Source organism: Leucoraja erinacea, unplaced genomic scaffold (assembly GCF_028641065.1).
Source record: "Leucoraja erinacea ecotype New England unplaced genomic scaffold, Leri_hhj_1 Leri_457S, whole genome shotgun sequence".
In the NCBI taxonomy this organism is placed as follows: domain Eukaryota; kingdom Metazoa; phylum Chordata; class Chondrichthyes; order Rajiformes; family Rajidae; genus Leucoraja; species Leucoraja erinaceus.
This window is the reverse complement of record NW_026576358.1, coordinates 4,564-76,652: the sequence shown is the minus strand read 5'-3', so window position 1 is coordinate 76,652 and position 72,089 is coordinate 4,564. Positions and strand designations below refer to the sequence as shown.

The window sequence follows — 72,089 nt, the reverse complement described above, 5'->3', positions numbered from 1 at the left end:
CTCTAAAATTACTCCATCAGTCAACATCCGCATGTCGCTGGTGTAAAGCCATCTGAATTAGCCCTTCTCCAATGTTCGTCTTTAACGTGGATGAGTTCATCTTTCATTACTATGTTAAAAATAATATAATCGTGGTAAATGCAGTAGGCCCCCCGTCCACGATGTCCTTGCCGAACACAATGCCGTTAAATAAACCTCTTCAGCCTTCACGTGTCCCACACGCCTCCATTCCTCCTTATCGCGATGTATATTTAAGAACAACTTAAATGCCAGCATCGTATCTTTTCTGCCCCCACCCTAGGCAGCTCGTTTCAGTCTTCATAGAACTGAGAGCGGGAACGGGCTCTGGGACGTATAATGATTGTGCCGGACATGATATCCCGCTGTAACTTCTGACAGCCTTGCCTGCTGTCCGAAACTCCTCCAACGATGGTGTTGGCAGCAAACTGACTCTTCAACCCATCTACATTTATATATGTTCTACATTTTCTGGATCAGCACGAGGGCTTTATCAAAAGTCTTACTAAAATTCATGTTTGCAAAATTCACCGCCGGACCTTCATCAATCTCTTTTGTCACCTCCTCAAAAAAACAACCTATTAATGAATGAAAAACATTGGCGACTCTCCAGTCCTCCGGGGCATCGCCTGCTGCTAAAGAATAAACACACATCCTCACCAGGGCTCCGCAATGTCCTCTCTTGCCTTACTCAATAACCAGGGAATGATCCGGTCAGGCCTGGGACGATATTCACCATAAAGTTCTTCAAGAGCCTCAGCACCACCTCCATCTCAATCTCAAACTGCCTCAGCATATTTGTTGCTCTATACTGATATCACTTTCCTTCAAGTCCTCGGCGAATACAGATGCAAGGTATTCATTAAGAACTTCACCTACACGCACAGATTCCCCTACACACATAGATTCCCTCCCTTGTTTTGTTGTATCCCACCATTTTCATTGTCACCCTCTTATTTTTAACGTACGTATAGATGCTTTGGGATGTTATTCAATACGCCTAAGTGTACATGACGTTTCGTGGACCCTTCTGGCCCTTCTAATTGCCGGCTTGATCTCAAACCTACTCGCTTTATATTCCTGGTAAGTCCCGTCTGATGCCACCGTCTAAAACTGGACATAAGCTTTCTTCTCTTCTAACCGTAGTGAACGACCTCCTTGGTCAACCACGATTCCGTTAGATTGCCATCCCGATCCCTGTTCCTTACCGGAACATGCCGTCCCTGCACTTTGATCAGATGACGTTTCATATTCTATCACGTGACATATTTGCCTTTACCCAATAACAACGGGTCAAAATCTACCCTCCCTGACTCCTGCCGAATGATTTCGTCTAACAACCCCGACAGTCTTTGCAGATGAGGCAGAGGTTCTCTTGCAACCCCTCCAATCGTAAGACATTCACCATTGTATGCAGAGAAGTGTGTTCTGCTCTGGCTCAACAACTTCTATTCTTGTGTGTGGACTCGATAAGAAGAAGGTCATACGCTGAAAAATTGTTAGGTATGATGTGAATCGAAAAGAACTGGGGTAGGTATTCAGATTCAATCATTTCATTCTAATGTCTTTTCTCTCTCAATATATCGATGTCAATATCGAATTTAATTATTGTTAATAGTTTTATTTCAGCGTACATTCAGAACTAAGAAATATGACTTAAAGGCTTGTGGCTAGAGGACTGCAGGCACTCGAGTAGAACCATTACGATCCCGGGAAACACTGTGACATGAAGGACATGATGACCCATGGGTATCTGGACTACACTTCTTCCCACCCTGCGTCCTGTAAGGACTCCATCCCCTACTCCGAATTCCGCCGCCTACGCCGCATCTGCTCCCAGGATGAGGTGTTCCACACCAGGGCATCGGACATGTCCTCATTCTTCAGGGAACGGGGTTCACCACCGCTACCATAAATGGGGCTCGCACCAGGGTCTCTTCCATACCCCGTAACACTGCTCTCTCTCCCCATCCCCCCCACTCGTAACAAGCGCAGAGTCCCTCTAGTCCTCACCTTCCACCGTCACATGCAGCAAATAATCCTCCGTCAGTTTCGCCACCTCCAACATGACCCCACCACTCGCCACATCTTCCCATCTCCCCCCTGTCTGCCTTCCGCAAAGACCGCTCCCTCCGTAACTCCCTGGTCAAATCGTGCATTCCCTCCTGCACCATCCCCTCCCCGGGCACTTTCCCTTGCAACCGCAAGAAATGCTACACTTGTCGCTTTACCCCCCCCCCCCCCCCCCCCCCCCCCCCCCCCCCCCCCCCCCACCTCCCCCCTCGACTCCAGTTCTTTTCGACCCACGCAGTCGTTCCAGGTGCGACAGAGGTTCATCTGCATCTCCTCCAACCTCATCTATTGCATCCGCTGCTCTAGATGTCAGCTGATCTACATCGGTGAGACCAAGCGTAGGCTTGGCGATCGTTTCACCCAACACCTCCGCTTGGTTCGCAAAAACCAACCTGATCTCCCGGTGACTCAGCACTTCAACTCCCCCTCCCATTCCGAATCCGATCTATCTGTCCTGGGCCTCCTCCATGGCCAGAGTGAGGCCCACCGGAAATTGGAGGAGCAGCACCTCATATTTCACTTGGGCGGTTTGTACCTCAGCGATATGAACATTGACTTCTCTAATTTCAGGTAATTCTTACTGTCTCCTCCACTTCTCAGCCCTTTGGCTCATCCTCTTCATTACTTCTCTCCCCCCCACCACCTCACACAAGTCTGAAGAAGGGTTTCGGCCCGAAACGTTGCCTATTTCCTTCGCTCCATAGATGCATGCCTCAGCATTTTGTCTCCCGACATGAAGGAAGTGTAGCGTTGTCCGCGTGAACACGAGAAATCGCGGGAAACAAGGACGTTCAGATGCTAGTTTACAAAATAAAGGACGCATCGAGCTGGAGGAAATTAGTGGGGCAGACAGCAACTGAAGAAAATGTATAGACGACGGGTGGAGATCACTCTTCACGCTGCCTATAGTGGGCGCGGATGAAGAGAAATCTGAAAGAGAGGTGGAGTCTGCAAAAAGTCTAGCAAGCGATAGATGAATACATGCTAAGGTGGTGATTGATTAGCAACAGGGTGTGTGCTCCCACCACCACCCTGGCAGCGTGTTCAAGGTACCCAGCACTCTCTGTTTGGAAAATTTGCCCATCTCATCTCCTATGAACTTTGCCAAGAACACAACGCCTTTACTCAGTCATCATAAACGCTGCGTAGATTACATCTCATGTGATTCCAAAAGACCTGGGCTGGGATTTCAGGTGATTTTAATACATATTTTTTCTCTCAGGTGAGACGTTTGTGTAACGATTACTCCGTGTCAACGGATTTATTTTACTGCAGCGTACAATCGGGCTCTCGGGCCGGCACAACGGGCAGCGGTAAAATTGCTGCCTAGAAGAAGCAACAGACCCGGATTCAATACTGACTGCGGCTGCTGTATTACGAAGTCAGTCTTCCCTGTGACCGTGTGATCGAATGTTCAGATTCCCCTCACACTCGAAGCACACACAGGTTTTTCGGTTAATTGACTTCGATGACATTGTAAATTGTCCCCAGTCAGTAGGTTAGTGCTACTATTCGGAGTGATCATTGGTCGGCGCGGATTCGTTGGGCGGTAGAGCCAGTTTCCGTGTTTTATCTCGAAACGCTAAAAACTCAAGAAATATAACGTAAAACAGAAGCAGGTAAATTGTGTAGTCACGGGGAGAGACGAATAGAAACATAGAAACATAGAAAATAGGTGCACGAGTAGGCCATTCGGCCCTTCGAGCCTGCGCCGTCATTCAATATGATCATGGCTGACCATCCAACTCAGTATCCTGTACCTGCCTTCTCTCCATACCCCCCGATTCCCTTTAGCCACAAGGGCCACATCTAACTTCCTCTTTAATATAGCCAATGAACTGGCCTCAACTAACTTCGGATATCGGATTAAAAGACAAACAAAGTACTGGAATACGTCAGCAGGTCAGGCTGGACCTCTGGCGAACATGGATAGGCGACGTTTCTAGTTGGGATCCTTCCTCAGTCTAATTGAACGAGGTCGAGAAGGCAGGATGAGAGATGTGGTGAGAAATGTCTGGTATGTGATCGGTGAATGGAGGTAGTGGGTGTTTTGGAAATGGGTGGACAAAGGCCAGAGATGAAAGGGCAATAGGACATGTGACACAAAGAGATATTAATGGTAGAATTGTGAAAAAGCAAGTGGGGGAATTTAGGTGAAAGGGGACTGGGGATGGGGTGGGATGGGGAAAAGGAGATATGTGTGCGCATTAAAGGTGGAGTGCAGGTAAGAGACCCGAAAGCATGTTGATTGAGTGGGAAGTTATAGAGCATGTGGTTTCTGGTAGATAAGATGTAGGCGGTATACAAGTGTCATTGTTAATAACGTGTAAGAACCAGAAGATTACTTTAAACAGGTGATAGGCGCGTTGCTTGGGAAAAATATACGGGCCAGCATATAAGAATACATTGGACAATGGGTAAAATGTACTAACGTGGAGATTCCCATTACACACCTATACTCTGGGTGGAATCGACAGCACAGAATAGCACGATCTTGTGAACGGTGGTGTCACATCCAAATCTGGTTCCAGGTCATTGTCTAGAAGTCAGAGTTTAGTTCAAAAGTCAATGAACTAAAACTACGTTTGTTGGAGGTTTGAAATAAAAGCAGAGAATGACAAAAATATTTCGATGATCGGGCACAGTCGACAAAGTGAGATGAGATTTCAAGTTGAAAACTTTCCAAGCTGTAGAACGATCCTGTACTTTCTACATGTTGGGGTGGAGGGGGGCGCTCTGTCCCCGTGCTATCTCTCCAAACCAACAAATAACAATGCTGGTGATTCTGAACAATACTGAACAATACTGGAAACGGCTTAGATGTACAGATGTTCAGTTCAGTTCAGTTCACCTCAGTTTAGTTCATTGTCACGTGTACTGAGTGCAGTGAAAAGCTTGTTGTTGCGTTTTTACCAGGCAGCAGAAAGATAGAACGTGATGACAATCGAAGCATTTACAGTGGGAGACTTCAAGTGTTTGAGAGCAGGATTCTAAGGGGAGAAAGCAAGACGTCTGTGACCGATCCCGACGCCAAAGGGAGTTTAGCGCGTACAATTGGATATTTTCTACCCTGAATGTCCTTCTCGAGGTTAAGCGACACCAGCGTACGAACTTTCTGAAACGTGTTTGTGAAATATTTCTTCAGAAGCGTGTTTCTAGTCAACGAGGTGTAGTTTCTGTGATAAGTGCTCCTGCATATTTCCAAATCCTCTGTGGCTTAATTACATTGTTCATTTATTATGGTTAGATCTACACTTTGGAGCTTGGGAAGGGTAAGTAACGAAAGTGTTGGTGGCCAAACCTTTTAGCGATCGCTGTGCTATTGGCTTCCGGCTAGTTTTTGATCGAGGCAGGTTGAACTGACCATTTAAAATTGGGAACAGGGACAAGGCTAACTTTGATGGTATTAGACAATAACATGTAAAGTTGATTGGACCAGGTGATTTCCCGGCAAAGGAACATTGGGGTAAGTGGAGTGTTGTTAGAAGTGTGGTGACTAGAGTTGATGACGTGCATGTTCCTGTTAGAATGAGATGCAAAGCAGGTGGGAATAACGGAGCTTGGACGCCGAACGTAATTGAGGCTCGGGTGAGGCAAACGAAGGAGGGAAGGGACAGGTATAGGAAACCGGGATCAACTCTATCACTGAACGAGTTTCGGGAACTGCTGGGCCTATTTAAGAGGGCCATGCTGACTTTAACCGATCAGCACTTGTGTTTTCCCAATTGTTTTGGACATTTGCCATCTCCCGCGGTTGTATACACAGATCACCACACTTTTAGCTCGTACGTTGGAACCCTTTGTTCGTAAATTGTTCACAGAATCCTTTGGGACTTCGCTTTACCATATCTGCCTGGAATATCTCATGTTTCCCCTTTTGCTCCCCGTATTTGCATCACAGATGCACCAATCCTGGCCTGTTCCGTAACTCTCAAGGCATTCAATTGATACCAGCTGCCGATACCTGACACGTATCCTCTTCTTCTCCTGACCAGAGCTTCAATGTCCCTCGTCAACCAGAGTTCTCTCGGACTGCCGACCTCAGGTGAACTGGAGGACATTAACAGCAATTTGCTCAATCTGAACTCTCCCTTTCTCACTTTTAAATGCCCCCTCCCATTCAACATTTGGAAGTCACAAGTTGCATCAGAATCAGTCTATCCCCAATTTTCGTGTTAGTGACTGTGTGTGTATGTATGTGCGTGTTCCTCTGGCACTGGGCAGTGGAAGGCACACAGCGCAATGGGATGAATTGATGTCACACAGACGCATTGAGAGTAGAAATGGTAATCAAGATCCCAAATGCGCAAAAATCGGCATTACTGCACCGAGTACTGGGTACCAACCACCGTAGCCCTATGTTTCCTCTGAATAAGACAGTTCCCAATCCGTAAGATCATGTCATCTAGAATCCCGTACACCTTAACCTGCTAGACCAGACTTACATGGGGGTCTTAATAAAAGCCTGACGAAAGTCCATCTATACAACATCCGCCTACCTATCGTCAAAAATCTCCTTTGTCATCGCCTCGAAAAACACAACCAATAAGAGACGTCCTGCCACGCACAAAGTCGTGCTGACTAACCTTAATTAGCCTATTCTCTTTCAAATAAGAGTAATTCCTATCTCGAAGAATTCCCTCCAATAATTTCCCCACCATTTACGTGAAGCTCAACGGTCGGGAAAACCGAGTTCCCTGGGGTTTCACTACATAGTTTCTAAACAAAGCAACAACAGTGACCACCGCTCCTCCGGGATCTGACCGGGCTAGAGAATAAACATAGATCGCAGTCTCCTCTCCTATCTCTCTCAATAATCAGGATAGATCCCGTCAAACCTTTGGTGCCTTAACCTCCTTAATGTTCTTCAGGATCTTCCGTACCAACGCCTTCTCGATCATAAACTGCATTCGTATATGTGTATTCTCTACACTGATATTGCTCCTCCAAGCCCTTCTCCGGTGTGAATACAGATCCAACGTAGTTACTCCTTTAGTTACTCACCTACATTATCCAACCCGACACATAAATCCCTCCTTGATCTTTGAATGTTCCTATCTTTACTCCTGCCATTCTCTTAGTTCTAACGGACCTATAAGAACTCACGGGACGTTCCTTAATTTGCCTCACCGGACATTTCATGCCCCTCTGGCCCCTATAATTGTCCGCTTGAGTTTCCGACTCGCTTGATATTCCTCCAAAGCCGCGTCCGATGCCTCCTTCTTAAACCTGACATCCTTCCCCTTCGTGAGCTTTTACAGCACCATCCGACATCCACTGACCTTGTAGATTGCCATCCTTATCTATCCTCTTCACTGGTAATTGCTGATCCTGCACTTTGATCAGAAGGCGTTTTGATTTCGACACGTCATCTATGGGCCTGTGCCTCAATTACGTACATTACGCCAACATCCGGACCTATCCTTATTCAAACTACACTTCCGCACTTGCCCGCACATCTACTGTAAACTTTAAACTTAGTCATTACTCACCCATTACTCACCAGTAATATGATTCGGGAATAAATATGGCAGGTTTACAGATACAGTGATTTTAATACAATGCAAATTTTCTCTCAAAATATCGATGTCAATGCAAAGATTAATCAATGTTAATCGTTCTATTTCACTACAGCGTACATTTAAACCGAGAAGTGTAACAAAAAGGAATGAGGGTAAATGATACATGCACCTGTTGCCCAGAACCGTTAGTGACCCCGAGCAATGCGTAGCAGGACGCAACGGCAGTGTTGTCCGTCCAGCCACGGGAAATGCAGGAACAAGGAATGTCGGATGGGTACAAATGCCAGAGATTAAAAGGGAAAATGTGTGTGAGAGAGAGAGAGAGAGGGAGAGAGAGCGAAGGATACAGGAGGCATAAACATATGAAGCCAGAGGAAATGTATAGGAAGGAACTGCAGATGCTGGTTTACACCGAGATAGACACAAAATGGTGTGGTAACTCAGCGGGAGAGGCAGAATCTCGGCATAGAAGGGATGGGTGAGGTTTCGGGTCGAGACCCTTCTTAAGGTCATGGGAGATGGAGACACAGAGATAAGGACGTGTAAGGTGTGAGGACGGGACATCAAAGGGAATGCATCATTGTTCGCTAGGAGAAGCAAAAAGAGATGATGTAATCGGGGACAGTCAGCCTGATCGGAAAAACGGGAAGAGGGAGGGATGGAGAGGGCACGGGTTTGAAGGGGAGGAGGAAATGAATGCGCGTTCACGTAGTGTACAACAAAGAGAGGGGGCAGCATGTAGATTGATCCTAAAGTTGCAGATCATATGGATTTGGGGCAAAAGGGATGTTGTGGATATTGATGCTAGAAGAACAACGAGGTCACGTATCAACTCGGCCCGAGTAGGGTTTACGAGCGCGCTACATGGGAAATATGCAGAGGTTAGCAAGTTACAATACACTGAACATTAGTATAAAATGTAATTCCACGAAGAGCCCTTCCTAGCATGCCCGCTCTGGGTGGAACCAAATTCACGGAATAGCGTGATCATATGAAATAATAGATTGAAGGGCGGCGTCATTCACCAACTCAAGTTCCAGGCAACTGCCGCGCCGGTGTCATGGGTTGAACAATACTAGTTAAATGTGTAAACGCGTTCTTCACCTCCTGCCTAAACTTCCTCTGTGTCATCCCGTAGATACACGTGTTGGCGCAGGAGCTGACGTGCATGAGCAAGACCCCAACGTCATTGGCGATGTAAGATGGGCTTGTGTGATCCCCGCCCAAGAAATTCACAGCGACACGAGTGCAGATGAAGTTGACAGCCACCGTTGTCCAAAGCAGGATGAAGGCGCCGGACACTGTGAACAGTAAAACGATGGACTTCCGCCGATTCTCCGCCTCAGTGTCCTTGCCATTCAGTGCCTTCAGGCGACGACGGACTTTGTTGGCCGCTATGATGTTCTTGACCGTCAGTCCGTTGAACAATAGAATTATTAGGAAGGGTAGGAAGGGGAGAGAGATTGAACACATCCACGAAAACACCAACCACCACCCGGAAATGAAGTAGGCTCGTTTGGGTCGGCACCCCCATTTCACATTGTCCACGGTGAGGCGTGGCACGTACATGACGTTAAAGGGGATGTACTTTAAGCAACTGAGCGCCCATAATGACACAATGACCGTGACGGCCGTCCTATCCGTGCAATAGGCGAGTCTCAGCTTCGGGCAGCAAATGCTGACAAAACGGTCAAAGGTGAACGACATGGTTAACCATACTGAAAAATCCAGAGTAACGACCCGTAGGTATATGTTGGATGGACAAATTGCGCTGAGGGAGAGGAAGGAGTTAGGGGTGTAGTACATGTAGATTTTCCGAATTAATACGTGAACGATGAGAACGAGCAGGTTGGAGATTGCCATCGCCACCATGTACCGGGTGATTCCTTTAGAGAGCCCGCACTTTCCCCGGTACAGGATCGCAGCCGTCAGCACGTTCGCTGGGGAATAGCAAAATACAGTGAAATTAATATTTAAATGGAACCACCGATGCAATGGAGTTTCATTTTTTTACGATTGAATGTTGCGTAGCGCGCCAGCCCTTAAGGATGCGAGGCTCATTTTAGAGCAATTATCGCGTGGCGTTCAATAGCACTTTACCCAGGTGACGGGTTGCATTATAACTATTAAAAATAACTTTTGCCATTCGTAAATCCCAAAATACTCGTTGACCTGACCCTTAACCCTGTTACTTTACCCGACATCAATAACATAAAAACAACATTGAGGAAAAACGCCGAAAGTCAGGTGGTACTTGACAAAAGTTCGGTTTTAATGCTAGAGCACTTGCAGCTCCGACTCCATTTCTTGCACCGCGCGCGATTCCTCTTTTTGGATTGGCAAATAATCAAAAAGTACAGAAAAGAGAAAACTTTGGGATCTGAAATTGAATCAATTAGTGCCGAGAATACGCGGCCATTCGGGCTGCATCTACGCAGGGAAAGCAGATTTACCACTTCACTGTTTTATGATGCAGCGAAAGGGGATGACCTGCGAGAGAAGGTCAGTCTGAAGAAGGGTTTCGGCCCGAAACTTTGCCTATTTCCTTCGCTCCACAGATGCTGCTGCACCCGCTGATTTCCTCCAGCTTTTTTGTGTACCTGCGAGAGAACAAAGTCGTGTCTGCTGGGACAAACAACAGGGGAGGTCGAATATACCGAGGGTTCATATGTTGGGTAGTTGAGGGTGAACGTTTATTATTGGCGGATGCACAGACTGGGAGAAAAGCACATAGAATGGGGAGGTGATGAAGATCATAATTCACCTCGTTTTATTTGCACGTTTAGGCCGATTAAGGTCCGTTCAGCCTCAGTCAGCCCCCACCCCCATCCCTTGCGAACAAGTTAAACTCGAAACAATGTCATGTTGGAGACAAAGAGAACTGTAGGTTCTGAAATTACGCGGAGGACACAAGATGCTCTTGTAAGTCAACGGGTCAAGAAGCCTCTTGTAAGTCAACGGGTCAAGAAGCCTCTTGTAAGTCAACGGGTCAAGAAGCCTCTTGTAAGTCAACGGGTCAAGAAGCCTCGTCAACGGGTCGGGTCAAGCAGCTTCCACGGAAGACGTGGAAATGTTAAGTTTCGAGTTTGTCGAACACAAAGTGCTGGAATAACACAGTGCGCCGACGGAAGTGTGGAATTGTACCGCTCGAGGTGACGCTTATCCGTGTCCTCCAGAGATGCTGCGTGACCCCTTTGCATTCCATATTTTGTTTCCCAATGTAAAGTCCTACCTCTTATTCCAAGCCCGTCTTTAAGTTTGCCTCATGAAATCTCTATCTCAGCATCCAGCCCACAGACCCGAGATCCCAATTCTTCTTCAATTCTGCATTCTTCAGAAACTCATCAAATTAAATATTACAAAATAATGAGCTCTTGAAACTCGAGTTCGCGTTTTCATTCCTCCTTTAGAAACGCTGCATTAAATCCACGTGTTGTCCAAGCTTTGGACATCTGTCCACATATCTCCTATATTCCCCGTCTATCCGTTTATGCACGGTGACGCGGATGCAATGCGTATGAAGGTGCATTTTATGCGTTGATCGCACATCGGATTACTGTAAAGTGCAGGAGATGATGGAACAGGCTGTCAGAATGCTCACGGTCTGTCAGCAGGAAACAAAGCAACAACGCATTAAACAATTTAGTCTGAAGAAGGGTTTCGGCCCGAAACATTGCCTATTTCCTTCGTTTCTCCAGCATTTTTGTGTACCTTCGATTTTCCAGCATCTTCTTAAACACAACACATTAAACAATCTCATCAAAGCTTACCAGGGATACCAAACACAGCCAGGATCGGATAGGCAATTTCATTGACGTACAGAATTGGTGCCCGTTCCATCCGATAGTCCCAGTTAAGGTCGGGAACACAATGGAACGATAGCACAGTTCGGATGTTCATTAATACTCGCACCAACTCCCCAGTGGGGACCGCAGAATGACGGAACCCTAATATTTGTCACACTCTCTTGAACAAACTCGTTACTTTCCGCACAGTGAAGTAATTTCACTTATCCCCTGGTGGGGGATGTTTGACGTAAAAAGTGAAAGAGGCTGCGGGCTCATCTCTCTCTCTCTCTCTCTCTCTCTCTCTCTCTCTCTCTCTCTCTCTCTCTCTCTCTCACTCTCTCTCGCTACTGGTGACGATGTGAAGGCCTTTGGTTAGGTCAGGATTCGTTGTGTTCATCGGCGAACGGCAGGGCTGATGTTGGAGGATGATAACACAATCAAATGCCAAATATATTCCGCCATTTATTGCATTTATATCGACAGAAAAGGGAATTTGGCAATAATAAAATGGTTTGCTTAACGTGCATTTCCAATTCAAAGGTGAATCATCAGTATTGGAATTCAGGGAATCAGTGGATGAAACACACAGGGTGGGTGTAATGTAAATATAATCGCAAATGTATTCCTCTAGACAGTGTAGCGTATTCAAGAGAGAGTTAGAGAGAACGCATAGGACTAACATATGTAGGATGTGGGGAGAAAACAAGAATAATGTACTGATTGTGGATGATCAGCCGTGATCATATTGAATGGCGGTGCTGGCTCGAAGGGCCGAATGGCCTACTCCTGCACCTATTTTCCATGTTTCTATGTAGCCTCCCGTTAAAAGCAGCTTTGTATCTGTAAACTATGTACAGATGATCCATTTTATCCAGCAGTTTGATTTTTGCTCGAGGCCACAGCATCGTCTTAAAAGTTTCACGTTAACGACTTTACAACAGAATACCCAACTAGGATACAACAGGAATTGAAAGAAGCAAATATCATCAAATACCACCCGCGCACCGCGCCGACACTGTCACTTTAGCCACCCACACCTTTCCCCCCCCCTCCCACACACACACACACACACACCGCGCCGACACTGACACTTTAGCCACTTACCCCCCCCCCCCCCACACACACACACACACGCGCCGACACTGACACTTTAGCCACTTACCACCCCCCCCCCCCCCCCCCACACACACACACACACACACACCGACACTGACACTTTAGCCACATTGGCACCCCCCCCACTTACACACACCCCCCCCCCACACACCCCGACATAGCCACTTTACCACTTACCCCCCCCCCCCCCACACACACACTGACACACCACTTTACCCCCCCCCCCCACACACACACACACACCGCGCCGACATTGGCACTTTAGCCACCTATCCCCCACCCCCGCCACACCGCGTATGTGTGTGTGCGCGCGCGCGTGTGTATGTTTATGTGTGTGTGTGTGGGAGGTAGAGAGTGTGTGTAAATTCGTGTATATGTATGGTTATGCGGTGTAGTATGCGCGCGTGTGTGAGTAAATGTGTGAGTGTGTGTGCGTGTGTGTAGATTCGTGTGAGTATATGGTTGTGCGTTCATCGATTCATACATTACTAATTAATGAAAGTAGAATTAGGCAATTTAGCACTACGAGTGTACTAGAATTAGGCAATTTAGCACTACGAGGGGACTATGGATCAGCGTTCTCGTCGCGCCCCCGTCAGTACCCAGGCTCGCCTGGGGAAGCCAATGATCCTTCCAGCAGACTAAATTCTACAAGACGACGCCCGAGAGCCAAGTCAAATAATCCTAGTCATTATCCCAAAGCCGAAAGCAGCAACAACGACCAGCCTCAAGAGCACCTAGCAGTTGGACCTGCTCTCCGAATACTACAACTGAATGTTGAAGGCCTCTCTGCAGCTGGGTCCGCAACCCACGCTGGGCCCACACCACTCCCGGTGGGCCCAAGCCACCCCCCGCTGGGCCCACGCCACCCCCGCTGGGCCCGCCACCCCCGCTGGGCCCATGCCACCCACGCCACCCCCGCTGGGCCCACGCCATCCCCACTGGGTCCGCAACCCACGCTGGGCCCACGCCATCCCCACTGGGTCCGCAACCCACGCTGGGCCCACACCACTCCCGGTGGGCCCACGCCACCCCCGCTGGACCCACGCCACCTCCGCTGGGCCCAGGCTACCCCCGCTGGGCCCAAGCCACCCCCGCTGGGCCCACGCCACCCCCGCTGGGCCCACGCCACCCCCGCTGGGCCCACGCCACCTTCATCTTCGTCCTGACAGACAGGAAGCAGCATGTGAGATGGGAAAGCATATCTCGGACCCGCAAACGCTCAGCATAGGAGCACCGCAAGATGCGTACTCTCCCCTCTCTTCTACTCTCGCCACACCAATGACGGCACCTCCACAGGCACCTCTGTCAAGCTTCCGAAGTTTGCGGATGACACAACCCTGATTGGACGGATCCAGGATGGGGATCTCTGTACTTTTTTCAATTTGACATCTTTCCTATAACATGGTGCCCAGAACTGAACACAATATTCTAAATGCGGTCTCATCGACGTCTTATACAACTGCAACATGACCTCACAACGTCTATACTCAATACTCTGACTGATGAAGGCCAAAGTGCCAAAATACGTTTTGACCACCTGATATATATGCAACACGATTTTCAAGGAACCATCTGAGACGGGAACATCAACAATTCCTCTGCCCACCTGGGTAATTGATCCATATCCTGCTGCAATCTTTTACAGCCATCTTCACTATATGCAAAACCACTCACATCTGTATCATCAGTAATATCTAAATTACTGGAGAGAGTTATTTATGCTCAGCTGAAACTATTCCTGGAGGAGCATGATATTCGGGAGGTCTTCCAGTCTGGATTTAAAACTATGCACAGCACGGAGTCAGCATTGCTAAGGGTTTTTAATGACATCCTCCTAGCTAATGATTCTGGGGATTGTGTGGTTCTTGTCCTGCTGGACTTATCTGCCGCCTTTGATACAGTGGACCATAATATCTTGTTATCTCGGCTACAGCAGTTAGTGGGCATCTGCGGCAGTGCCCTGGGATGGTTCAGGTCCTATCTGACAGACAGAACCATGTGTGTTAGCCTTGCTGGGTTTGAATCCTCTTCCGCTCCCCTGTCATATGGGGTTCCACAGGGTTCGATTCTGGCGCCCCTGCTTTTCTCGCTGTACATACTTCCTCTGGGTTCCATCCTTAGAAAGCATGGCATCTCTTTCCATTGTTATGCAGATGATACCTAGCTTTATTTGAGGAGGGGGAAGAAGCCTTTTCTGTAAAATCACTTCTGTCTTGTCTTGATGACATTAAGTCCTGGATGGCCCTGAACTTTCTAGGATTTAATGAAAAGAAGACAGAGGTGATTTTATTTGATCCCAATGGCTGCCGTGAACCTCCATTTGTTGATTTAGGTCCATTGTCAAGGTACGTGAAGCCAACAGTTCTGAACCTGGGTTTTAGGATGGACAGTGACTTTAAATTAGATCGCCAAATATGCGCGGTGGTTAAGTCCAGCTTCTTTCACCTAAGGAAGCTGGCGAAGGTGAAGCCCATTCTCGAGCGGCAGCATTTTGAAACAGTAATCCATGCCTTTATTACATCTAGGCTGGATTACTGTAACGCGCTCTATTTTGTAGTTGCTCGTTCTTCACTGGCTCGTCTCCAGTTGGTTCAGAATGCTGCTGCTCGCCTTTTAACTGGGACTCGAAAGAGGGAGCACATATCGCCAATTCTGGCCTCCCTCCACTGGCTCCCGGTGCACTTTCGAGTTCATTTTAAGATACTGTTATTTGTTTTTAAATCTCTGAATGGGCTCGCCCCGCCTTACCTCTCCGAGCTGCTCCACCCATACGCTCCTGCCCGGTCCCTCAGGTCAGCTGGTCAGCTGCTCCTGGAGGTACCGAGGTCTAATCGGAGGCTCAGAGGGGATAGAGCCTTCTCTGTTGCTGCTCCAGCGCTCTGGAACACCCTGCCGTTGCACATCAGACAGGCCCCCTCACTGTCCATCTTCAAATCCAGTGTTAAAACACATTTGTACTCCCTGGCTTTGACCATGCCTGAGGCTTTGCTTCTGTTTTTATTGTTTTTAATGTTTCTTTATTTTACATGTCTTTTCCTACTATTTCTTTTGATTGTTATTATTGTTGTGTATTAACTTTTTTGTCAATGATTAGTGATGTACAGCACTTTGTTGCAACTATGTTTGTTTTTAAAGTGCTCTATAAATAAAATTATTATTATAAAATTATCATTATTATTATCAACAAACTTGCTAATCTTGCCCTGTTCTGTGACGTTTCACAGAGTGCTGGAGTAACTCAGTAGGTCAGGCTGAGTATGGAGGTTGGGAGGTCATGTTGCAGTTGCATAAGTAGGTGGTGAGGCCACATTCAGAGTATTGTATTCAGTTCTGGGCACCATGTTATAGGAAATATGTCATCAAACTGGAAAGGGTACAGTGAAGATTTACGAGGATGGTGCCAGCACTAGAGGGCCAGAGCTATAGGGAGAGGTTTAGTAGGGGACTCTATTTCACGGAGCACAGGACGATGAGGGATGATCTAATAGAGGTGTATAAAATCATGATTTGAATAGATATGGTTGAGTCTTTTGCCCAGAGTAGGTGAATCGAGGAGCAGAGGACATACGTTTAAGGTGAATGGCAAAAGATTTAATAGGAATCTGAGGGGTATGTTTTTCACACGAAGAGTGGTAGGTGTATGGAACAAGCTGCCAGAGGAGGTGGTTGAGGCGGGGACTATCGCAACATTTAAGAAACAGTTAGACTGGTACATGGATAGGACAGGTTCGGAGGGATATGGATCAAACGTGGGCAGGTGGGAGTAGTGCAGATGGGACATGCAGGGCCGAAGGGCCTGTTTCCACACTGTATCACTCTATGGCTCTATCTATCTTTCCCTCTCAAACACATTCTCCTGCCTTCTCCCATTACCTCTGACACCCGTATCAATCAAGAATCTATCAATCTCCTCCTGAAAAATGTCCATTGACTTGACCTCCACAGCTGTCTGTGGCAATGAAGTCCACAGTTAACCATATAACCATATAACAATTACAGCACGGAAACAGGCCATCTCGGCCGTACAAGTCCGCGCCAAACAACTTTTTTTCCCTTAGTCCCACCTACCTGCACTCATACCATAACCCTCCATTCCCTTCTCATCCATATGCCTATCCAATTTATTTTTAAATGATACCAACGAACCTGCCTCCACCACTTCCACTACCACTCTCTGAGTAAAGAAGTTCCCCCTCATGTTACCCCTAAACTTCTGTCCCTTAATTCTGAAGTCATGTCCTCTTGTTTGAATCTTCCCTATTCTCAAAGGGAAAAGCTTGTCCACATCAATTCTGTCTATCCCTCTCATCATTTTAAATACCTCTATCAAGTCCCCCCTTAACCTTCTGCGCTCCAGAGAATAAAGACCTAACTTATTCAACCTATCTCTGTAACTTAGTTGTTGAAACCCAGGCAACATTCTAGTAAATCTCCTCTGTACTCTCTCTATTTTGTTGACATCCTTCCTATAATTGGGCGACCAAAATTGTACACCATACTCCAGATTTGGTCTCACCAACGCCTTGTACAATTTTAACATTACATCCCAGCTTCTATACTCAATGCTCTGATTTATAAAGGCCAGCATACCAAAAGCTTTCTTTACCACCCTATCTATATGAGATTCCACCTTCAAGGAACTATGCACGGTTATTCCCAGATCCCTCTGTTCAACTGTATTCTTCAATTCCCTACCATTTACCATGTACGTCCTATTTTGATTTGTCCAGCCAAGGTATAGCACCTCACATTTATCAGCATTAAACTCCATCTGCCATCTTTCAGCCCATTTTTCCAAATCGCCTAAATCACTCTGTTGACTTTGGAAATCCTCTTCATTATCCACAACACCCCCCTATCTTGGTATCATCTGCATACTTTCTAATCCAATTTACCACACATTCATCCAGATCATTGATGTACATGACAAACAACAAAGGACCCAACACAGATCCCTGAGGCACCCCACGAGTTCACCACCCTCTGACTTAAGAAATTCCTGCTTATCTCACGGTGTACTGATTGTGGGTGATCTGCCATGATGACATTGAATGGCGGAGCAAGGTCGAATGGCCTACTCCTGCACCTATTGTCTATTGCCTATTGTCTATTGTTTCCACAAGTGCGAGTGTCCAGAAACAGAGGTCATAGCCTCAGAATAAAATGACGTTCCTTTAGATAGAAGCTAGGGAGGAATTTCTTCAGCGGAGGGTGGTGAATCTGCGGAATTCATTGCCACAGAAGGCTACGGAGGAGAAGTCAATCGATATTCGATGAATAATCGATATAGACAGAGCTAGATCGATTATTGGTTTCTATGGGGTTATGTGGAGAAGGCAGGAGAATGGCGTACAGGGGCCGTGGAACGTTTTTGAAAGTGGGGGGTTTGAGCGATCACTGCTCACCGGCCTCGGGGGTACCCGGTGACGGAGCAGAGCGACAATCAGTACTTTTTGTTGTTGCTCGGCCTCCAAAAACTTGAGGCTAATACAGGTCATCCCCCAACTCAAAAAGTGGGGGGATATTTCCCCATATCCCCCCCCCCCCCATCTCCCTCTCTTCCCTCCCTCCCGGGGTCGACTCTCTCACTCTTTCCCTCTCTCGGGGCCGAGTCGCCCCATCTGGGGCCCCGCAGGCCCACCCACCCTCCATTCTATTCGCTCGGCGGCTAATCACAGCGCTTCGTTCATTGCCTCATATCTCGACTGTGAACCGCGCTGTGATTGGCCGTTGAGCGGAGGGGGGGGGGGGGGGGGGGGGTTTGGGGGGGGGGGCAGTCGGTTTCCGCCACGGCTGGTCGTGGTTTTGCCCAAAGAGCTTTCGTTTTGCCGCGCTCACTGTGCGCTTGTTCTCAGATTCTGGATGTCGGAGGCCTTCAGGAGAAGAGAAAAATACGTCTGCGGGCCGGATAATTTCGGGCTATGAAGCATGACTTCCCAAAAAGTGGAGGTGCTGCCCCCCACCCCCTTCCCTCAGCCTCTTGGCAGTTATACTATGTTCTTGGAAGTTATATTCTGTTAACATGTTAATAATAACATTAATATTAACGTGTGAACGTGTTAACATAGAAAACGTCATTGTAATCACGGTACAACTAGAGAAAATAGCACTACTTTTTTTTAATCAAAACTGCAAACATAAGTTGATTTAGGCACTCTATTGTGAAAAGGGCATTATCCTGGTGAAATCAACAAAAAAGGCATGAAAAGGCACGTGGCATTTACGGCAAACTCCTGCATCTATTGATTAGTAATGGTGTCAGGGGCTATGGGGCTATGGCAGGAGAATGGAGTTGTGAGGGAAAGGTAGATCAGCCATGATTGAATGGCGGAGTAGGCGATGGATCCAATGGCCAAATTCTGTTCCTACAACTTATGAACATCAACCGGCGACACTGCAATCTTGAACTGAACAATTATGTGAGGTAAGGGAAAATAGTAGAGTAGCTATGGATACTATGAGGTTCAAAGTAAAAGAAGTACTGACACTTTTGAAAATTATAAAAGTGGATAAGTCTCCAGGTCCTGACAGGATATTCCCTATGACATTGAGGGAAGTTAGTGCAGAAATAGCCGGGGCTATGACAGAAATATTTCAAATGTCATTAGAAACGGGAATAGTCCCCGAGGATTGGCGTACTGCGCATGTTGTTCCATTGTTTAAAAAGGGTTCCAAGAGTAAACCTAGCAATTATAGACCTGTTAGTTTGACTTCAGTGGTGGGCAAATTAATGGAAAATATACTTAGAGATAATATATATAAGCATCTGGATAAACCAGGGTCTGATTAGGAACAGTCAACATGGATTTGTGCCTGGAAGGTCATGTTTGACTAATCTTCTTGAATTTTTTGAAGAGGTTACTAGGGAAATTGACGAGGGTAAAGCAGTGGATGTTGTCTACATGGACTTTAGTAAGGCCTTTGACAAGGTTCCTCATGGAAGGTTGGTTAAGAAGGTTCAACTGTTGGGTATAAATGCAGGAATAGCAAGATGGATTCAACAATGGCTGAATGGGAGAAGCCAGAGGGTAATGGTGGATGGCTGTTTATCGGGTTGGAGGCAGGTGACTAGTGGGGTGCCTCAGGGATCTGTGTTGGGTCCTTTGTTGTTTGTCATGTACATCAATGATCTGGATGAAGGTGTGGTAAATTGGATTAGTAAGTATGCAGATGATATCAAGATAGGGGGTGTTGTGGATAATGAAGAGGATTTCCAAAGTCTACAGAGTGATTTAGGCCATTTGGAAAAATGGGCTGAAAGATGGCAGATGGAGTTTAGTGCTGATAAATGTGAGGTGCTACACCTTGGCAGGACAAATCAAAATAGGACGTACATGGTAAATGGTAGGGAATAGAAGAATACAGTTGAACAGAGGGATCTGGGTATAACCGTGCATAGTTCCTTGAAGGTGGAATCTCATATAGATAGGGTGATAAAGAAAGCTTTTGGTATGCTAGCCTTTATAAATCAGAGCATTGGGTATAGAAGCTGGGATGTAATGTTAAAATTGTGCAAGGCATTGGTGAGACCAAATCTGGAGTATGGTGTACAATTTTGGTCGCCCAATTATAGGAAGGATGTCAACAAAATAGAGAGAGTACAGAGGAAATTTACAAGAATGTTGCCTGGGTTTCAACAACTAAGTTACAGAGAAATGTTGAATAAGTTAGGTCTTTATTCTCTGGAGCGCAGAAGGTTAAGGGGGGACTTGATAGAGGTCTTTAAAATGATGAGAGGGATAGACAGAGTTGATGTGGACACGTTTTTCCCTTTGAGAATAGGGAAGATTCAAACAACAGGACATGACTTCAGAATTAAGGGACAGACGTTTAGGGGTAATATGAGGGGGAACTTCTTTACTCAGAGAGTGGTAGCGGTGTGGAATGAGCTTCCAGTGGAAGTGGTGTCGGCAGGTTCGTTGGTATCATTTTAAAATACATTGGATAGGCATATGGATGAGAAGGGAATGGAGGGTTATGGTATGAGTGCAGGCAGGTGGGACTAAGGGGAAAAAAGTTGTTCGGCACGGACTTGTAGGGCCGAGATGGCCTGTTTCCGTGCTGTAATTGTTATATGGTTATATGGTTATATGAACATTAAACGTTTTATTAAATGGGACGGGCAAGCAGCATCGGTGGAAGATATGAGTAGGCGCAGTTTCGGGGCAAAACTCCGGGTCTGAAGAAGGGTCCCGGACCGAATCCTCACCTATAATTTTCCTGCACAGATACAACCTGACCCGCCCATTTATCCAGCATTTTGTGTGGTGGTCAAAGGCAGACGCGAGTACGGTGACCAGAGTGGAGGAAATAGTTAATTACATCTTTCAGGGTATGGGGGTGGAGTGTCGTGTGGATCGATGAGGGTGAGTGGCAGACCACCCAATTTGTCTGTTTGGGTGTGTGTGGTTACCTTCCGTAAATGCGATCACCTGCTCAATATTAACCGATATTTATCGTGTTTTATATCCTTTCCGATTTCCAACAAAGTTGTGCCTTTTCAGGTCAATGTATTGCTGTTTGTATGAAATAGGCATCGGCACAAAATAAAAATATCTAAGGAAAAAATCTAACTACATTATTTGCAACGAGGTTACAGCTTGAACTGTGCTGTGAGATAAAAGAGCGATATGGAATTATTTAGTAACGCCAACGCCAGGCCTGCATGGACCGCAGCGCCATGTTCAATGTTGCACATCTACTGTAGAACAAGAAAATGACGTGAGTAAAGGACTGTGATGCGCCTCAGTTCCACTTCCGCAGATTAAAAAAAAACATGATAGAGTAGGGATTATATTTCGCATTCACCAGTGTTAAAATTCATAACATTAAACGCGTTTGTCGCCCTGTTAATGAAGTGACTACCGGCTCAGGAAAATACTATGAAATTGCATCTTGGATCAAGTGACTGGTCGGTACTACCAGTGGCCGGCCTTCTGTACGATTTTGCATTTAGTATTCCCACACCAAGAAGTGGGGAATGGCTTCATTTGTCTGGAAATATTTGTTAAAGGGTCCATGACTAATGTAATTGTCCCGTCACTCCCAGTAGCCACGGGGGATTAGCACGGGTATGAATGAGGTTTGCTGCCGACACTACGACTCTTCCAGAATGAGGCGGGCTCCGATTCTGTACGTGAAGGAGATCGCTTATCCGATTATGGCGGCGTTTGGAATCCCTGGTAAGATGAATCATTTTAGGTTTAGGGTTATTATCTTCACGTGTACCGACGTAAAGCGAAGGGCTGTATTTTGCATGCTATCCATTCTGATTACATAGAAATGTACATAAATACAATCTAGTCCAACGCGTACAATCGGTAGCGAAAAGAGATTTAAGAAAGTAAGGCGATTTTATCTGACAATAGTAGAACCTTCTCTGGGAAGTGCACAATCGGCGCCATGCCCGAGTCATGTTGTTCGATGAGTAGGAAGGAACTGCAGACGCTATTTCAAACCGAATATAATCACAAAATACTGGAGAAACCCAGCGGCCTAGGAAAAAGGAACGGGTGGCGTTTCGGGTCGAGACCCTTCTTTAGATTCTGAAGCATCTTCTGAAGAAGGGTCTCGACTCGAATCGTCACCCATTCCCTCTCTCCAGAGATGCTGCCTGTCCCGCTGAGTTACTCCAGCTTTTTGTGTCTATCTTCAGTGCGTACATATGAGTGAGATGAGATTCAAGTCTCATCGGGCTGAAGAACTATTTCATTCACAAGTTGGCAGACAGACCACGCAGAGCATGACAAAATAAACTGAAGAAATAAAACTTAATTTAAGCCCTGATTTCTATCTGGATCTGTAATTTGCGCGGGAGTTAATAACAAAATGAAATGGTAATTTAATCGGCGAGAAGCAAACGACTGAAGATAGCGACAAGATATATATTTGTAATGCTGGAAAAACCGAACTGGTCACGCATCATCAGTGTGCAATGGAACAACATCGTTGTTTCAGTTCAGAGGTCATGTTAATACAGCAAAAGACGCGCGTTATCGGTAGGTTAACAGGTCGTTGTAAATTGTGCTGAGTACATTGGCCAGTGGCATCGTCTGGGAAGGTACAACAAAGATGTTGTAGACAATGTGAAGTGATCATGTGGAGGGACTGGTGTTGAATCTGTTTGACTGGGAGGTCGAGGAGGAACGCGCTGTTTACATGATGAATTTCTCACTATGCAGCACATTCGCTATATTATTTCCTTCATGGGTCAGTCATGCTGTTATTGAAAGCATCCCGCGAATATTTTGGTACAATTCACAAAGATGTCCTCTAGTTTCGAGAGCCCAGAACATAGAATAGTACAGCACCAGCACATGCCCTTCAGCCCAGAATGTGCGCCAAACGTAATGCAAAGACCATCTATTATCTACCTGCACATAACCAATATGCCGCCATACCCAGCGTAATCCTATGCTTATCCTTTTAAGTTCCACTACCGTATATGTGGCATTGACGATCCACGCAGTGATTTAATTCAACTTTGCCCCTTACCGCATTGAATCCACACAGTTCATGCTAACCCATTCGCGCTACTTTAATATAATCCTACTTTGACATTCCCTCCCTACACGCTGGAAACGATTTATCCAATTAACCAACAAACTTTCACGTTTTTGAGAAGTGGGAGAATATCTGAGCATCAGGAGGAAACCCACGTGTCACAGGGAGTACGTGCAAACTCCACTTAGCGAGCCCCCGAGACCAGGATCGATTTCTGACGCTGGTGCTGTGAGGCAGCGGTTCCACCAGCTGCGTCTCTAAGCCGGTCTCTCCAATGAGGTCTCATCGCAGCCTTTGTCGTCTCTATTTAGTATAATAGAGAGGACAATAGAGTCGGTGAACTACCTGGTCATTCTCCTCTTCATTCTGTCTTCTGCAGCCAACGTGCTGGCGGCTTCGATCTTGTACCGGGGAAAGTGCAGACTCTCCAGAGGTTACATGGTGGCGATGGCAATGTACGGCCTGCTCGTCATCTTCTTTCAAGTATTGCTCCAATACTACGTTCACTACACCCCTGAATCCTACCTGAGCCACACCACGGTGTGCCCTTCGTACGTATACCTGCGCATCCTCACGCTGGACTATTCAGTCTCGTTAACCTTGTCCTTCAACTTTGACCGTTTCGTCAGCATTTGCTGCCCGAAGCTGAGACTCGCGTATTGCACGGATAAGACGGCCGCCGTTGTCATTGTGTTCTTGTTGCCGCTGAGTTGTTTAAAGTACATCCCATGTTACTTCATGTACGAGCCACGATTCAACATGGACAGTGTGAACTGGGGGTGCCGGCCCAAACCCGCCTACTTCACTTCCATCTGGTGGGTGGCGTTTTCTTGGATGTTTAACATCTCTCTCTACTTACTCCATTTCGTCTTAACGCTGCTTCTGAACGGGCTGACGGTCAGGAACATCATAGCGGCCAGCAGGGTCCGCCGGCGTTTGAAAGGACTGGAAGGCAAAGACTTCGAGGTGGAGAATCGGCGCAAATCCATCGTCTTACTCTTCACTGTGTCCGGCACCACAATATTACTGCGGACGACCAGTCACTACCAGGAGGGGTGACTTTCACCTGTACCCGAATTACAATTAATTTTGGCGGCTCTGATCTCACAAGTCCCTCAAACATCGCAAATGAGGTTGGGGTCTTGCTCATTCGGCTCAGCTCCTGCGCCAACACCCGTATCTACGCAATGACGCAAAGCAGATTCAGGGAGGAGTCGAAGAACGGGATTAAAAGTTTCATTCGTTTTATTATTAAACCCACGAAACTGTCGCGGCATTGAGCTGAGTGCTGGGGTTGGAATACAACGCAGCTGTTCAGTAAAACACACCGTCCCATGCCCCCACTTGCAGTTAGAGCGGATTCGTTGAACCGGAGACGATAGATTTTACCCGGTTAATGCGTTAGAATCCGACTGTCTACATCTAGCGTCTATCGTCTGTCTATTTCCCTCCAGAGATGCTGCCTGGCTCGCTGAGTCTACCCAGCACTTTGTATTGTGCTCAGAATGTCAACATTTATACACTCTTCAATCCCCTCTATCGTTTGCGACCTTATTTCTATCAAGTTCGGCATATTCTCTAGGATCTACCCAGCACCAATGAAAGAGTAACCTCGCGGGACGGTAAAGAGAAATATTTCGTGGCCCTTCTTCTCCCAGACCTACTAGTCCTGAATTTCACGCATCCGTGGACATGAAAACCAAAGCCCCTCTCGGTGTCCACCATTTGTCCACCACATCTTGCATCGCTGTTGATGGAGTCATGATCTCCCAACCTACCTGTTGCGGTGTTTAGCTTTCTGAAATCATCACTGTCTCTGCAGCTATAATAAGGGTCCCTTAGTGCGAAGTGCGGTGGATTCAACTACGATAGTATTTAAACAGCTTCTGGATAAGCACGTGGATATGCAGGGGATGATGTAGGTATATTGATCGATATGAATGCGATTAGTTTCCCTTGACATCATGTTCGGCACAAATCCTGTGGGCCACGTGGTCTGTTCCTGTGTCATACTTCTCTGCGTTCCATGTTACAAGTTTAAAAACACTGAATCCGATACCACAATATCGCTGTTGGAATTGCAGTTCATTTTGAATTGTACACTCGTCGTCAACAATTTGAGCGCCGAAGAGCAGGAGTGTGCCAGTCGGCCGCTTACGGCTATCCTGCCATCGAATTTGATCACGGCTGATCTACACTGGGCTCATCTACTCTTCCGTGCCTGCTCCCCATTGCCCTGAATTATTCGATCTTTAACCAACTTCACATTAAATAGCTCTTAGGATAAAAGACAATAGATAAACAATAGACAATAGTTGCAGGAGTAGGCCATTCGGCCCTTTGAGCCAGCACCGCCATTCAATGTGATCATGGCTGATCATCCACAATCAGATCCCCAGTCACATCAGATCAGATTCAGATTCAACTTTATTGTCATTGTGCAGTGTACAGTACAGAGACAACGAAATGAAGTTAGCATCTCCCTAGAAGAGCGACATAAATATGAGCAATAAATAAATCTATTTACGTGCATACAGTCATAGTATTTTTTTCCTGAACGGAGGAGTGTCGGGGTGGCGGTGATTGGCAGTCACCGAGGTACATTGTTGAGTAGTGTAACAGCCGCAGGGAAGAAGTTGTTCTTGGACCTGCTGGTCCGGCAACGGAGAGACCTGTAGCGCCTCCCGGATGGTAGGAGGGTAAACAGACTGTGGTTGGGGTGAGAGCAGTCCTTGGCGATGCTGAGCGCCCTTCGCAGCCAACGCTTGCTTTGGACAGGCTCAATGGAGAGGAGTGAGGAACCGGTGATGCGTTGGGCAATTTTCACCACCCTCTGCAGTGCTTTCCGGTCGGAGACAGAGCAGTTGCCATACCATACTGTGATGCAGTTGGTAAGGATGCTCTCGATGGTGCAGCGGTAGTTCACCAGGATCTGAGGAGAAAGATAGACCTTCTTTAGTCTCCTCAGGAAGAAGAGACGCTGGTGAGCCTTCTTGACCAGAGTTGAGGTATTGTGGGTTCAAGAGAGGTCATTGGAAATGTTGTCCCCCAGGAACCTGAAGCTAGAAACACGTTCCACCTCCACCCCGTTGATGTGGATGGGTGTGTGCATGTCGCCCCTAGACTTCCTGAAGTCTACAATGAGCTCCTTGGTCTTCTTGGAGTTAAGGGCCAGGTTGTTGTCAGCGCACCATGCTGCTAGGAGCTGGACCTCCTCCCTATAGGCCGACTCATCATTGTTGCTGATGAGGCTAATCACCGTTGTATCATCTGCATACTTGATGATGGTGTTAGTACCATGTACAGGTGTGCAGTCGTAGGTGAAGAGGGAGCAGAGGAGGGGGCTTAGCACACAGCCCTGTGGAACACCGGTGTTCAGGGTGAGGGTTGAAGAGGTGTGCTTGTCTAACCTAACAGACTGGGGTCTGTTGGTTAGAAAGTCCAGTATCCAGTTGCAGAGGGAGGGGTCGATGTCCAGGTCACCGAGTTTGGTGATCAGTTTAGAGGGTATAATGGTGTTGAAAGCTGAGCTGTAATCGATGAACAGCATTCTTATGTAAATGTCTCTGTTGTCGAGTTGGGAGAGGGTGGAATGAAGTGCCGTTGAGATGGCATCCTCCGTACTCCTGTTCTTGCAGTAGGCAAACTGATAGGGATCCAATGTGGGGGGTAGGCAGCTTTTGAGGTGTGCCAGGATCAGCCTCTCGAAGCACTTGGTGATGATGGGAGTAAGTGCAACTGGGCGGAAGTCGTTGAGTCTTGCCGCAGTGGAGTGTTTTGGCACCGGCACGATGGAGGTTGTTTTAAGGCACGTGGGGACAACTGCTTGGGCAAGTGACAGTTTGAAGATGTCAGTCCAGGCGTCTGTCAGCTGCGCAGCACAGGACCTGAGGACGCGCCCCGGGATGCCGTCAGAAAGTGGTTATGCTCCTCAAGGCAGGAGGCGTTGCGGGATGTGGGGGTGGTGTTGGTGGGTCTATAGTCCGTAATGGTCTGGATGCCTTGCCACATGCGTCGGGGGTCGGAGTTGTTGAAGTGCTCCTCAATCCTTAGCTTATGGCAGTGTTTGGCCTTCTTGATGCCCCTCTTCAGGTTAGTCACATTCAAGTCGTCACATTTATTTATATAGCACATTTAGAAAACAACTCTCATTGGCCAAAGTGCTTTACATTGTTATAAGAATAGCACAACAAAACAAACTACATAGATATATACATGTAGCCCTCATTCAGAGGACGTCAGGAAAGGCTTGGGAGTATACATAAGTCTTTAGTCTTGACAAACGAGACGATGGAGGGGGAAGTTCTGATGGGAAAGGGGATGCTGTTCATCCAGATTAGCCCTGGATGAACTGTAGGCTCGGGCATCGCCTGACCTGAAAGCAGTGTCCCATGCTTTCAGCAGTAGCCTGATCTCGCTGTTCATCCATGGCTTCTGATTCGGGAATATGGTCACCCGTTTGAGGGAGGTGACACTGTTGATGGTGGAGTTTATCAAGTCCAGAACAGAGGATGTATAGGAGTCAATGTCCGTGTGGGAGTTACGGGTGGCCTGGGCTGCAAACGCCTTCCAGTCAGTGTTTCCAAAACACTGCTGAAGTGTGGAGTCCGCTTCCTTTGACCAGACTTTAACTGTCCTCACAGTGGGTTTAACCCGTCTGATGAGTGGAGAGTACTTTGGGAGCAGGAACAATGAGAGGTGATCAGACTGTCCAAGGTGGGGGAGGGGGGCGGCTTTGTAAGCTTCAGCCATGTTTGTGTAGACTTTGTCCCGTGTCTTGTCTACTCTAGTGGGGAAGGAGACATGTTGGTGGAATTTGGGGAGTACAGTCTTCAGGTTGGAGTGATTGAAGTCACCCGCAATAATGAAGGTTGCCTCGGGGTTGTGAGTCTGTTGTTTGCTAATGGCAGTATGCAGCTCTTTCATTGCAAGCTTGGCATTAGCATCAGGAGGGATATAGGCTGCAGTCACAACAGTAGAAGTAAACTCTCTGGGCAGATAGAATGGTCTGCATCTAACCAAGAGGAACTCTAAGTTAGCTGAGCAGTGACTCTCGAAGATGGTAGTGTCCGTGCACCATGCTTTATTTACATAAATGCACAGACCCCCATCTCCGGTCTTACCGGGGTCTGTTGTCCTGTCCGCTCGGAGTAAATGACGCCCGTTAGCTGGATGGCGCTGTCAGGAACGTAGGTGTTGAGCCAAGTTTCTGTGAAGGTCAAGATGCTGCAGTCCTTGATCCAGTTGTGGGAGGTGATCTTTAGCCAGAGTTTGTCCATTTTGTTTGCCAGTGAGCGTACGTTGGCGAGGATAAGGCTAGGAATCGCTAGCCTGTGTGGGGCTAGCTCTAACCGAGCCTGTGTGGGGATAGCTCTAACCTGGCCTTTAACCCACCTCTGCGTCCACAGCGGTGCTTTTGTTCACATCGCCGTCTGTTGGTGCTTCCGGTCGGCCGAGCTGGCTTGGTGCCCGCTGGTGTTCGGCCGCTCCACGCCTCTGCGGGCGATTTGCGGCAGCACCAGCGGGCTCACGCCGGCAAGCGGCTGCTCCCGCTACGGCAAGTTTCAAGAGTGCACGGCGGCTGTGGGAGCACCAGTGAATACACACCAGAGAGAAACCCTTTGTGTGAGCTGAGTGTGGCAAGGGTTTCACCCGCATGTCCAGCCTGTGGCAGCACCGATGTACCCACAGCGGTGAGCGTCCCTTCCCCTGCCCGTCCTGTGGTAAGGGCTTCACCCGCCTTGACCACCTGCTGGAGGACCGGCAAGTCCACACTGACCAGCGCCTCTTCACCTTACCGACTCCTACAGCCTGCTGGCACACCGCGACATGGATAGGCGCTGTTTAGGTAGACACACAATACTGGAAGGAACGCTGCTCTCTCTCTCTCTCTCTCTCTCTCTCTCTCTCTCTCTCTGCCCCACAGCGATCCCCTCAGATCTCTCTCTCACCCTCCTGACCCGCCCCACTCTCTCTCTCTTACACTCCCCACTCTCTGTTTTTCTCTCCCCACTCTCTCTCTTTCCCCACCTTTCTCTCGTCTCTCTCCCCTCCTGACTCTCTCTCACCTCCCCTCACTCTCTCTCTGTATCTCACACTCTCCCCGCAGTCTCTCTCTGACTCTCCCCACTGTCTGTCTCTGTCTCTCTTTCTGTATCTATCTCTCCTCTCTATCTCTCTCTGAACCCCACCCCCCCCCCCCTTATTCCAACCTGTCTCAGCCTCTCCCTCAGAATTTCTCTCTCCTGACTCTTCTCATCAATTTCAATTTCAATTTAAAAACGTTATTGGCATGATAAAAACATTGTTATATTGCCAAAGTATAAAACATGACATACATGTTTAAAATGCTTATAAATACATGTTTATAAATACAAGTATACAGTGCATGGGTAGATATGTCCCTGTACATAAACTCGCGATACACCTATAGCCCTTTATTGATGCTACACGTTCTTGCAGCTGTAAGCAGTACAACACAATAGCAAGTTTAGCAATTCAATATTAATTTATTAGTGTTAGTTAATGTCATTTAGTGTGTGCGTACATATGTGAATGTTGGTCATTCACCGTCTCTCAGGTGTTGGTCATTCACCGTCTCTCAGGTTATGGCATGCTGTTACGTATTGTGCACCAAGATGTGCCGTATTTCCTTCGCCAAGGATTATTCTTAGTTTTGATGTATCATCTAGTTCTTTAAAGTCAGGGGTTGCCACACTGAGTTTGTCAAAGTATGCTTTCCTTGTTTTGTCAATTTTCTTGCATTTAGGAGGAAGTGCACCTCTGTTTCAACCTCATCTGTCAAACAGTGGCCGCATATTCTGTTTTCTCTTGGTTGCCAGAATCTCTTCTGTCTTCCTTTTTCAACTGCCAAATAGTGGTCACTTAACCTGTATTTGGTGAGGGTCTGTCTCTGCTTTATGTCTCTAACAGTTGAGAGATAGTCTGCCAATGTATAATCTCTTTTTAGGGCACGGTAACATTCTAATCTGCTTTGGCTTTTGGTTTCTTTATCCGAATGTTCCAAATATGTTTCATTACATTGTTTGATAATTTAGTTCACTCTAACTGGTGATTGGGGGGTCAGTATTGATCTGAGGCCGGTCAGGGTTTAACTGGATAGGGTTTAACTGAATAGGGGTAGTTATTCTCAGTACCAACTGACACAGGGAACTCTTTTCTGGGTTCCCTTCTTGTGTTTGAAGGGCTTTAAACTGGAGGGTATCTGGGGGGCTAGATTTAAGGTGATTCCAAAAATGTAGTGCTCTTTTCTGGATATTTATTATCAGTGGGTATCCACCTAGTTCCGCCCTACATGCGTTTGTTGGTGTTTTCCTTTGGGTACGGAGGATGTTCCGACAAAATTCCGCATGCAGGGCCTCCGTTGTATGTTTTTCCCATTTACTATAACTATGGTGACTGAGCGGACCTCATCTCTCCCCCATATTCCTGCTTTTCTCTCTCTCTGTCTGTCTGTCTCTCTGTCTCTCTCTCTCCTCCCCTGGGTTCCCACTCTCTACCCCAGGGCCCCAATCCACCGGGGCCTCCTCCCCCCCCAACCCCCACACAACCCCCCCACTCACCGGCCGGCCAGCGCGGCCCCGCTTCATCTTGGCCCTGACCAGGACTCCGGCCTCGTCTTTGGTCCCTCCCGCTGGTTGCTGCTCCACATCGCTCGCGGTCCCCCCCCCCCCACACGTCACTTGCGGACGCCCCCCACCCCCCCCCCCACATCACTCGCGTTACTAGGTGCTGACTGATGAATAATGTGACCGAAAATGCTAACAGCGCATACAAGGGAATTCAGGTGGTTCAAACAAATTATTTGTATTTAAGGGTCGGCCTACAAACCCGTCCCGCGCACGTACGGTACAGATCCACATCTCCTCCCTTCACCGGCGAGAATGTCGGGGTCCCGTGCGGCGGGTGCATTGTAGCAATGTTACAAAATTTTGAGATTTAAAAAATCAAGTCTGTAATTTATCCCATCATATAAAGCATTAAAAGAAGTTTAATTTGACACCTAATTCACTTTCATATCTCAAGTATTTAAAAAGTTATGGCCATTTTCATACTCGGAAATTAGCATCTTGTTCCCTATTGATTTTCTATGGACATAACAAAAAAGCTGTGATCGTGTGCTGTCAAAAGGCCATAACCTTCTTAAAAATTAAGAGAACTGAATGACATTTTCAGTTATCGTAGATTGAACCATTCTGAAACAAATATAAAATAATCTAACTTGGATGACCTGAAATTAAAACATATAATTAGTTAGTTACCCAAGTGTAGCAAATTTCAAATTTCAATTACTAGATCTAAACATCTATCCATTTCTTAATAAATGATTAACATTTTTAAATAGCCCAAGTGTCCAAATAATATTCATAAATAATTCACAATAAAACATGATTTTGAAATCTCATTTACATTAATTTATAGGCCAAATGGAAGGAATTTAGTGTTCAATTGCTGTAAATTAAAATCAGCTTTCCAGTGGGTTCCTGTGGAACGCGCTGGTTTAGAACGTTCACATTGCGGTAGATTTGTGCCCTCAAATGCCCAGAAAAATACTGCGGGATATAATGGGGCGAAAATGAGCTACACGCAATATTAAACTTGTATAAAGAGTTCTAAAGAAACCCCTTTTAATGTAAAAATAAGGTACATACCTTTAATTGTTTGCTTTATAAAACCCTGGGGCTGCGAGAGGTCGCGGGTTTAGAGAGTGATTTTTAAACTACTATAACTATTATACAAGGCCATAAAAACTAATATTACCTTTTGCGACGGGGTCTTTCAGCGATTTTTCGTTAATGATTTACTAGGCTGAACATTTTTGATTGCAACAGCCTAGTAAAAATCGCGTTTTAAACCCGCCCCCTCAAAACAGCGCCAAAATCACACACACGGGCTGGGGCAGATTTTCAACGACGTTTCAGGTAGGCTTTGCAACATACCTAAGCATTGGGGACCTGGGAGACAAACACAGTGAGGCAGGCGAGCGGGGCACCGAGTGTGTGGGTGAGGGAGCTGGAGACACAACCAGGGGTAAATCTGCAGCTGCAGCTCGTGAGGGAAGAGAAAGTCCGTCAGTAGATGGGTAGATTGGTGGCGTAACATCAGGATATGAGACATCGCCATTGGGCCTGATTCCGCCAACGCTAAATGCCAGCAAACTGCGCAGGACACTGCCATTGGGAAGTAAAATGGCGATGTGAAAATGACAGAACAAAGCAGATGCTCAAGATATGCAATAAAATTGACAATGTTAAAGGAAACAGGCCACTGTTAGCTGTGGGTGAGGTGAAATTAAGTTACAGACAATAAGATTCAACAAGATGACTGATTCTCATATGACTTGGGTGGGGGAGGGATGGAGAGAGAGGGGATGTGAGGGTTACTTGATGTTAGATGTCAATATTCATACTGCTATCAATAAAAGGGAAGGTAGACAAAAATGCTGGAGGAACTCAGCGGGTGAGGCAGCATCTATGGTGCGAAGGAAAGAGGCAACGTTTGAAGAAGGGAGTCTGAAGAAGGGTTTTGGCCCGAAACATTGCACATTTCCTTCGCTCCATAGATGCTACCTCACCCGCTGAGTTTCTCCAGCGTTTTTGTCTACCTTTGATTTTCCAGCATCTGCAGTTCTTAAACATCAATAATAAATAGATAACTAAAACCAGAATGACATTTCTCAACTCAAAGTTTGACAAGTAGCCAAGTGTCCTGACCTGAAAGTAGCAATGTTACAACATTTTGAGATTTTAAAAATCAATAAAAAATCAATAAAAAATCAATAAAAAAATTTATCCCATCAGATAAAGCATAAAAAGAAGTTTAATTTGACACCTAATTCACTTTCATATCTTCAGTATTAAAAACTTTATGGCCTTTTTCATACTCGGAAATTGTCATCTTGTTCCCTATTGCTTTTTCATTGACTTAATACAAAAGCTGTGACCGAGAACATTTAAAAGCCGATAACTTTCTTAAAATTTAAGAGAACTGAAATAAATTATCAGTTATTATAACATACCTACTGAAAGGTTGCGCATATTTTTCTCCCAGCACTTTGTGCCTATCTTTGGCAGACAGCATCTTTGGTCAATTTGGATAGGCAATGTTTCATGTCTGAAGAAGGGTCGTGATCCAAAAAATGTCCCCTATACAAGTCTTCCACAGACAGACACAAAATGCTGGAGTAACTCAGCGGGACAGGCAGCATCTCTGGTGATAAAGAACCTTCTTCAGACTGAAGTAGACAAAAAGTGCTGGAGTAACTCAGCGGGTGAGGCAGCATCTATGAACAGAAGGAATAGGCGACGTTTGGGGTCGAGACCCTTCTTCAGACTGTGAGTCACAGGAGAGGGAGACACAGAGGTAAGTATAAGGTGTTACTCCAGCACTCTATTATCAGAATGGTGTCAGGTTAGGGAAATGGGAAGTACAACAAGACCTGGGTGTTCTTGTACATCAGTCACTGAAAGTAAGCATGCAGGTACAGCGGACAATGAAGAAAGCTAATGGCATGTTGACCTTCATAGTGAGAGTTTAGTTGAGGAGCAAAGAGCCCTTTCTACAGTTGTACAGGGCCCTGTTGAGGCCACACCTGGAGTATTGTGTGCAGTTTTACTTCGGAGTCACGTGAGTGACTTCGTGAAGAACCCGCTTACAACGCATGCGTGTCATTACGCTAACGCATTGCAACTCGTCATTGTCGGGAGGAACGGCGGGGTTTTCGAACCTGCAACAGTAAGGTAAGTGAACATCGTTCTTTACTTACCTTTTTTCTACAGAAGGCTGTTGGAAGCTGGCGGGGGAGAAGTCTGCAAGCGCCGACAAGGACAGCAGGCAGCCAGCAACGGCCGGTGGCACGACAGTCTCCCTTAGCGGGATTTCGTGCGACTTCAGCTCCGGGAAGAAAATATCAACAAGGGAGCACTCCGGAGCCGACACAGCCCCAAAGACCGACGCTACATGGGCCTGGGGCTGTGGAACAGGTAAGAAAATTCCTTACCTTTTTCTTATTCTTTCCAGGAAGGCTGACGAGCTGCCGTTTCTACAGCAGCAGTCAGCCAGCAACGGAAGTCGGCACCACTCTCCCATAACGGGAGCGAGTGCCAACTTCACCCCATACGGGGTGGAGGGAAAAACAGAGCCAACAACCCACAAAACAGTGGGTTGTATTAGGGCTCTGGCACTTTTTAAAATTAGCGGGTCCCTAGGAACAGAAGGACCAGCCCCGTAAACACCGGGGTCGGTCCGAGCGGCTCGAACCCGACACGGAGGGAACGACGTTCACCAGGGGAAAAAATTAAAAGTCGGGAACAGCAGGTAAGAGACTCTGCGTTTCCTTCCACTTACCCTTTAGGTGCAGACATGGACCGGGTCCATGTAAGCTGCAGAAAGACCGCGGAGTGCAGGCAGCCGGCAGGAGAACAGCAACGGCAGCCAGCAGCGGCAGCGGCAGCCGACAATGGCAGGAGCAGCAAAGGCACTTCGACTCCCGGAGGGGAAAACACTTGTGCCCGACTTCGCTCCCGCAACAGGGGGCAAATTCATTTCTGGGGCAGTATGCCAGTCTCGCTTTGGAAGCGAGTCTGGCTTGAAGCAGCGCTAACGGCCAGCGCCGAGGCCAAGGACATTGCAGTGCAGTTGACTGGCTGCAATCCACCGTGAGGGACCAGTAATGTGAGTACCGGGGTCGGTCCCAGCGGATTTTTTAGTTAGAGTGATCGCTTCTTGGCCTTTTGGCTAAGATCAACTATAGTAGCTGTTTATTATCAGTTTTAAATCTGATACGTCCCTTATCTAAGGACCATATAAGCAGGAGTCCCCAGAACTGAGGGCATTAGAGTGGGGTTGACCGGCTGAAACGACCGCAAGAGACCAGTACCGTGGGTACCGGGGTCGGTCCCAGCGGTCTGAGATAAACGAGCAGCCAGGAGCGCTGAGAGCGTTGGAGCCGGGTTAAAGAAATGGACTAGGTGGAATCAGCTGTGCCAGATGTCCTCCACACCGGCCATATCCACTCCACGGAAGGAAGGACAAAGCTGGAGAAGGAGGACCGTGGAGCAGCGGGCAGCCAGCAGCAGCCAGCGGCACTTGAATCAACTGTAGTGGGATCAGGTGTGCCCAATGTCGGGCCTGCACCGGCCAGAGCCATGCGGCCGAGTGGTAAGGCTAGACACAAATCAAACAAGGTACTCAGAAGGGTCCGACTTTGCATAACCGCCGGCGACCAGCGCCGAGAGCGCTGGAGGAGGAAGAAGTGGTGTATGGAGCCTTCCTCCAACGTGATAAACCCGCAGCAGTACCTTTTTTGAGGGCTGCACAATGCTTCTACACCATCAGAGGGGAGCACTGTGGGTCAGTTCTGGGCTGACCTGCAAGAGGGGTCCGCAGAACAAAAGACAAGTGGGCAGGAGGTAAGCCCCACATGGGTACCCCGTGCGGGACCCTAGAGATCTCTAACTCTATAAAAAAGAGTAGGCAGGACCCTGATGGGCCAGAGCCTGGTAAAACAACGTCCCATGATCCTAACACAGCAGGGACTCTGCTGGACATGGTGGCTGATTACTTTAACCAAGTCAAACATGGGTAGACTTGGATCCAGGATGGCAATAGTATTACTATATGTCTGGCCACAAACGCCAACAAGAAATATTTACAGAGACTGGCCAGACATCTGCCACCTGGCAACGGTGAGGCATTACAGGTGCCCAGTGTAAACCAATGCATTTGGCAGCATATGGGGATGAACATCAGGAACCAGGACCTCAAGATCCAGAGAACCTTAAAGGGATTGATGGAAGGCATCATAGCATACACCCGCACCCTGCACCAAACGTAGGTAACCAAAGACCATCAAGACGCACTAGCTCTGTTTAGTAATATGCAATATGACCTGAACTACATGTGGAAGGCTGCCATTCAGCCAGTACTGGGACCCTAAAGTGCTACCATTTGCAAACAAAGAACCGTGTGTGGACAAAGCCAAGACACTGGGGCTCATCAAGGCCAGCGCAAGGGCCTATTTTGGAGCACGATACCAGCCACAGGCAAGGCCATAAAAAATGTGGCTCATACCAGTGGCAGTGCCAGAAATCAATATAACCCGCAGGATCCTTTTTTAGGGTATGGCCAGGGCGGCCACCCTGGAAGATGCGGAAGCCTCAACCTCCCACACAACCCCGAACAAGAGATATCAAACCAGAACCTCCTTTTCAAAAAACCTAGGAAATAACACAACCACCGGTTACCATGGAGGTAGGTGGGTGTGGTTTCTTCTGTTAAAAGGGACCTACGAATGGTGGGGGAGGGGAGGTTGCAACACTACAGTTATGTATGGTATATAATCACTACAGATTCATATAATCTCAGCAGTATTCAGGGTTATCTGATAGGATTTACTCATCCCAATAACCCCAGTACAACATACACCAGAATGGCATTTTGTACTTACATAAACCAAACAATCTAAAAACCCACATGGTGCTACAAAAATTGTACACAAAAGGTGTGATTGAGCATACTTTTCATGGAACATTAGAATTTGTATCAAACATATTTATTAAAAATAAAATAGAGTGGGGTTGCAGGATTATCATTGATTTTCAACCCTAAACACATTCGTTCAAGATATTCATTTTAAGATGGATACTCTTATTACTGATAAGGACTTGGTGTCAGCTGGGTTTTTCTATATGGCAGGCATTGACTTGAAAGAGGGGCAAACATCAGCCCCTAAAATTCTAAAACCAGCTTGGCATTGTTATGTAAACAAAGCCATAGGGTGATGTATTTCCCCCGTTCTGCCCCATCAATGGGGTTCTAGGGAAAATTCAACTAGACTCGGCATCTGCAATTCTCAGAGTACCCGACTGGCCTACTAAATCATGGTATTCGGTCATACAGGGGATGGTGTTAGAACCATGTTCCCTCATGAACATAGCCAAATTTATTAATTCATCTAGTGACTGGGGCAGTCATCCATGCCATAAGACTATGGATTTATTGACTGTAGAGTCTAAAAGACCCACTACACGGCATGGGGCTGTCAGACAGGATGATGAATCTCATCTCATCTGCACTAAGACTGTCAACACGGAAGCAGTACCTTGGACACATCAAGAAATGGGGCATATACTGCTTGGACAACAACCTCGACCAAAAGGCCAAGAACATTCTGGCCGTATTGGAATTTTGACAAGCCTCCATTATGATAATCGATGGAGCTACAGTGCCATCAATAGTGCCAGAAGTGCACTCTCCAATTACCTATCACAAGGAAGGGAGCGGCACACGGTGGGAACGCACCCCCTGGTAAGAAAACCAGGTACTCCGAAATCTGGGAAGTGGGTGTTGTTCTACACATGCTGACGAGCTGGTAGCCCATAAGAGCATTGTCACTTCAGTAAAGGACCATGAAGATGGTTATGCTCATGGTGTTATTTACCGCACAACGAGTCCAGCCATTAAGCAAACTGAGCCTGGACTCCCTGATCATCTCACCCGAGAAACTGGTGTTTGTCATACAGGATTTAATAAAAGAAAACAGACCAGGTTCATCGGGTCAAGTGTTTGAATTTATGGTATACCCATATGACGAACGACTGTGTATAGCAAGACACATCCAACAATACATAGAATATACTAGGAGCATTCTAGGTCAGAGAATGGCGTTGTTTTATCTCTTACAAGAAACCGCATGAAAGGGTCACGACCCAAACTATATCAAGGTGGCTCAAATATGTCCTAAAGTTCACAGGGATAGACACTAATGTTTTTAACTCTCATTCCACCAGGGCTGCAGCAACATCCGCAGCAAAAATTCTAGAGGTACCCACAGACCAAATCCTCAGAATGGCAGGATGGTCATCCAAAAGGTTTTTCGAAAGGTTTTATAATAAACCAGTTATTTTTTGGAACCATCATTGTATTCAGAAACCATTTTACGTTCAACAATATAATTTGCCCAAAAGGTTACAGGGCTATGATTCTCCATGTAAAAAAATTATATATTTTTCGTTATACCACACAACTTTTTGTATAAGTGTGTTTTAAACTTACTAATGATGCTCTCTCCCAATACCCAAGGCAGTTGTGAAGCATGGACTCGTTCCACGGCATGAGGTCACAGAGCTTTGAAATCTTCACGAAGTCACTCACGTGACTCCGAAGTAAAATAGTAAGATTAAATGAGAACTTACCAGTTTGAAGTTTGATCTGTATTTTATGAGGAGTTACGATGAGGGATTACATGCCCTCCGCTCCCACCCTCTTATGATCATATCACAAACTGGTATATCTTTGATAATCTTACTATGTTAGATCATTATAGGTTCCTGTGACCTCACACCGCTGCTTTGAAGAATGACACGCATGCGTTGTAAGCGGGTTCTTCACGTAATCCCTCATCGTAACTCCTCATAAAATACAGATCAAACTTCAAACTGGTAAGTTCTCGTTTAATCTTACTATTTTGGTCTCCTAATTTAAGGGAGGACATACTTGCTTTTGAGGGAATGCAGGGTCGGTTCACCAGGTTAGTTCCCGGGGTGGCAGGACTGACATGATGTAAGAATGGGTCGACTGAGCTTGGATTCACTGGAATATAGAAGGATCAGTGGGGATCATATAGAAACATATAACATTATTAAGGGATTGGACAGGGTAGATGCAGGACACATGTTCCCAATGTTGGGGGAATCAGAAGCAGGTTCCTCATTTTAAGAATAAGAGGTAGGTAATTTAGGACTGAGATGGGGAAAAGCTTTTTCACCCAGCGAGTTGTGAATCGGTGAAATTTTCTGCCACAGAAAGCAGTGGAGGCCAATTCATTGGATGTTTTCAAGTTAGATTATGCTCTTGGGGCTAACGGAATCAAGGAATATGGGGAGAAATCAGGAATGGGGTATTGATTGTGGATGATCAGCCATGATCATATTGAATGGCTCAAAGGGCCGAATGGCCTCCTCTTGCACCTATTGTCTATATTTCTGTGTAGAAGCTTTTCACTCCCCCCCACGTGGTGTAGGAGCCGTGGGGTCGGGTCCAGCAGCACCGTGGCAATTAAAGATCCTATAGCGAGCAAGATAGTCCACTCGACGAAAAAGACGTAGTATGGTCATGGGCAGATTCATGAGTAATTTTCGGCCCGATTTCCGTAACCGGCTCTGTCTCCACACTCGTATCTTTGCTTTGTCCATGGCGTCCACATCTACTAGTCCTGCATACTGCTCCGCTGTAAATTGCTCCAATCGCCAATGTAGGCGACCCGACTTGTCTTTCTTCAGGTTCCCCATTAAGGAGGAAAGGTTAGAAAACATTTATTACTTTCTGTGGCATATTGAACATTTTATTTAGCCTGTTCAGTCTCTCACTGTAGGTTAGATCAGTGATTCCCAACCTGGGGTCATATGGCCCTAAAGGGGCCATGGCAAATTTCAGGTGGGCCACAGAAAAATTTGGGGATTTAGGGGGCCACAGGTTCAATGAAGGGGGCCACTTTTTCCCCGCTAATAATGTCGAGGGCGGGGGAGGGGGGGGGGCACAGAAAAATTTAAGAGCCCAAGGGGGCCATGAACAAAAAAAGGTTGGGAACCACTGGGTTAGATCATAGAGCTCAGATAGTCGAGTTTTTGTTTCAACATCCTCTTCAAAACCTTCACCTCAAGAGCATTTTCTTTCTACCTCTCTGTTATTTAATGCAGAATATGAACATATTGACTCTGTTTTGTAGTTAACATTTTATTAAGTCTGCCCAAACTCTCACTATAGTTCAGATCTTAGAGCTGGGTGCTCCCCTTTGTCTCAGACACATTCAAGGCCTCATGGCAACATCCTTGTAAACATCTTCTCCTCAAGTGCATTTTCTTTCTGCCTCTCTGTAATTTAAGACAGAATAAGAACATATTGACTCTGTTTTGTAGTGAAAGTTTTATTTAGCCTACATGATATTTCCTGTAATTTCAGATGTCGACAGTGGGTCTGGAATACTCGTCGACATGATCTCCTACACCAAACTATGGAGTACTTGTCAAAGAACTGCCGTCTTTGTTCTGAGCACTTCCAACTTGACCAGTTTTCCAACAAGCAGACCAAGACTAGGCTAAATTGGAATGCAGTTCCAATGCTCTTTGACATCCCTAACCCCCGAAACATCTGTCTACCCAATGCAGGATACTCAAGTGGAAGAATGAGAACCTCCCATCGTCACCGAAGCTTCAAAGCAGCAAAGAGGCAAGTAATCTATAAATTAAATTGTATTTTCTCACTTTTGCTAAATTACAAAGATGCATCCTAAGTGATACAATTGTTAGTGGCACAATATGTAATAGCATGTATGACAGCTGGGCTTGTACACTCTGGAGTCTAGAAGGATGAGAGGATATTTCATTGAAACTCATAAGATTGTTAAGGGTTTGGACACGTTAGAGGCAGGAAATATGTTCCGGATGTTGTTGGGGGAGTCCAGAACCAGGGGCCACAGTTTAAGAATAAGGGGTAAGCCATTTAGAATGGAGACGAGGAAACACTTTTTCTCACAGAGAGTGGTGAGTCTGTGGAATTGTCTGCCTCAGAGGGTGCTGGAGGCAGGTTCTCTGGATGCTTTCAAGTGAGAGCTAGATAGGCCTCTTAAAAATAGCGGAGTCAGGGGATATGGGGAGAAGGCAGGAACGGGATGCTGATTGGGGATGATCAGCCATGATCACATTGAATGGCGGTGCTGGCTCGAAGGGTCGAATGGCCTACTCCTGCACCTATTGTCTATTGACACATATTTTCTTGTGTGAGATGTTCCAGAACATTCCAGAGCAAACGATGGATCGCCGCTTGCCAACCCTGTGTGTCGGCGGCATGCGGACACCTTCAGCCGTGGTGAGAGAGGAGCGGTCAAAGAGGAATCATGACTGGGTCTGGAGCAGCGAACAGCCAAAGTGAGCGCTGCATCCTGGGAGAGTTTCACACGATCATTATTTTACTTTCATTTTTGTAGCCTGAAATTGGTGCATCACATTTATTTCAAATGATAATTACCAGTAGATGCTGATTTATTTATATGTATTTGCTAAATCCATTTCATTTGTATACCTCTCTTTTTTCCCCTTTCTAATTTTTTTCCCTTGGCAGTGTCACACAACATACAGGCCAAACATTCTTAATGCTTAGCCGAGGACCAGATTCGTGAGAATGGACTTCAATTCACACCAGATGTAAAACACAGAAGAGCTGTGAAGAATGAAAGACAGCGTACTTTCCGCCTCAAGGACAGGGAACAACAGATGAAAATATCAATGGAAAAGGGGACTACAGAAAGCAATGCAATTAGTGACTTGATCAGAGGAGAATTTTTACAAGAACCAGCAAAGTCTTTCTTTGCATCACAATTGCAGAATGTGTCAGGATGTAGAAGATCAAGAGGAAAACGATGGAGTTATTCAGACAAACGATGGAGTTATTCAGCCTTGTCCCTCTACCACCAGAGTCCCCGAGCATATCAGTTGTGCCAGTGCATATTCACACTTCCATCAATTTCATCCCTGAGTAGATGGTTGAGTCATGTCGAAGTAAGACCAGGATTTCCCACTAAGATCTTGGAGCTTTTGATGGACAGGGTAGCAGGAATGACAGAGAGGGATACAGTCTGTATCGTCTCCTTTGATGAAATGAGTCTACGTGCAGGCCGCTCGTACAATATTACTGAAGATACAGTCGGGTTTTGAGGATTTTGGATCGCTAGTGAAGACGTCACGGCCTGACAACCATGCTCTCGTTTTCATGATTAGAGGCTGTTTTGAAAATGGAAACAACCTGTAGGTTACTTTCTGTGGCGAGACTGCACAAGAGCGGACAAACTGCAAACATTACTCAATGAATGCTTACATAAGGTTAAGGCAATTGGACTACAGCCTAAGGCCGTGGTTTGTGACCAAGGCCCAAGCTTGGGTTTGACAGAAAATCATCCTTTCTTCATCCACGGAGAAGCCAAGATCTTTTGCCTGCATGGCCCGCCACACTTGCTAAAAAACACAAGATCAAATTTGGAAAAGCATGTTTTTGAAGTCACTGGAGAAGATGGCAGAAAGAAACATCAAATGGGCACATATTCACGCATTTTTTGAACTAGAATCACAGTTGCACATTAGGAAAGTCCATAGACTGACCAGAGGCCACTTTGTTCTAAACAACCTCTAAAATGAGAGTCAACAAAGCAGCGCAGGTGCTCAGCCATTCGGTAGCAACAGGCGTATACACCTACCCATCTATTGGAAAGTTGCCTGGGGAGGCTGCTTATACTGCGGAGTTCGTTACAATGATAGACGGACTGTTTGATTCATTTAACACCAGGTTTGTCAAGGGCAAAGGAAAATTGAGGAGGCCTATGTGTGAAAACTCTGCGCATTGGTCATTCTTTGAATCATGCTTGCTTGTACTCCAAAGCTTAAAAGTGCTTGGAGCAAAAACATGTGATGTTTGTCAAAGGATGGTGGCTTGCAATTTCTTGCATTTCACAGCTGTGGCAGCACATAAAGGAAAGCACAGATGCTCATTTTATGCTCACATCTAGGCTTCATCAGGATGTCATTGAGAATTTGTTCTCCGCCATTCGGCGAAAGGGCAGATTCCGAGAAAATCCATCAGCGAAGGAGTTTCGCTTTTAGAATGGTCATGGTAGCTGAACTGATAAAGCCATCTCTGAGTGAAAACTGTTCCCCTGACCATGCCAAATTTATCTTCACACTGCAAACACTGACAAAGAACAGAGTCAAGAAACCATCTCCATCTATCTCCCATACCAATAGGGCACAACAGGACCATGGAGTTTGCAGCATGTCACTTGATCTCCCTGAAGAGAATACACTGGCTTACATCGCAGGCCACATCTCTCATAGAATCCTCACCTCACATGAACTGTCCTCAAAATGCCACATATGCAGAGAAGTTCTGCTATGACCTGATGCCACTTTAGTTGATCCTGCCCTCACATTCATTCACCATAAGGTATATGACACATCGACGTCTGACTTTGGCTCCCTGATGGTGCCTTCTGAGATATGAGATATGCCATTTATTGTCACTATACATGTACAGTGAAACTGAAAGCTGCTCGTACTCAGTGCATACATACAATTTAGCACAAAAAACAAGAAACAGAAAAAACAAAAAACAGAAGGGAGATGGGGGGGGGGGAATAGGTGCACAAATTCTGCGGCGCTACATACATATATACAGATGGAAGTCCGTGTTGGGTGGTGTAGTCAGTGCATGTGTGAATTTGAATTTATAGTAGATCTAATTCTCGGAAAGCAACTATTCCTGAGTGTTTTGTCCTGGATTTGATGCACCTATAGCGCCTTCCAGAGGGCAGCAGGTCGAACAGTCCAAACGCAGGATGGGAGCTGTCTTTGATGGTCTTCTTTGCCCTGCTAAGGCAGCGGGAGGTGTAGATGTCCATCAGGGAGGGGAGAGGGCAGCCAATGATCCTCTGCGCTGTCCTGGTTACCCTCTGAAGCCTCTCCCTGTCTGCCATGGTGCAGCTGCCATACCATGCTGTAATGCAGTATGTCAGCAGGCTCTCGATGGACGAGCGGTAGAAGGTCAGCAGCAGGTTAGAGTCCAGGTTGTGCTTCCTGAGGACTCTCAGGAAGTGCAGCCACTGCTGAGCCTTCTTGATGACCGCTGTCGTGTTGTCCGTCCAGGAGATGTCAGCAGCGATATGGACACCGAGAAACCGGAAGGTGTTGACCCTCTCCACACACTCGCCGTTGATGTGTAGGGGGGCATCAAATTGTCCCTAGTGTGTGCAGGATAGTGTTGATGTGCGGGGATCGCTGGTCGGTGCGGGCTAGGTTGATCGAAGGGCCGGTTTTTGTGCTGTATCTCTAAACTAAAAACTAAAACTAAAACAAACGTCTTCTCTCTTTCAGGATATTAATAATATTCTTGGCCGGTAAGTGCTTTCTTGTCCATATTTGGCTGACAATTATATATTCTGTAGCACAACTCATTCCACCTGTAGTCCTTTGCATTGTGCAAGCTGTTAATGGCCTGCGAAGTGACTGAATACTTGGTTAATTGGAGCAAAAAACATTAGGGGCTGGAAGAAAGCTGAGAAGGAGTAGTGTGCGGGACAAAGCCTGGTGAGTGATAGGTGGATACAGTTGGGGTGGGTGGGGGAGGGTTGATTGGCAGTGGAATAAGCGAAACGGGCTCGAGATACAAAGGCAACAAACATGTATCAGATAAGAAGAGAAGATGGGTGAAATGCAAAGCAAAAGTGAGGGATCTAGATGGAAGAACAGGCATTTCAGCCACAATGTCTATGCCATACATGATGCCAAGACACCCTTATCTGCTTGTACATAATCCATATCACTCCATTCCCTATATATCCAAAAGTCTCTTCAACACCACCACCGTATGTGCGACCACCACCGCCCCTCGCAGCATTTTCCAGGCACTCACCGCCCTCTGTGTAAAAAAAAACTTGTCCCGCGGATCTCTTTTAAACTTTGCCCCTCTCACCTTAAAACTGCCCTCCTGTATTTAATACTTACATCCAGGGAAAAGGGTTCTTGCTGTCTAACGTATGTATGCTCCTCATAATTTTATATAATTCTATTAGGTCTCCCCTTAACCTCTGATGTTCCAGAGAAAATAATCCAAGTGTGTCAAACATCTTGGCTATAGCCAATAGCACCAAATCCAGGCATCATTCCGATAAACCTTTCCAAAGCCTCCATATCCTCTGGTTAAAGGGATGAGCACCTGCATGCAATACTCCATATGCGGCCTAACGAATGTCTAATAAAGCTGCATCATGATGTCACGACTAGAATTTATCTTGCACTAAACATTATTCACATTATCATTTATCTACACTGTGGATGGCTCGATTGTAATCATCTATTGTTTTTCTGCTGACTAGTTAGCACGCAAAAAAGCTTTTCATTAAACTTCAGTACAAGTGATAATGAACTAAATGCAACGACTCGTGCACAATGAGTTGATCAATGAAAACAAGCGTATAATATGCATTGTTTGCCACTCTATCCACTTGTGTTGCCAAGAATAGGGGGGAGAAATGGGATGTACTGGGTTGGGTACGGAGAAGAGGGAGGCAGCAGGGAGGGTAATTACCTACGTTGGAAAATTCAATTGGAGAAGCAAGAACTGCTCAGAGAACTCAACAGATCAAGCAGTATCCAAAGATGGGGAAACAGGGACAACATTTCAGGTCAATACTGTCAATTCGTCAATACTGGGAAAGACTTGGAAAAGGCTGCTTCTCTCTCCTATCCTGTCCATTACCTGGAAAGCCCCTGAGGCTCCAGTCCTTCTAATCAATGTAACCAAAGCATTGTTGCATTGTTATTGTACATCTTTTCCACACCTTCAACAGGATCTTCACACTTAATTCCTCTAACACACACAGTTCAGAAGGCATATCCATTATTATTATTATTATTATTAAAGCTTTATTTCAGACACAGGTCCATATACACATCAAACAGTACAAAGAATCACAAAGATACATTAAGAAATTGCATATTAGCCTAAAATATATATAAGCTATTGCACCAATGCCATCTTAGCCTAGAAGTGAATCTATAGCAGCTTTTCAGAGGGCTGACTAAGGCTTCAATTATGTGGATCTCTGACTTATCCAGGCGACACATAAAACTAAACATCAGCTGTCTTAAGAGTGCCTTACAGGTTGGCACTCTAGTGGACACAAACAATTGACTGGCACTATGCCACCTAGGGACACGAAGTAGCAACCTCATTGCATCATTGTATGCTACCTTAAGCCTCTGCATACTCTTTTTCTTATACTTAGACCACAATTGAGCGGTATATAACGGTGTGATGTAGGTTCTGAACAGGGAACACTTCACATGGTCAGAGCACATATAAAACTTCCTTATAAGCATGTTGGCTTGAAGATAAATTTTACAGCGCTGTCGGTAGAGGTCTTTGTCATCCTTCCAGTCATCAGATATGACATGACCTAAGTATTTAATTTCCTCACACACTGCAAGAGGACTGTCTGACAAATAAAAGGTCAGAAAAGTTGATTCCCTGTCCTCAGCGCTTCTAACTACCATTATGTGGCTTTTCTTAGCGTTATACTTTATGTCATAATCAAGGCCATACTGAGAGCACACCTTCAGCATCTGCTGCAGCCCAGCACTATATGGACAGAGCAGGACCAGGTCGTCTGCATACATCAGATGATTAACAATAGTGTTGCCCACAAGACAGCCAGTTTTTAACCTATTTAACTGATTTGACAATTCGTCCATATAAACATTAAATAAAAGAGGAGACAAAATTCCTCCTTGCCGCACTCCGTTACTAACACTGAATGGAGCAGATACAACATTGTCCCATTTAACCTGAAACGTTTGATGGGCATACCAAAACACTAAAATTCTCACTAAGAATTTAGGGGCACCTCTATTTAGCAATTTTACAAACAATTGTTCATGATTAATTCTATCAAATGCCTTGGACGCATCAATAAAACATAAAAATACAGATGAATTCAGGCTCGAGTACCTGAACACAATCTCTTTAAGAGCATAGATACACAGGTCAGTTCCATGCTTTCTTTTAAACCCAAACTGATTGTCATTAGTAAGGACATACATTTCTAGCTTTGTCAACAGTATTCTCTCCAGTACTTTAGATAAGATACTGGCTAATGCAATAGGTCGGTAATTATCAATACTGTTGAGCCTACCAGCCTTATCTTTAATCACAGGCACTAACATTACAGACATAATATCATTTGGCAAGACACCATGAACCAAACAACCATTAAAGCACATGGAGAGCAAGGGGCAGAGCTTATAGCTGGCATATTTTAGATGTTCTGCAGTAATGCAGTCCATACCACAGGCTTTGTTGTTATCCAACATGTTAATGGCATCATAGACATCAACTGCCCCAACTACCATATCTACAGAGAGATCAATATGTTCATGATTGATTCTAACTGGGTTACTTTTAACACAGTTAAAAAGGTTACAGTAGTGCTCACGCCAACTCTCAGCTATTTTTTCTGGGCTACTAACACCTTCAATGTCAGACGGTAGGGGTGTTTTGCTGTTATTCATTACTCTGACCTCCTTCCAGAAGTCAGTAAGGTTGTTATTCTGTAGCTTCCTGGCAAGCGAGTCTGCTCTCATTGTGTTTTCATTTTTCTTAATAAAACAAAGTGCATTTTTAACTCTAGCATTTGTGCGTTTTTTCCTATCTAGCAATGCCCCCTGTCTAGGCCTACCTGCCTCTGACCAGAGTCTAAAGGCCTCTCTTGCCTCAGCGTACTGCTCAGCCACAAACTCATTCCACCCAGGTCTGATGTTGGGTACCCTACATCTGCTTTTACAAAAGGGATCACTGGAGGCATTGAGACATTTCACAATAACATCATACATGGCACAGAGTTTTTCAGCATGTTGCACGTCCTTACAATTCATATCTGAGCACATTAGGGCCTCTTGAGGCAATTCAATATTATTTAAAAAACTGTCCGTTCGCAGTGAATATCCAGCCATAACCTCTCTGCTCAGTTTTGACCAGTCCAGTTTACTTGAGGGAGCAGCATTATTATTACTGGACAGCAGGGGGACATTCTCAACATTTAACCGTGCAGCAATAGGTATGTGATCAGAGGTGGCAAGTTCATAACAAATCTCCACCTTTTCGAGTGCGGCATGAGCATCGGCTGTGGTCACAATATGGTCTAGCCAAGATGTTGTGTGCCACGCCTCACTAACATAGGTAAAACTTGTGTCAGGCAACAGAGCTTTACTCGATAGAATTAGTTTAGATTCATTACAAAACTGCTGCAGGTGTGCTGCAAATAAAGATTTGCTATCTGACATGTCAGCATTAAAATCACCCATGACGTAGACACAGGATGAGCTGTTGTCCTCTATAAAGGACTGAATAAAAGCTAACCTGTTCAGAAACTCGTCCTCATGCTCATACGATTCATACGGTGTATAAACATTTAAGGCAGTAAATTTCTTTCCATTATAATTACACTCCAGCCCTATGGCCCAGTCAACATTTAGACGCACCACCTTCACCAGTGAGTCATATTTGATGTTCCACAGTATAGCTACACCACCAGCTATCCTACCCCGAACCAGCCTCGTACTGAGGTCGGTAGTGGACTCTCCAGCCCCATGGAGAAGGTTAATAGCTAGTGGCAGTGAAGCAATCGATAACAAAAACCAATGTCTCATGTGCAAGGGATGAGATATGATACAATACGTTAGAACTTTACTCATCCCAGGAGAGAAATTGATCTGCCAACAGTCATAAAACACAAGATCCATAAAACATGAAATTAAAGTGATAAGTGGAGTGTCCAGGATTTGGGATGCAGTACAGGGAGTACAATACTATCAGAAGTGCTGATTTTTGGTTGAGGTCTCCATTTGCTTTCTGAGGTAGTCCTTGCAGAATACTATTAAAATTCTCCTTGATACACCGTGGTCAATAACTATCCCCAATCAACACATAGAATAACTTGATTTATATATTTCTCATATATGTTGTTCATATTTCCCTCAGACCTCAGTCTTGGATAGTAGTCTGTGAAGAGTCAGAAGTTGTGGGCAGTGCTGATACGTATATAAAGTGAGATTCTACTTTTACATCTCAGCGATATGTTTTATTTCCAACACAGGTGTGAAAACATGCAGTTCCAGAGGGCCGCCAGAGTTTCCATTGACCTCAGGCAAGATGATTTCAGCGGCCCCTTTCAGTTCAACCTGTGGAAACGGATGCTGAAGCTAATTAATCCAGGTAAACTTATCTTCTGGTAGCGTCGAGGAATTATGGTGAATGAAATATGGAAGAGATTTTGATAGAGGTATGAGAAAAATTGACATATTTGGTCCAGTCTGAAGAAAGGTTTTGTCCTGAAACGTCACCTATTCCTTTTATCCAGAGATGCTGCTTGACCCGCTGAGTTACTCCAGCTTCTTGTGTCTATCTTCAGTGTGAATTAGTACCTGCAGGTCCATCCTACACATTTGGGCCGGGCCAGTTCAATAGCGATACACCAGATATGTAACACGGCTGGTAATCCTGGGGCCTGAACTAACTGTTTAATGATCTGAGTTCAGTACAGTACAGGAGTAGACCCTTGGGCCCACAATGTCCATGCTGTCAATGAAGCCAAGATAAACTAATCTCCTCTGCCTGAAACTTATACCTCCATTCTGTGCATAACCATGTGCCTCTCTCAAAGCCTCTTAAATCCCACTATTGTGTCTGCCTCCAGCATCTCACCCAGCAACATGTTCCAGGCTTCATCTGTGTTAAACACAACTTGCCCCAAACATATTTTTAAACGTCATCCCCCTCACCTTAAAGCCACGTCCTGTGGTCCTCCACATTTTTGCTCTGCGGGAAAAAAGGTTATGAATATCTACCCTCTCTGTACCTTCCATCATTTTAAGCATTGCTACCAGTTTCAAATCACACTATGGAAACAGTGCAATTTAAATTCTGTCATCATTTGGAATTTAGCAACAACTTAAGATGACCACAAAAAATGCAGATTGTGCTAAAATCCCTTCTGGTTCATTCATGCTCCTCAGCACAGTAGATCTGCCATCCTTATCCAGCTTTCGTGATGCCAGACTGACTACTGTGGTTCAAATGAGAAAGTGCAGCAGCAACTCAGTGGGTCAGCGGTAGCTGCGGAGGAAATGGACAGGTGACGTTTCTGGTCAGGACACCTCTTCAGACTCATTCAGACTGATTCAACCAGTCTGTAGAAGTTTCTCACTCCTGAAATATCACCCATCCATTCCCTTCACTAATGTTGTCTCATCTGCTCAGTTCCTCCAGTACTCTGTGCTCAGGTCAACATTCTAGCATCTGCTGTTCCTTGTCTGGATGGTTCCTAAATGCTATGTGAGATGCTCCAGTAAAGGCAGTAAATGGTGGCCTTAACAGCAATGCCAAATTAGGTGAAATCCGCGATGTGGACATTCACGCTGTTGCTGCTGGTAATAGCCCTGTCCCACAGTATGAGTTCATTCCAAGAGCTCTCCTGAGTTTAAAAGTAATCAAACTCGTGGTAAGCATGGAGAATGAATGTAGAGGGTACGTCGGAGCTCCGGGATGTCTCTTAGCGGCTCGTAATGCTAACGGCAGGTACTCGGGAAGACTTGCTAACGGCAGATATGCACGGGAAGACTTGTGAAGATTTTTCAACATGTTGAAAAATGTCCACGAGAGCCCCGAGTACCGACGAGTGGCCATTACCATAAATCTCCGAGTTAGAATCAGGGCAAACTCGGGAGAGCTTTTGGAATGAACTTGTACCATGGGACAGGGCTTTTAGGCAGCTGCCTTAGCGCCAGAGACCCGGGTTGGACACTGTCCTCGGCTGCTGTCTGTGTGGAGTTTGCACGTTCTCCCTGTGACCACATGCGTTTCCTCCATCTGCGCTGGTTTCCTCCCACATCCCAAAGACATGCAGGTTTGTAGGCTCGTTGACCTCTACAACTTGCCATGAGTTTGTAGCGAGTGGATGAAAAAGTGGGATAGCTAGAATTAGTGTGAACGTGTGATCGATGGTCTGCATGGATGCGGCAGGTCAAAGATCAATTTCCATGCTGTATCTCTTTAACCTCTATGCTGTTGCAAGGTTGTGCCAGTGAGTCAGTGAGTGAGCAATAGTGTCACATCAGAGCCCTCCCCAACCTCCAAGTGTTGTGCCTCGAGAGAGGGAAGTGGCGAGGCAGGCAGGAATGCCTGATAAATAATGGCTATTCCTGATAGTACGGAAGATATATACATCCATATAGTTTAGGATTAGAAAGGATAGACAGTCAGCACCTTTACCAGAGTGAAAATATCAAAGAGTTTGAAAGTATCTGTAGTGACCCCCCTCCCTGCCCCACTACCTCACCCTCTTCACCTATATCCACCTATCACCTGGGCTGCATGGTGGTGCAGCAGTACAGTTGCTGCCTTCCAGCTCCAGAGTCCCGGGTTCGACCCTCACTACGGGTGCTGTCTGTATATAGTTTGTATGTTCTCCCTGTGACTGCATGGAGTTTACTGCGAGTGCTCCGGTTTCCAACAACATTACAAAGACGTGCAGGTTTGTAGCTTAATTGTATTGTGTAAATTGTCCCTAGTGTGTAGGATGGAACTAGTACGGGTGACCAGTGGTTGGCGTGGACTCGTTGAGCCGAAGGGCCTGTTTCCACGATGTATCTCTAAAATAGACTAAACTAAATCACTTGCTAGGCTTTGTGCAATTCCACCTTTCTCTTCCAGCCAGCGGGCGTAACTGAATGGTGAGAGGGGCAACATTTAAAGGTGATGCGTGGGCCAAATGTTTTACACAGAGGGTGGTGGGTACCTGGAATCTGGTGCTAGCAGTGGTGGAGACAGATCTGACAGTGGTGTGTTGGATGTTCACATGGATATGTAGGGATATGGATAACGTGTAGGCGGAGAAGCTTAGTTTAACTTGGCATCATGTTCAGCATGAATACAGTAGACAGTTCTTGTGCTGTACTGCGATATGTTCTAAATATGTTCGGCGTGGTGCAGTGGTAGAGTTGCTGCCTTACAGTGCTTGCAGCACCACAGACCCGGGTTCGATCCCGACTACGGGTGCTATCTGTACGGAGTTTGTACATTCTCCCCATGACCGCGTGGGTTTTCTCCGAGATCGTCTGTTTTCACCCACACTCCAAAGATAACCATATAACCATATAAGATGTCCAGGTTTGTAGGTAAATTGGCTTTGTGTATGTGTAAAATTATTCCAAATGTGTGTAGGATAGTGTTAATGTGCGGGGATCGCAGGCCAACGTGGACTCGATGGGCTGAAGGGCCTGATTCCAGCTGCATCTCCAAACTAAACTAAATTAAAGAGAAAACAGATAATGTTTCCGATCTGCGGCCTGTGTTCAGAACTGAGTAAAAAGGAAACAGCATCTTCTAACATTTCCCACTTTTATTTTAGATACCCAGCATCTGCAGTTTCCTGTTACATTTTCATTTACTGTGCATGAATGTATGTTGACCAACCACTGAAAGTGTCAAACTGTTTGATTGGCAAATCGCGTGGATTCACCATCCAGACTTTTTTCTCCTCTTCAGTCCCAATCAAACTGAAGCTGAATCCGGACACTGCGCATCCGAGACTCATCCTGTCCAGTGACCTAACAGCCATCAGACTTGGTGCTAAACAGAAGGTCCCTGACAAGCCAGAGCGATTTGTGCAGTGGCACGGTGTCCTGGCATCTCAGGGCTTCAATACTGGGAGCCACTACTGGGAGGTCGAGGTCGGAAGGAACACCATGTGGAGTGTGGGAGTGGTAAAAGCATCGGTATTGAGGAAAGCGGAGTTCACACCGGAACCAAAATCTGGTGCCTGGTTATTGTGGCGTCTGGGAGAGGAATATACCACTATGTCTTCACCACGTACTGCCCTCCCTGTTCCAGTCAAACCCCAGAGATTGGGCATCTACCTGAACTATGAGGCTGGCCAGGTGACACTGTACAATGCTGATGACATGTCACATCTGTACACTTTCAGGGACAAATTCACTGAGAAACTCTATCCTTTCTTCTTAACGGGTTGCAAAATTGATTCATTGCAAATAGTCCACTTGAATATATAGGTTTATTTGGTTTATCATGCAACCAACCTTTATGGGGAGACAGTTGGGACGGGCCTACTTCCAGCGGTTATCAATGTTAATCAGCGAGTCCAACACTGATAAGTCGTTCCAACACCATCTCTACCTGTAAACTATTATTAATAGTGTTTAACTCCATATATCTACTAGATGGCCGGGGGACCCATTGGATCCCTGTCACACGAAAGTCCCATTCCGCCAACGCAATATTCCACCACACTGCGCATGCACGCCTGACGGGCCCGCACTGTGCAGGCGCGACTGCCGCATTCAAAGTTGTGCCGTTGACGGCAGAAATTAAGTTAAAGTTAATAAAGTGAATAGAGAACCCGTGGAGCAGCTTGTAAAATAGAACAAAACTTACTTGTGGAGACGTTGGGTCTCCGTTGTGAGGCCAGGCAAATGCAAACAAAGTAATTGGGATGTCAAGATGGCGGCGGGCCAGCTGCGCAGGCACATTGTGACGTCGAACGTGACTGACGGGCAGGGCAAGTGGGAAAGTGGTTTAGATTCCATTGTGATGTCTTTGTGACGTCGAACACGGCTAATGGGCAGGGCAAGTGGTAAAGTGTTTTTTGTACATTTTAAAATGTCAATAACTTATAAAATATAACATAAATCTGAATGAAACTTGGTTCATTTACATCGCAGGACAATGGTGAATAAGGTGGGCCAAAAATTGGAGGCCTATTTTTCTCAACTTAAATATGCACAAAATTCTGGAATGCAGATAAAAGAGCAGCAAATCTATAGGCTTCAAAGCTAATTATTAGAAGTTAACGTGAAGGAGACTTCACAGGCTAGTTAAAAGAAGGCTTTGAAGCCAATTATAAAAAGTTAATGTGAAGAACTCTTTTAGAATGTCTGATATTGAGGTTACTATGTTCATAAGTGTGTGTGTACGGGTGATCACAAGTTGGCATGAACTCTATGGGCCGAAGGGCTTGTTTCTGTGCTGTATCATTCAATTCAATTCAATAAATCATCTTTAACTTATTCTAGGTTTTGTCCAAATGAATCATTGGCGGCACAGTGACGCAGCGGTAGAGTTGCGGCTTTATAGTGCCAGAGAGCCAAGTTTAATCCTGACTATGGGTGCTGTCTGTGTAGAGTTTGTACATTCGAATATTCGAAAAATAGAATTTTTCGAAGATGTAACTAGTAGAGTGGAGAACCAGTGGATGTGTTATATCTGGACTTTCAGAAGGCTTTCGACAAGGTCCCACATAAGAGATTAGTTTACAAACTTAAAGCACACGGTATTGGGGGTTCAGTATTAATGTGGATAGAGAACTGGCTGGCAGACAGGAAGCAAAGAGTAGGAGTAAACGGGTCCTTTTCACAATGGCAGGCAGTGACTAGTGGGGTACCGCAAGGCTCAGTGCTGAGACCACAGCTATTTACAATATATATTAATGATTTGGACGAGGGAATTGAATGCAACATCTCCAGGTTTGCAGATGACACAAAGCTGGGGGGGCAGTGTTACCTGTGAGGAGGATGCTAGGAGGCTGCAAGGTGATTTGGACAGGCTGGGTGAGTGGGCAAATGCATGGCAGATGCAGTATAATGTGGATAAATGTGAGGTTATACACTTTGGTGGCAAAAACAGGAAAGTAGACTATTATCTGAATGGTGGCCGATTACGAAAAGGGGAGATACTATGAGACCTGGGTGTCATGGTACACCAGTCATTGAAAGTAGGCATGCAGGTGCAGCAGGCAGTGAAGAAAGCGAATGGTTTGTTAGCATTCATAGCAAAAGGATTTGACTATAGGAGCAGGGAGGTTCTACTGCAGTTGTACAGGGTCTTCGTGAGACCACACCTGGAGTATTGCGTACAGTTTTTTTGTCTCCTAATCTGAGGAAAGACATTCTTGCCGTACAGAGAAGGTTCACCAGACTGATTCCAGGGATGTCAGGACTTTCATATGAAGAAAGACTGGATAGACTTGGCTTGTACTCGCTAGAATTTTGAAGATTGAGGGGGGATCTTATAGAAACTTACAAAATTCTTAAGGGGTTGGACAGGCTAGATGCAGGAAGACTGTTCCCGATGTTGGGGAAGTCCAGAACAAGGGGTCACAATTTAACGCTAAGGGGGAAATCATTTATGACCGATATGAGAAAAACATATTTGACACAGAGAGTGGTGAATCTCTGGAATTCTTTGCCACAGAAGGAAGTTGAGGCCAGTTCAATGGCTATATTTAAGAGGGAGTTAGATGTGGCCCTTGTGGCTAAAGGGATCAGGGGGTATGGAGAGAAGGCAGGTACAGGATACCGAGTTGGATGATCAGCCATGATATTGAATGGCGGTGCAGGCTCGAAGGGCCGAATGGCCTACTCCTGCACCGATTTTCTATGTTTCTATTCTCCCTGTGACCGAACGAGTGCTCCAGTCACCTTCCACGTCTCAATGACATGCAGGTTTGTAGAATTATTAGCCTCTAAATTGTCTGTCGTGTGTAGGATAGAACTAGTGTATGGGTGATGGTGATCGGTATGGACTGTTTACACGCTGTATTTCTAAACTAATCTAAACATCACATTTCTCCAGATTTCACTTGTAAATTCAGAGTTAATTCTGATAACCTACCCATGTCCTCTTTAAACTGGTTACAAAATCCTCCTCATAGTTTAGCATATTAATTTCAAAGGAAGGCTTTGAATTTTGACATGAGCAAATAAATCTACAAATTAATTTCTTCTTTGCATTTGCTCATGTTATCCAACTTGGTGACTGGTGCAAAATTAACTGAGAATCTTGCCTCATGACTATTTCATTTGTCATTCAAAAAACCTATGTCTGCATATGAAGGAACAATACATCAATTGCATGTAAACTATGAACAGATTTGTCAATAAATGCACAATCTTAGTTGCATTAGTTGTTTTCAAGTTTGCGAACAATCGTTTTAGACATAGAAGCATAGACATAGGTGGAGGCCATTTGGCCCTTCGAGCCTGCACCCTCTTTTATTTTGATCATGGCTGATCATCCACGATCAGTAATCCGTGCCTGCTTCTCCCCATATCCCTTGATTCCACTAGCCCCTGGAGCTCTATCTAACTCTCTTTTAAATTCATTCAGTGAATTGACCTCCACTGCCTTCTGTGGCAGAGAATTCCACAAATTCACAACTCTCTGGGTGAATAAGTATTTTTCTCATGTCAGTTTTAAATGGCCTCCAGTTTATTCTTGGACTGTGGCCCCTTGTTCTGGACTTCCCCATCATAGGGAACATTTTTCCTGCATCCAGGTTGTCCAGTCCTGTTATAATTTTATACATTTCTATAAGATCCCATCTCATCCTTCTAAATTCCAGTGAATACAGGCGCACTCTTTCCAATCTTTCTTCATATGACACTCTCATCATTTTGAAGACCTCTATCAAGTCCCCCCTTAACCTTCTGCGCTCCAGAGAATAAAGACCTAACTTATTCAACCTTTCTCTGTAACTTAGTTGTTGAAACCCAGGCAACATTCTAGTAAATCTCCCTTGTACTCTATTTTGTTGCCATCCTTCCTATAATTGGGCGACCAAAATTGTACACCATACTCCAGATTTGGTCTCACCAATGCCTTGTACAATTTAAACATTACATCCCAGCTTCTATACTCAATGCTCTGATTTATAAAGGCTAGCATACCAAAAGCTTTCTTTACCACCCTATCTATATGAGATTCCGCCTTCAAGGAACTATGCACGGTTATACCCAGATCCCTCTGTTCAACTGTATTCTTCAATTCCCTACCATTTACCATGTACGTCCTATTTTGATTTGTCCTGCCAAGATGTAGCACCTCACAAGGTGTAGCACCTCACACCACGCCATCCCGGGCATTAACCTCGTGAATCTACGCAGCACTGCTTCAATATCAAGGATGGCCTTCCTCAAATTAGGAGATCAAAACTGCACACAATACACCAGATGTGGTCTCACCAGGGTCGTGTACAACTGCAGTAGGACCTCCATGGTCCTAAACTCAAATCCTTTCGCAATGAAGGCCAACATGCAATTGGCTTTCTTCACTGCCTGCTGTACCTGCATGCTTACTTGCAGCGACTGATGTACAAGCACACATGGTCTCGTTGTACCTCCCCTTCTCCTAATCTGACACCATTCAGATAATAATCTGCCCTCCTGTTCTTGCCACCAAAGTGGATTACCTCACATGTATCCACATGATGCTGCATCTGCCATGCTTCTACCCACTCACCCAACCAGTCCAAGTCAGCTTGCAGCCTCATAGCATCCTCCTCGCACCTCACACTGCCAACCAGCTTTGTGTCATCCGCAAAGTTAGAAATGGTACATTAATTTGCTCGTCTAAATCGTTAACATATATTGTAAACAACTGGGGTCCCAGCACCGAGCCTTGCGGCACCCCACTAGTCACTACCCGCCATTCTGAAAAGGGCCCGTTAATTCCTACTCTTTGTTTCCTGTCTGCCAACCAGTTTTTTATCCATGCCAATACCCTACACCCCAATACCGTGTTCTCTCATTTTACACACTAATCTCTCGTATGTGACCTTGTCAAAGGTTTTTTGAAATCCAGATACACCACATCCACTGGCTCTCTCTTATCCATTCTACTTGTTACACCGTCAAAAAAAATCCAAAAGATTAGTCAAGCATGATTTCCCCTTCATAAATCCATTCTGACTTTCCGATCTCGTCACTGCTTTCCAAATGCGCTACTATAACATCTTTAATAATCGATTCCCACTGCCAATGTAAGGTGAAGTAGTCTATAATTCCCCGTTTTCTCTCTCCCATCTTTCTTAAAAAGTGAACGAATGAATAAATGAATGTATGAATGAATGAATGATTGAATACGTTTATTGGCCAAGTATTCACATACAAGGAATTTGCCTTAGTGCTCTGCCCGCAAGTGGCAACATGACATACAGTGACAGTTAGGAATAACACATAAAAAATTAAACATTAATAATAAAACTTATCGATTACACATGTGAATTAAATAAAATACCAGTGCTAAAGGAGGCTGCAGATTTTTGCTTATTGAGTAGAGCTGCTGCTCGTGGAAAAAAAAACTGTTTTTATGTCTGACTGTGGCAGCATTGACAGTCCGGAGTCGCCTTCAGAGGGAAGTGATTCAAAGAGTTTGTAGCCAGGGTGAGAGGGGTCAGATATTATTTTACCCGTTCGCTTCCTGGCCCTTGCAGTGTACATTTTGTCAATGGAGGGAAGGTTGCAGCCAGAAATCTTATCAGCTGATCGAACGATTCGCTGAAGCCTCCGGATGTCGTGCTTGTTGGCTGAGCCAAACCAGACCGTGATAGAGAAGGTGAGGACAGACTCTACGATGGCCTTATAGAATTGGACCATCATTGCCTGTGGCAGATTGTGCTTCCTCAGCTGCCGTAGGAAGTACCTCTGTTGTGCCTTTTTGAAAAGTGCATTTACATTGGCTTCCCTCCCGTCCACAGGGACTGATCCAGAGTCGAGGCCCATCATTGCATCAACACAGTACATGCCGTAAATATACAATAAAAGTTGCAGAAGTTAAAGCTTGATATTACATCTGTGCATCGTAGGAGGATTGTGAGAAACAGATGAAGTGACCTTTAATTCTCGGGTTGAGTACAATGTTAGCCGGCTGACATTTCAGATCTCTTCATATATTAATCGCGGCAATTGAAGAGTTAAATTAATTTGCGCCACATAGTAACATCGAGGAAGTGGTGGACGCACCAACAGACCAGTTCGCCAGAATTTGGAAAAGGCAACAAATTTGATTAAGTTGCAAGGAGGTCGGGAAATATTAGTTACTAGACCAAGTGCAGGCCCGTTGGGTCTGTTTCCCCAACGTCGTTTGCGGGGGGGGGGGGGGGGGGGGGGGGGGGGAAGAGTGGAGGGAGGGGAGAGGAGGGGAGGGAGGAGGAAACGGGATAGATTTGGGAGAGAAAGGAGAGCGGGGTAGGGGGTGAGAGATGTGGGGGAGGGGGGGAGGGGGGGGGGGGAGGGAGGGGAGAGAGGAGAAACAGCGGGGAGGGAGAGTGGAGGGGGAGGGGAAGGGGGAGAGAAGTGGAAGAGTGGGGAGGAGGAGAGGGGTAGGGGGGGAGTGATGGAAGAGGGATAGGGGGAAGGGCCCAGGGTGAGAGAGGGAAGGGGTGGGGTAGAGAGGGAAGGGGGTGGGATACAGAGGGAAGGGGGTGGGGGGAGGAGAGGGGGGGAGGGAGACGGAGAGGGGGAGGAGAGAAGAGGGGGGAGAGAAGTGGAAGAGTGGGGGAGGGAGGGAGCGGTAGAGGGGTAGCAGGAGTGGTGGAAGAGGGACGGGGGGAGTGGTGGAAGAGGGACAGAGGGGAAGGGGTGGGGAGAAAGGGGAAGGGAGGGGAAGAGAGGGGTTGGGGAGGGGAGAGGGGTGGGGTAAGGGGATAGAAGTGGAAGAGTGGGGAGGGAGGGGTAGGGGGAGTGGTGGAAGAGGAACAGAGGGGTAGGGGGAAGGGGTGGTGGTAGAGAGGGAAGGGGGGTGGGGGAGATAGGGTGAGGGATAGGTGGGAGAGGGAGAGGGGCGAGGAGAGGGAAACATAGAAATTAAGTGCAGGAGTACGCCATTCGGCACTTCGAGCCTGCACCGCCATTCAATATGATCATGGCTGATCATCCAACTCAGTATCATGTACCTGCCTTCTCTCCATACCCCCCTGATCCATTTAGCCACAAGGGCCACATCTAACTCCCACTTAAATATAGCCAATGAACTGGCCTCAACTACCTTCTGTGCCAGAGAATTCCAGAGATTCACCACTCTGTGTGAAAAATGTTTTTTCTCATCTCTGTCCTAAAGGATTTCCCCCTTATCTTTAAACTGTGACCCCTTGTTCTGGACTTCCCCAACATCTGGAACAATCTTCCTGCATCTAGCCTGTCCAACCCCTTAAGAATTTTGTACGTTTCTATAAGATCTGCCCTCAATCTTCTAAATTCTAGCGAGTACAAGCCGAGTCTATCTAGTCTTTCTTCATATGAAAGTCCTGACATCCCAGGAATAAGTCTGGTGAACCTTCTCTGTACTCCCTCTATGGCAAGAATGTCTTTGAGCATTGGACATTGTGACATCACACGATGGAACGTTCACCAGGTGCTGGGGCTCCTGCAAAGGCATATGTAAATGAATCCATTCCGATTGGACACATGTGAACATTGGACATTGTGACATCACACGATGGAACGTTCACCAGGGGCTGGGGCGGGGGGCTGATTCTATGGGTGAGATGCCAGTTTATTTTTAAATATTGGGAGGGGGGGGGAGGATTTGATTAAAAATGTGAACATAAACACGACAAAATGTAATCAGGAGTTTCTATAAGATCCTCCCTCAATCTTCTAAAATCTAGCGAGTACAAGCCGAGTCTATCCAGTCTTTCTTCATATGAAAGTCCTGACATTCCAGGAATCAGTCTGGTGAACCTTCTCTGTACTCCCTCTATGGCTTCTATGGGTGAGGAGCCAGTTTATTTTTGAAATATTGGGGGGGGGGGGGGGGGGGGGGGAGGAAGGATTTGATTAAAAACGTGTACTTCAACACGACGAAATGTAATGAGGAACGGATACTTAGAAAGAAAAGCGAAATCTTTACCGAAATGGAAAAGATCTCGGAGATTGAGCGTCTGGATTGGGCGTGGCAATGAATCAAAGGAAGAAATGCAGCCGGCAGCCGGCAGCCGTACATGCAAATGCCTCCACTCCGATTGGACATCTGCGAGCATCGGCCATTCCGATTGGACATCTGCGAGTATCGGACACGAATCAAAAGGCAGAAAGGGATCCGGACGATAGATAGATAGATAGATAGATAGATAGATAGATAGATAGATAGATAGATAGATAGATAGATAGATAGATAGATAGATAGATAGATAGATAGATAGATAGATAGATAGATAGATAGATAGATAGATAGATAGATAGATAGATAGATAGATAGATAGATAGATATCTCCTTTCCCACGGGTGCAGCCTGGTCGGCACCTTTGTGTCATATTTTATATTTCAGATTTCATATTTACCGCATGTAAATATTTTTACCGCATGTAAATCTTTTATTTTCACCCAACAGCCTCCCGGCGCGAAGCACCTATCTGTAATTAGAAACTAATCGCACTTTATTCTTGCCTCAATACAATCAATTCGCCCTTTAGATTCAACCACGCACTAAGGACATCTTGCCTGTTAATTTACTAATCCGCATGTCTCTAGGGTGTGAGGGACGGACGGAAGCGAAACTCCTGGGAAAACCCACGCATTCACATGGAGAAGGTGCCAACTTCATGGAGACAGGTGGAGGCCAGGATGGAAATTGGGTTACTGTCCCTGTGGGGTGATATCACTAGCTGACAAATACTACCGTCGTTCTATCCGTGGCATTTGCAATGCTTATGGAAACACTGAAATGTTGTCATGCTATCTGTATCCACGACCACCTCAGACAATGCATCCAGATTTTGCGCATTATATGCCTGAAAATATTATCCTCAAATCCCCTTTAAATGTCCCACACCTCACTATAAACCTTTACTCCCTAGTAATATACATCCCTGTCCTCTGCCACTTCTGTTCATACCCCCGCTCCGCTACAATTTCACATAGGTCTAACAGCCTCCCCTTCCAAAATCCACTCCAAAGGAAACGCCGTTGCTTATCCAACTTCCCTCATAGTCGAGATAATTCACTCGAGGCAAACATCTTGGTAAATCACCAAAACTGCATCTTCAATCAGCGTGGCGACCAGAATTCGCACGGAATTCCACCTGCGGCCTACCCCACGTGTAATATTTTTGCTCCATATCCTACTTCCATTCATATTTTGCGGCTGCCTTACGAACCCAAGCACCTGCCCCACTTTCGTATGTGCAGGGAGGAACAGCGGATGCTGGTTTAAACCGAAGATATACACAACATGCTTGAGAGGGGGGAGTGGGGCTTATCTCACGACCATAAACGCCTCCTCTTCCATTATACCAATATAATTCAGTGACCTCCACACTAAACAGGAACAAGAAGAATGTCTTTGGGACCACGCTCAACTCCTGCAGCTCAATACACAGATGACCACACTGGTGTTTAAGGGAATCATTTTGCGCCATTGCAATTACAATGCAATGCTTCTTGATTGCAATAATTCCCCCATCATTTATTTACAGAATCGCTTGGGGGGTCGTCTCTAACATTTGTCAAGAATATCTCGTACTTATTTTGCCCTCCTGATTTCCATTCAATAGGTCGATATCGGCAAGGGGTGGGTGTTGTTAGGCAGATGATTGGAACAAACACCAGGCATAATGGTACTGGAGGCAAAGGGTTATTACGAGAAGACAGGACAAGAGATGATCGGGCCAAAGTCTGGTAAATTATAGACGGAGGTAGGTGAACGAGGGTTTGATTGGAAATGGTTGGACTAGGGCCAGAGATGAAAAGGATAAAAATGTGTGACCATAAGAAGATAAGGAATGATGGGGCGTGTTGTAGAGCAGAGGGATCTAGGAGCGAGGGTGCATGGTTCCTTGACGTTGGACTCGCGGGTAGATAGGGTGGTCAAAAAGGCCTTTGGCACATTGGCCTTTATCAATCAGATTATTGAGTATAGACGTTGGGAGGACATGTTGCAGTTGTATAAGATCTTGATGAGGCAGCATTTAGAGTATTGTGTTCAGTTCTGGGCACCGTGTTATAGGAAAGATGTTGTCAAGCTGCAATGAGTACAGAGAAGACTTACGAAGATGTTGCCTGGACTTGAGGGTCTGAGCTATAGGGAAAGGTTGAGTAGGTTGATAATCTATTCTTTTGAGCGCACAGGACGAGGGGTGATCTTATAGACGTGTATAAAATAATTAGAGGAATAGATCGGGTAGCTGCTCCTAACATGCGGGCGTTAGTTTAGGGATACAGCGCGGAAACAGACCCTTCAGTCCGCACCGACCAGCGATCCCCGCACATTAACACTACTCTACACAATACTCTACAACCAAGGGACATTTTGAAAAAACATTTATATTGATGCCAATTAACCAACAAACCTGTACATCTTTGAAGTGTGGGAGGGAGACAACTGGAGATCTCGGAGAAAACCCAAGCAGGTCACGGAAAGAACGTAGAAACTCCGCACAGACAGCACCCGTAGTCAGGATCGAACCGGGTCTGTGGCGCGTTAAAGCAGCAACTTTACCGCTACGGCACCGTGTTTCATTTTTACCAAAGTACCAAGATTATATGCGTGAACGGTTTTAAACAAGTGAAAGGCGCGGTGCTTTTGAACAAGTGAGAATAATGGGGCCATGAGGTAAAATCATTAAAACAACGAAGAGTCCTATTCCACGAGTCCGCTCTGGGTGAAATCGAATTCGCAGAACAGCACGATCTTGTGGAAGAATAAAGCGAAGGGCACATCTCAACTCTGGTTCCAGACCACTGCCGCGACAGTTTTATAGGTTTACTAATAACCCCAGTTACATATTTAACCGCGTTTCTCACTTCCTGTCTGAACCTATTCTGGGTCATCACATAGATACAAGCAAAGATCTTAGAGGGACAAGATAGACCACTCCTCGAAAAACGCGTAGTATGACGTGTGTGACCGTCGACGCCATTTTGTTAAGCATTTATTGGGCTTCCCCCACACTGTCATGGCGTCCTGATCTAAATTCCATCTCACTGCTCTGCTATCAAGTATTCTAATCGTAAATCTAAACGACCCGACCTGTCATTCTTTAGGTTCCCCAATAAAAAAGAAAGGTGAGAAAATATTTTTATTATTTTCAGTCGATATTCTGTCGTGAAAATGTTATTTTCTGTTCTCCCATCAACAGCCATTGGGAAATGGGTTTGTCGGTACATTAGAAAGTTATTAGACTTATGTTTAATAGATCTTTACTTACCATAATAATAAAGACAGTTTTAACACTTCTGTACATATTAGGTTTTGTTCTTGTAAGGGATTTATTTCCAAAATATGGCCCGCGGACACATTAGGCCCAGTGGCCACGGGATTTTTCGAGCTCAGATTCGTGTCCGAGAATGCGGCGGCTGTTACCTATTATATCCCTCGAATTGCCGAGACATCACAAGCAAAGATCACAAGCCCGCCGTGATCACAAGCCCGCCCATTCAAATATTATACAACTCTGCTCTATCATCTTTGGGTGCAATGGTGGGTCGGGGGGTTAGGCGGCGGCGGCCGCAATCAAAGATACGAGAGCAGCTCTGCTCTATAATCTTTGGTCGGAATGGGACGGCTGCGCGTTATAATGTGCTATCGTTCCACTCCCTCTCCCCCTTCTCCCTCTCCCCCATCTCCCTGTCCCCCTTCTCCCTCTCCCCCCTTCTCCCTCTCCCCCCTTTCTCCCTCTCCCCCCTTTTCCCCTTCTCCCTCTCCCCATCTCCCTCTCCCCATCTCCCTCTCCCCCTTCTCCCTCTCTTCTGTCTCCCCTCTCTTTCGATCTCTCTCTCCCCTCTTTTCTCTCGATCTCTCTCTCTCCCTCTCTTCTCTCGATCTCCCTCCCTTCCCTCTCTCCCTCCCTTACCTCTTCGTGAGAGTTGGCAGCTCTGCTATGCCTTGGGTCCAAAAGAGGATAGAAAGAAAATACTTAATGGTCTTTGTAAGAAGATTTTAATAAGCTCTTCTACATTTAAGGTAAATTGACATATTAGAGGCAAAATACATCTTCAACATACAGATCTCCACACAACTGAAAACAATTGCATTTAAGTGATATATCATCCATTGTTCAGGCATGTAGTTATGATCATCTTTCTTCTTATTAGTTAATCCTAAATGATATCTCCTGTAATTTCAGATGTCAACAGTGGGTCCAGAATACTCATCGACAAGATCTCCTGCACCGAACTGCAGAGTATTTGTCAAATAACTGCCGTCTTATGTACATTGTGTGAAATTGTGATTTGTTAACTGCACAAAACTAATGCAAATGGCGATACATGCCTGCATTTGGCCCATACCCCTCTAAACCTGTCCTAACCATCAAATAACCTAACAGAACTGTCATGAGGAAAGATTTAAAAGACTAGGCTTGTATTCACTGGAGTTTAGAAGGATGAGGGGGGATCTTATCATATTGTTTACAGTGTACTATGTTTACAGATTCTGTTGTGCTGCTGAAAGTAAGAATTTAATTGTTCTATCTGGGACAAGCTAGATGCAGGAAAATTGTTCTACATGACAATAAAACCCTCTTGTTAGATGCAAGGGGATCTTATAGAAACATCTAAATGAATAAAAGGACTGAACAAGCTAGATACAGGAAAAATGTTCCCAATGTTGGGCGAGTCCAGAACCAGGGGCCACAGTCTTAGAACAAAGGGGAGGCCATTTAAGACTGAGGTGAGAAAAAACTTTTTCACCCAGAGAGTTGTGAATTTGTGGAATTCCCTGCCACAGAGGGCAGTGGAGGCCAAATCACTGGGTGGATTTAAGAGAGAGTTAGATAGATCTCTAGGGGCTAGTGGAATCAAGGGGTATGGGGAGAAGGCAGGCATGGGTTATCGATTGGGGCTGATCAGCCATGATCACAATGAATGGCGGTGTTGGGTCGAAGTGCCAAATGGCCTCCTCCTGCACCTATTTTCTATATTTCTAGAACACTCATCCAGCAATCCTCGAGCCCACCAGCTCATCCCGTAGTCAATTCATCAGCTTTTCCATAAGAACTTCCATCAGTTCTTGCAAAAGAATGACAATCAGCCAATCTCGATTACCCTCAGCCCATCAAGCAGTCCCTTAATTCGCACAGAAGTCTGAACTATTGAATGCTCACTGCATCTCTTTCCATGTCAGCAAGTTAATATCCAGCTGCATATGAACCATGTGAAAAATGAATAAATAGATGCATGTGGTGCAGTGATTTGTGCAGCACTATAGGCCTGGAGACCAAGAGGAGTTCACCATTGAACGGAGTTTGAACGGGGGGCTGGAGGCCCCCGACCGAGGAAGAACAAAAGGAAGGGACTTGAACTTTATTTCGCCTTCCATCACAGTGAGGAATGTGTAGGAGTCACTTTGGTGAATGTCCGTATTAAAATGTGTTTTTGAGTGCTGTTGCTTTTAATTGTATGACTGACCTGGCCAATGAAATTCCTCGTATATTGCAAAACATACTTGGAAAATAAAATCTGATTATGATTCTGAAAAGCCTTTCCCTTCCATACTCTTTCCTCTCTTTGATCTTTTTGCAGCTGACTGCCTTTCTGTACATGTTGCAAGAGATTGTCGCGGCATCCAGCATCCTCGGAGAATGTAGAATTAAAGGCAGTTTTAAAGATGGTTATTTGCCTCAAAATTGGGTTATTGTATCTCCAGAACCTCCCCAGAGGCTCTGGGAGACACAAGGTTCAAGAGGGAACACAAAAAGCCTAATTAGGAAGAATATTAAGAGTAAGATTTTCAATTAAAATACTGTAATTGATGGAAACTTGCCTTTAAATTGGTTCCTGGATGAAACCCTGATGGTTCTCACATTGTCTCTTTAAATTTACTCTCCTTTTCACACTTGCATTAAAACACACAGCCACCACCATTCACAGTGATACTGCCCGGCAGTCTCATAATTACAGTCTACACAGCTACCTTGACAGCCACACAAAATGATGTAAATAAAATTGTTTTCCTGTTTAAGAAGTTCAATTGAGAATTATTTGAAATTGTGGGGGTTGATACAAAATACTGTTGACCCACAAATGTGTTGATATGAGACATTCACATTTAAAAAATCCATGTCGCAAAAAAAGCAAGAAGGTGCCCATGTTATTTGACCAACTTGCCAGATTAATTTAAATATACACAATACACAATACAATTTATTTGTCACTTGAACCTCATAGAGGTTGTTGGAGCCCCCGGCGTGCGCTAGAAAAGTGCCGCAGCCATTTAAGCCACGCCGGGCGATGATGTAAGGCCCCGCTCCAGGTCATCCTCGACCCCCGCTACTCGGGCGGAATAATTTGCCGTTGCGGAAGCCCCGAAAAGCGGTCTCCCAGCAGGGACCCGCAGGCTCCGATATTACTGTCTGCCAGGCCTGCGGTTGGAGCCTCCGAATCTCCGGGGCTCGGGTCACAGCAGCGCATGGGTACATATGTAGGTATGTATGCATTAGTTTTGCTCCTAATTCCCTTTTCAAAATCATTAATATATATGGTAAACAGTTGCAGCCCCAACACCAAGCCTTGTGGCAAAAAAATCCAGAAGATTAGTCAAACATGATTTTCCTTTCATAAATCCATGTTGACTTGGACAGATCCTTTTACTGCTATCCAAATGCCCCATTATTGCATCTTTAATAATTGACTCCAGCATCTTTCACACCACCAAAGTCGGGCTAACTGGTCTGTAATTTTCCGTTTTCTCTCACGCTCCTTTCTTGAAAAGTGGGATAGCATTAGCTATCCTCCAATCCACAGGAGCTGATCGTAAATCTATTGATCGTTGGAAAATGATAATATATATAAATATATATGTATGTGTATATATGCATGTATGTGTATATATGCATGTATATGTGTGTATATACGTATGTGTATATATATATATATATGTTTATATATGTGTATATATGTATGCATATAAATGTATCAATATGTATGTGCATTTGTGTATGTGTGTATATATGTGTGTGTATAAATATATATATATGCATATATTTATTATTACTATATAATTATATATATAATTGCCTTTATGGTTTATGTATATCATCTTACAAGACAAATAAATTAATAGTGATGATTTAAATCAAAGTTGCTTCTGATACATGAGAATAAACTATTATCTCTAACTTGCCTCTCACACACAGACACACATTCATATAAATATATTAAATATATATACGTTAAATTTAATTTTTTGCAGTGTGTGTTAAAGCAATACAATGCAAGGGAAACTACACAAAGGAGGGGTCTGTTCCCGCTACAAGATACTTGAGGATCTTTGCTTTGGATCAAAGATTATAGCGGAGCTCTATAATCTTTGCTTTGAAATCACAGCGGGTGGAATACCGGAAGTCGAGTGTCGCGTAACAAATGGCGGCCCGTGACGTTCCGTTGCGTACTACACGTCAGCCATTGAATTGTCACCTCCCACGTTCTGGTTCCAGGCCACTGGTGCGCCAGTTTCTTGTGTTTACTAATAAACTCCGGTTAAATATTTAAGCGCGTTCTTCACTTGCAGGTCTGAACGTACTCTGGGTCCTCCTATAGATTCACGCGTTGGCACACGTGCTGATATTCGTAAAGCAAGGGCGTACTTAACATGAAGATGTACATTCCCTACCGGTGGGTGTAGGCAGATGAGGTATTTGAGGCTGGTAGATGAGGTATTTGAGGTAGATAGAAAACACAACACTTGCAAACGAATTTGGGCAAATTCGAAGATAAGAAATTTTCCTACAAATATGAGGCTAAAAGCTTGCCAATGGACGACTGTAGATGGGCCATCTTGGACAGAAATGAAACAACTGGACCGAAGGCTCTATTACAGTGCTGGCATTACTTTATGAATGATGACACTCTACGAGGGACCACAAGAGGTGCTCAATTGGAGTTCAAAGCGTTCGTTGCCGCACGTCAATCAAATACCACTTTGCACCGGCAGAGTGGATTTATCAGCTTCATTTAAAAACAGTGAAATCATGTCGCATTCCCAAAATACTCCCCCAAACGGCCATATAAGGTAATAAATCTGAAAATAACTATCTCTTTTGCAACGACAAGAACACAAATCTAAACAATCTGGAAATCCAGAAATCGACCTTTGGGTCCCAAGAACAGAATCTGAAAAATGCCTAACGTCTTAGCTCCAAGACTCATCACTCTGGACTGACGAGGGACCATCAGCGATTGAAGGGATGGTCGTTGATCTGAAACACCAACCCTTGAGCTGCCCTTTTTTCTTCTGTTTCGAGCACTTCCTATGTCTATTTCAAGTTTTCAGGTAGTTGCCCCGCGTTATCATTAACCCACTTTCAATTTCTCCTTTCTGTTCTTAATATCATTTTGGTTTCGTTATCAATCAAGCAGGAGAGAGAAAAACTAAGGGATGTGGATAAAATGAAATGGGAAATTATTGCTGAACGTACTCGGGCGCATCTGACGGGAGTGTGAGACGAGGTGTTGAACATTTCGGTGGACTCGTTTTACGCGATGCATATGAATTTGGGGGGAGAGGTTATCGTTGGGAGAGATTTAAGTGGTGGCCTGCGTTGACAACCGACAAGGGAGCCCGAATCGACGGAAGCCAGTTGTGCTGTGTGGGCGATTGTGAAGGTTTATTATTGGCTTGGTGAGAGTGAGGAGGACAGTAACACAGAAGGCAGATTCAGATTTCTGTTCACCTACATCAGCGGCACCATCAACACCAACCACTTTGTCCTTTTGTCTCACTTGGTTACCAACTTGCACCCCACACCACCACTCGCTACTAGTTAACACTCAACTCCAATATGTTGGAAGCACGAATAACTGCACACGCTGGAGTAGCTCACCCGGTCATGGGATCTGACGAAAGGTCCGGACCCGAAACGTCGGCCATCCATCTCCGCCAGAGATGTCGCATGACCCGCTGGACTTACTCCTGTACATTAGGATGCACTGTAATGTTCTCGGTCTTTTTACAAACACTTCCTTGTCAATGTCTCCTTCTCTCCGGCGCTACGAGTGATCCGTGAACCCCACCATTCTGACCCTCTTGAAAACTCATCAGTTTAGTTATTCCAATATTCGTTCATCGGAGAGTCAAGTTCCTGTTTACCCCATTTACTAAGCTGCATTCATTCACAACCCGCTGTCCAATCCGTTCTACGTCTATCGGAATATCTTCTATTCTGTTCCCTGTCCATTTGATTGTGCGTCGCGACTCTACGGCGATGCGTATTCGGATGATTTGGCAGTTCTGATCGGAGTACAGTTTATTGTTGTGCAGGGGATTACGAAAAAGTGCTCACGCCCTGTAGAGTTGAATCCGACCAGCAACGCATTAACCGACACAATCACAGCTTACCAGGGATACCAAACGCCGCCAGGATCGGATAGATGATTTCATTGACGTACAGAATTGCTGCCTGTCCCATCTAGAAGAGTCCCAATGTCGGCGTTATAGCCGGGGAGCACAATTGTGCTCCAGCGCGCTTCTGGTGTTCATTAATATTCCCGCCAACTCTCCAGTGGGGTCCGGGGAATGACGGAACACAAATATTAGTCACACTCTCTTGAACTAACACGTTTCTATCCACACAGTATGAAGTAATTTCACATCCCGGGGTGGAGGAATGCCTGATGTAGAAGTGTAGATCAATGCATCGCTCTCGCCTTAAGTTACAACGTGAAGGACTTTTGGCGGGTTCAGTGGTCACTTGGGTTCACGCGGCGAACGGCTCGGCTGAAGTTGGAGACCGTTAGCACAAAATTAAATCCGAAGCATAATTAACCGGGGATAAACCGGCCATTTATCGCACAGAATCCACCAGAAAAGGGAAAGGGATTAAAAGACAATGGTTTGGTTGTTTAAATTGTATTTACTAATTCAAAAAGTAAATAATCAGTTTTGGAGTTCGCCGATCCAGAGCATGAGAGGCACGCGGGGGGAGTAATGCCGACCAAAATCCAAGTCCGACCTTCGAGACGTGTCACAGTCCCCAATATATTTACTGTTCCAGGTAACATCTGCCTCATTAAATCTGTGCGTTTTGTCCCATATCAAGGAAAGGGGACACATTTTAGTTCAAAAGCAAAACAAACACACCGTGGTAGGTTAGATATTAAATCAGAATTACTAAAACATAGTCAGCTTATCGGCACCATCTGCAGAGCGAAGATGAGATTCATGTTGAAATTTTTCATTCTGTAGAAGGGTACCGAACATTCTCACATGCTTGATTGCACCCATTTCCCATGCTGTATCTCCAAACAAAACAAAATATTAATACTGTCGTGATTCACTAGAGGAACCCAATCTCTGGGCCTCCAGTTAGCGGGAAACTTTCTGCTGTGCATGTTGGAGGGAAGCTGCTGAGCTGTACAGGGGTTATGGGGGGGGGGGGGGGGGGGGGGGGGGCAGGCATTGATTGGAGAGCAGGAAAGTCATGGGCCGAAGGTACGTCGACTATATGACGCCTTCGGACGATGAAGGGAGTTTAAGCACGCGTATTTGAAAGTCTTTCTGCTCTGTGTCCTTCTGGCTCATGGTTAAGCCGGCCCTAGGTGACGAAGTTTGTGACAAAAATGTTTTGAGGATGTGACAAGTAAAAATGGATGAAAGGGGTGTGCCAGTGGATTCTAGTGTATCTAGGCTTTCAGAAAGCCTTGGATAAGGTCCCGCACGGGACACTGGTGCTAAAAAGTAGAGAACATGCTATTGGGTAGGGTGTTGACGTGGATAGAAAAATTGGTGGCAGACCGGATGCAAAGAGTAGGAGTGAACAGGTCCTTTTTTCAGAATGGCAGGCAGTGGCGAAGTGGGGTGCCGCAAGGCTCCGGTGTTGGGTCGAAGCTGAATTACATCAGATATTATTGATTTAGAAGAGGGAATTAGCAGTGAACTTGTGAAGCCACTTTCAGCGAACCGTGTCAAGCGCTCAAGATCCCCCCTGTTCGAAATACACCAAGGCCCCACATTGTGTGAATGGCTTTTGGGACATCCCCAAACTGCAAACTCCTCACACTACCTGAAGGATGAATGAATGTATGAAGGCTGTATGATGATGCATGATTGGAAAGGCATGAATGAATGAAATTAATGAATGCATGAATGATTGAATGTATGAATGAATGGATGGATGAATGAATGAATGATTGAATGTATGAATGATTGAGTGAATGATTGATGAATGCAATAATGAATAATGATTGATCGAAAACATTGAATGATTACTTTATGAATGAATGAATGATTGATGGCATGAATGACGAAGGATGAATGAATGCTTAATGCATGATTGAATGAATGTATGCATGAACGAATGAATGAATGAATGAATGCATGATTGAATGAATGAATGAATGCATGATTGATTGAATGTATGCATGAACGAATGAATGAACGAATGAATGCATGCATGATTAATGTATGAATGAATGAATGCATGATTAATTAATTGATAAATTAATCTGAATGACTTAATGAATGATGGATGATGAATGTATGAATGAAAACGTTTATTGGCCCAGTATATTCACATACAAGGAATTTTGCAACATTTTCTTGTGGGTGCATCAATTTCCATTAAACATTCCTCACCACCGATTGCACCAAATGATCAAGAGCCTGCTGTCATTTCCTGTATCCATTTCACCGTCTACAAATAAACCTGTGTTCATTTCGTGTA

General features: G+C 45.5%; 2 protein-coding genes, 1 long non-coding RNA gene and 1 pseudogene across 3 annotated transcripts; 3 read left to right on the top strand and 1 right to left on the bottom strand.

Moving 5' to 3' along the window:
- Nucleotides 1-8,642: 8,642 nt before the first annotated feature.
- On the bottom strand, nucleotides 8,643-11,513 carry LOC129693878 (probable G-protein coupled receptor 139). Its single transcript, XM_055630620.1, has 2 exons — nucleotides 11,384-11,513; nucleotides 8,643-9,553 (listed from the first exon to the last, which is right to left on the bottom strand). Exons 1-2 carry the CDS (start codon nucleotides 11,511-11,513, stop codon nucleotides 8,643-8,645), a joined length of 1,041 nt encoding a protein of 346 aa, XP_055486595.1.
- A 23,247-nt stretch (nucleotides 11,514-34,760) lies between these two features.
- On the top strand, nucleotides 34,761-34,864 carry LOC129693880 (U2 spliceosomal RNA; annotated as a pseudogene).
- A 9,061-nt stretch (nucleotides 34,865-43,925) lies between these two features.
- Nucleotides 43,926-53,742, top strand: LOC129693875 (zinc-binding protein A33-like). The gene is made up of 3 exons (XM_055630619.1): nucleotides 43,926-43,982; nucleotides 48,738-48,856; nucleotides 52,187-53,742. The coding sequence occupies exons 2-3, from the start codon at nucleotides 48,748-48,750 to the stop codon at nucleotides 52,708-52,710; spliced, it is 633 nt and encodes a 210-aa protein (XP_055486594.1). The 5' UTR covers nucleotides 43,926-43,982; nucleotides 48,738-48,747; the 3' UTR covers nucleotides 52,711-53,742.
- An 8,408-nt stretch (nucleotides 53,743-62,150) lies between these two features.
- On the top strand, nucleotides 62,151-66,119 carry LOC129693876 (uncharacterized). The gene is made up of 2 exons (XR_008722925.1): nucleotides 62,151-63,495; nucleotides 64,557-66,119. It is a non-coding gene; the product is annotated as an uncharacterized LOC129693876 (long non-coding RNA).
- Nucleotides 66,120-72,089: the final 5,970 nt, after the last annotated feature.

What these genes read in the sequence shown, in the direction of transcription:
- LOC129693878 (XM_055630620.1), bottom strand. Translation starts at nt 11,513, where the DNA reads ATGAACATCCGAACTGTGCTATCGTTCCATTGTGTTCCCGACCTTAAC. An exon ending in GGCTGTGTTTGGTATCCCTG is followed by an intron (nt 9,554 to 11,383) that starts GTAAGCTTTGAT and finishes GCTATTCCCCAG; the next exon opens with CGAACGTGCTGACGGCTGCG.
- LOC129693875 (XM_055630619.1), top strand. Translation starts at nt 48,748, where the DNA reads ATGCAGTTCCAGAGGGCCGCCAGAGTTTCCATTGACCTCAGGCAAGAT. An exon ending in GCTGAAGCTAATTAATCCAG is followed by an intron (nt 48,857 to 52,186) that starts GTAAACTTATCT and finishes TCTCCTCTTCAG; the next exon opens with TCCCAATCAAACTGAAGCTG.